The 72,089-nt window shown below is 31.9% G+C and overlaps 7 protein-coding genes and 1 non-coding gene across 8 annotated transcripts; 6 read left to right on the top strand and 2 right to left on the bottom strand.

Annotated features, from left to right (window-relative positions):
• Positions 1 to 8,259: 8,259 nt before the first annotated feature.
• On the bottom strand, positions 8,260 to 12,950 carry LOC145598770 (uncharacterized). The gene is made up of 7 exons (XM_081655158.1): positions 12,697 to 12,950; positions 12,455 to 12,587; positions 10,674 to 10,762; positions 10,471 to 10,549; positions 10,269 to 10,378; positions 9,058 to 9,122; positions 8,260 to 8,629 (listed from the first exon to the last, which is right to left on the bottom strand). Exons 1-7 carry the CDS (start codon positions 12,808 to 12,810, stop codon positions 8,536 to 8,538), a joined length of 684 nt encoding a protein of 227 aa, XP_081511284.1. The 5' UTR covers positions 12,811 to 12,950; the 3' UTR covers positions 8,260 to 8,535.
• Positions 12,951 to 14,187: 1,237 nt separating this feature from the next.
• On the top strand, positions 14,188 to 15,458 carry LOC145598160 (glycine cleavage system H protein, mitochondrial). The gene is made up of 4 exons (XM_081654474.1): positions 14,188 to 14,376; positions 14,572 to 14,660; positions 14,827 to 14,997; positions 15,229 to 15,458. Exons 1-4 carry the CDS (start codon positions 14,268 to 14,270, stop codon positions 15,352 to 15,354), a joined length of 495 nt encoding a protein of 164 aa, XP_081510600.1. The 5' UTR covers positions 14,188 to 14,267; the 3' UTR covers positions 15,355 to 15,458.
• Positions 15,459 to 15,471: 13 nt separating this feature from the next.
• Positions 15,472 to 23,421, bottom strand: LOC145598159 (sister chromatid cohesion 1 protein 2-like). Its single transcript, XM_081654473.1, has 13 exons — positions 23,084 to 23,421; positions 19,926 to 20,187; positions 19,793 to 19,830; positions 19,674 to 19,717; positions 18,804 to 18,964; positions 18,388 to 18,692; positions 18,149 to 18,260; positions 17,676 to 17,812; positions 17,270 to 17,595; positions 16,478 to 16,523; positions 16,279 to 16,303; positions 16,063 to 16,192; positions 15,472 to 15,925 (listed from the first exon to the last, which is right to left on the bottom strand). Exons 1-13 carry the CDS (start codon positions 23,328 to 23,330, stop codon positions 15,821 to 15,823), a joined length of 1,938 nt encoding a protein of 645 aa, XP_081510599.1. The 5' UTR covers positions 23,331 to 23,421; the 3' UTR covers positions 15,472 to 15,820.
• A 9,690-nt stretch (positions 23,422 to 33,111) lies between these two features.
• Positions 33,112 to 37,178, top strand: LOC145599162 (protein FAR1-RELATED SEQUENCE 5-like). The gene is made up of 6 exons (XM_081655573.1): positions 33,112 to 33,166; positions 33,750 to 34,264; positions 34,367 to 34,680; positions 35,153 to 35,716; positions 36,012 to 36,759; positions 37,137 to 37,178. The coding sequence occupies exons 1-6, from the start codon at positions 33,112 to 33,114 to the stop codon at positions 37,176 to 37,178; spliced, it is 2,238 nt and encodes a 745-aa protein (XP_081511699.1).
• A 7,539-nt stretch (positions 37,179 to 44,717) lies between these two features.
• On the top strand, positions 44,718 to 50,881 carry LOC145599161 (glutamate receptor 2.2-like). Its single transcript, XM_081655572.1, has 6 exons — positions 44,718 to 44,880; positions 47,799 to 49,135; positions 49,251 to 49,563; positions 49,813 to 50,219; positions 50,532 to 50,814; positions 50,862 to 50,881. The coding sequence occupies exons 1-6, from the start codon at positions 44,754 to 44,756 to the stop codon at positions 50,879 to 50,881; spliced, it is 2,487 nt and encodes an 828-aa protein (XP_081511698.1). The 5' UTR covers positions 44,718 to 44,753.
• A 10,686-nt stretch (positions 50,882 to 61,567) lies between these two features.
• On the top strand, positions 61,568 to 66,309 carry LOC145599160 (glutamate receptor 2.3-like). The gene is made up of 5 exons (XM_081655571.1): positions 61,568 to 61,883; positions 63,279 to 64,615; positions 64,701 to 65,013; positions 65,211 to 65,617; positions 65,839 to 66,309. The coding sequence occupies exons 1-5, from the start codon at positions 61,568 to 61,570 to the stop codon at positions 66,307 to 66,309; spliced, it is 2,844 nt and encodes a 947-aa protein (XP_081511697.1).
• Positions 66,310 to 66,980: 671 nt separating this feature from the next.
• On the top strand, positions 66,981 to 67,052 carry TRNAC-GCA (transfer RNA cysteine (anticodon GCA)). The gene has a single exon. It is a non-coding gene; the product is annotated as a tRNA-Cys (tRNA).
• Positions 67,053 to 68,089: 1,037 nt separating this feature from the next.
• Positions 68,090 to 71,751, top strand: LOC145598547 (putative disease resistance protein RGA3). Its single transcript, XM_081654920.1, has one exon. It carries the CDS (start codon positions 68,128 to 68,130, stop codon positions 71,734 to 71,736), a length of 3,609 nt encoding a protein of 1,202 aa, XP_081511046.1. The 5' UTR covers positions 68,090 to 68,127; the 3' UTR covers positions 71,737 to 71,751.
• Positions 71,752 to 72,089: the final 338 nt, after the last annotated feature.

Below are 72,089 nucleotides of genomic sequence, written 5' to 3'. Positions count from 1 at the left end.
GGTTATTGAACAATTGAAATAAAAATCCATACAAATGAATTGTCTAACTTAATTGTAATGGGAAAGAGATTAAAATAAATAAAATCTTGTGAGGCATTAGAGTTTAGCTAGTCGATTGAGGGCCTGTTCATATTTACTGAACTGAGTTGAACTGAACTGATTGGAGTTGAACTGAACTGAACTGATTGGAACTGAACTGAACTGAACTGAATTGAATTGAGCTGAAATGAATATTTTATGTGAGAGGGAAATTAAGAGCTGAACTGAACTGATTGGAACTGAACTGAACTGATTGGAGCTGAACTGAACTGAACTGAACTGAAATTAAGTAAATGTGAACAGGCCCTGACTCTTTCCCCTTATCCGTCTCACATAAACTTTTTAATTTTTCTTTGTATGATGTAATTTGTTCTTAATTCCAATACTATCATCTGTCCCATAATTTATGTCCCACTGGTGTTCCACTAAATATGATTAGTTCTTAAAATATTTATTTGCCTTTTACAATTTGAGAAGTGGAACCTTGTAATTATTACAAGCAATGATATTCAGTGGAACACAAATGGAACATGAAAAATAGGACAGAGGATTTGAACCCGCAAAATTGTCATTAATCTATGATTTCTCGAAGCCTTATACAGTTATACACAATGTACGAGAATTTGCCATGATTGATGCTAAATTTTAAAATCATAATCTTCAAATACTAAAGGTATGAAAGCGAATTAGCTATCAATTGTTTTTTCCTTTGAACCTTTACTCCGTATTATAAGACACTTTGTAAAATGTTTTGATATAAAAGGTTTAATATATTACGAATTTATGAGAGTGTTCTTTAGAACAAGCTTGCTAACAAATAGTTCGGGGGCGTTAGATAAATAATTAATATATAGCCTAAAATAGCATGAAGTATTAATTTTATAATGCATGTGAAAATTACGCTTTTCTTTCTTTTACACAACTAATGTCCCGGGGTACTTGTTAGCTTTTGTCTTAGAATAATTATGAATTTGTTAGTTGAACTATTAATACTTATCAGTTGAAATGAAATAAAAGTGAACAAAGGAGAAGTTAATTAAGGTGGTTGTACAATTACGGAAATACGGAGTAGGATGGAGGGAGTATCAAAGGGTTGACTTATGAACAAAATCCTCGTGTACATCATAGTTGGACCAAGAATCTCGATAATTTATTGACTGATAATTTTATTTTTCAATTTAAGTACACAATTTTTTTGGGTTTCAAAGCTATTATGATATCGGTTGTTGATCCAATGTCTAATAATAATACTACTCCGTGTAATTAGTAGTGCTGACAATTGTTAAAATTGTTTTATAAAGACATGCTTATTGCTTAGTCCTTAATCATCCAACAAAGTCAACGTATATATAATAGTTTAGCTTAATATATATATTCGTTAGGAGTACCTTTTAGATTTTTGATATACCAATCAAAGTAAGCTGTTCTATTGGCAAAAAACTAAAGTTTTGATTTAAACTAAATGTTAAGGGGTATCAGATGATCAAATCCAACGAGCTTTATAGGTTAAGCTATTTGAGTACGTTTTTACCTGTCATTTTAGTTCAGTTCACCTCATGAAAAAACTCCCAACTAAACCTCTTATGAGCTTGTAAACAATTTTTGGACTCCTTTATTTTATATACACTAATTTAATAAATGGTACTTGCACACACGCACGCACGCATATATATATATATATATATATATATATATATATATATATATATATATATATATATATATATATATATATATATATATGATCAGCTAGGTTCGTTCTAGGTTTTTTTTCTTCAATCTTAATCTTTACCAATATTTCCCGTGAAACTTGATATGATTTTTTATCGTTATTTACTGATGTAAGTTTATTAAATACTTTTAATTCAAATATAAAGTGACTGAGCCCACATCTAGTGTATATAATTTAAACATTCCTACGGAAAACTTTATTGTTCAAGTATTTCTAGAGAAGTTTATGGTGAAATCAATGATGTATAATGTATCTTTTACTTTGAGATCGTTGTTAATTCGAGTGACATATCAACGCACTACTTCAAGATACTTATCGACCAATTTTTAATACCAAAAACTCCATCCACGTTATAATCACCTCCTAAAAAATTAATGCAAGATATTCATCGAGAGTTAATACGTAGTACTACCAATTGATACATAAATGCAAATACATACATGACATACCCTAGAATGTTCTTAATTGGTGGTGGGTAGTTGGTAGCTTGATGTCGGAAAAGAGTAAATCCGATTTGTACTTGATTAAGTACTGTATGATTTTATATTGGAAGACCAACTTAGGGGAAGAGCTTTAATTGCTTGGACGAGGATACTACACTTGTATTCCCTTCACTAAAGATCATAAAAATACAAATATGGTCCCATTTTTATTGACCTTACCACAACAAATTAAAATTTTTCAACAAATTCATCCAAATCCCTTAAGAACAACTATCATAGATTGTGGGGTTAGTAAAATAATATATATAAGTTGATTTAGTTTCTCCCAATCCACCTATTAATTAAAATAATTCACTTTATATTATTTTATTGCTCCAAACTCAAAAAAAATAAAAATAATATATAATAATAATAACATAGACAAAAAAGAGAGAGAGAGAGAAAAAAAAAAGTGGTTTGTCACCTTTATAATAAAATACATACTTGTAATATGTTTCAATTAAAAAAAATCAACAAAGGAATCATAAGTATAATTAATTGATGATGTATGCATGGGGCCAAAATATAAGGGTAATGTTTTAGATATAGTAAACCCACTAGATATAGTAAATCATGAAAAATAGTACGTGTAATCTAGACGCCTACAACCGTTGACTTGCAAATGTTGTAATATTCCAACATTATTACTCTAGTGTGTGACTTTAAAACACCCCTTAAAAAGTGACAAGTAAATTATGTATGTTAATTGTTAAAGATATTCCATGCTACTATACTAACTCCATCTTAATAACCTACAACTTGATTTGTTCACTATGCAACGAGAAGCACGCATGGAATATCACAACATTCGTAAGCATAATTGCATAATCTACCACACCCCTATTGTCGATTACATAAGTTATCACTTTTTTTTTTTGAAAGAAACATGAGTTATATCACTTATATGTGTTTATTATTCCATATTTGCATTTGTTTGTTCTAATCTAACCTTCAATCTTTAGTTAAAAGAGTAGATATATACTTAAATAGTGTGATATAATATTTCTATGGGCGATGATTTGTAGCGCTAAGCATTGAATCGAGTATATTCTTGAATAACTTTTCATTTAAATTTGAGAAGTTTTGATAAAAACATTTATAAATCAGTGTAATAATGGTAGCTTTTAATTTTAATAGTTTATTTTAAACTACTTAACATGCGACCTTAAGGACGCACTTATCGTTTTCATTCATTTATGCACTACATAGTTATAGATGTTATAAAATAATAAGACCCTTACAAGCCTCGTTGAAGATCATCCTGATTGTGTTGACATTTAAAAAAGACAATTTATTTCGTGTACTTTCACTTTTAAAAAATAGAATATTGATAAAGTATTATTACCGAGAAGCAGTTTTAGCAATACAAATTACAAGCCCTCAATCTCACTAGGCCAAGACCTCATTGATTTGTTACTAGTATGGAGTAATATAATTGTTAATAGCACGAAGTATATGTACTCGTAATAAGTACTACCAGTTGCATATAAAAAAAAAGCATAAGTATTAAGAATTAATCATAACAATATTGTTCGTTGCATGATTTTGTCATGAATTTCTAATTCAATACAAAGTGTCATTATATTATAAGAAATCATATTAACGCTTATAAGCTGTTAAGGCTACATATATATTTTATATTATCTACTAATAATTTAGATCATAGCCAATAAGATGATATGAAAATGAGAAAAAAGCTAGTGAGATAGTCATATTGTTAACCACTCATTGTGGTGCAAAGTGCAATTAACCTCTCGAGTAAATTTGCTTTCTTTCATAACATATAGTTCACCTTGAGATTAGACTTGAAACTAATACACGACATTGTGGGTCATTATCATCCTAATTTGAGATTAGACATAAAACACAATGCATGATTAAATGTAATTAGCAAAACATAACTAGTCAACCAAAACTGAAACCAAAGTAAGAAACCAAGAAAAATGATTTAAAATTCAACACGTTATTGTCATTATCATCCTAATCACTTGGATATCAAGAAATCTATAGGCTAAGTAAGTGTAAAAGAAGTCAAAATCTGAGTCTCATTTTAAAGTTGGATGTCATTAACTCCCGCCTACAAATTCAAAAACATACTTATATAATTGTTTTTTTTTTAACACATACTTATATAATTGTATACACTAATATAGTATGTGCTAATATTATAAATTATAATATATAGTCTTATACAAGTATACTTATTATTATATGAACGGTCCAAAGTCCTTTAGGCAATCACTATCCTAAATTAATTAAAAGTGGTAGATTTTTAAAATGTGGACATAAAAAGAGGATGGGGGGTGGACACGCCGTTGAAGAGAATGAAAAACCAAAGATAGTTTTTTCAAACTTGTGCATTAAATTTTCTTCACTTGGTGTCTGAGTAGGTGAGCTAGTTCTCATTCTTTGAAATTGCCACATTATGTTTATGTTTAGTTATAGATTACTCCTTTTGTATTTTAATGTTTCCCTCTATTTTATTTTTCGGGTGTTCTTAAAATATTATTGTCTCATTTTCTCATCAAGTTTACTACCTTGCATGTTTAAAATTTTCAAGGTTAAAATTACGAAAACACAATCTTTAAACTAAGAAGAATGATGCTATGAACCTCTCTCGGGTCATTATACTCCACTTTTACAAGTTTACTTTACTTAGAGTGAAGGGAAAGCATAAGGAAATCGATCTCCACCCCTGAAAAACAACCACTTAATTTGATCCCATGACTTATACTCATGATCAAGGACAAAGGTTTACACTAGTCCAAATAACTTGGTTATCGTAGATACCCTACAAGATAATACCAAATATTGATATCGATATAATGATATGGAATATACATAGTATATCACAAACGATATGTTTTCCTAATATCTTATACGTAGTATTTATAAAAGTGGTACTAGTAGTATTGGGTTTTTTTTTTTTTTTTTTTTGACAAGAGTACTTGTACTATTGTTGTACTAATAAATATCATTATTTTTTTTTAAAAAAGGATACAGTATTAAATGTCAAAAATAAAACCAACAATTCAACAAAGCTTAAGGATATTTGTTGTTGTTGTTGTTGTTGTTGAGGGGGGTTGACAGTTGACTGACCAAAGCTAATTGCAGCGTGCCGTAGGGAATGGGTTGTCCAAGTCCAACCACCATGTTCCATTTCCTTCTCCTGCCCTATTTTTTAAAAATTATTTTTGATTCCAAAAAACAAATATACTTATAGTAGTATTAATTTATACTATTATTATTTGTATTTCAAATATATATCCTACAAGAACAGACAATTTGGTGTTGAAATTGGTGCAAGAATAATTTTCATTTAAGCTACTCCCATTACCAATCTCAATAACGGAGTACTTTAAAGGTTACTCATTTTGTGATTAAAAAAAAGCCACCTAAAAACTGAATTATAGTTGATATATACTTCCAGGGCCGTCTCCGACAATTTGATGGCCCTGTTCTAACTTTTAAAATTGGGCCCTTCAATTTTGAAGGACTATTTTAAAAGGTTAAAAACATTATTATTATAAAATGGCTTTTTTTTTTCGAGTATAGTACTACAAATTATTATAGAGCTTAAATATTCATAGTAATAAGTTTAATAGCAATTCAATGGAACAACAAACAAAAACTTTTTATTTAAAAAGTGTCATCCTTTTAATATTTTTTGAAGCAAAATCCACAAATATATCTTCATAATCAAATATGAATTTTTAGGTTTTAGTTTGAAAATGATGGTTTTTTACGAGGAAGAAGGTGAATTTGTAAGGTTATAATTTTTATTTTTGTAAATTATGGGGCCCTGATTTTTGGGGGCCCTGTTACGTGTGTGAGAAAAAACATGTCTAAAGACGGCCCTGTATACTTCTTATAAAAAAAGGGAGCCTAGGTGAACGTAAGAACTTGTATTTTATTTTTTTTTATTTATTTTTGTTGCTATAATCAGACTAATGCTAAATGAAGTTCTTACAGCTGAATATAAACATAAAAAATATTGTCTAAAATAGTATAGATTCGAGAACTTTTAACAAAAAACTGTGTCAAACAATGAAATTAATACTTAATTATTCTCAATTTTTTTAGCTTCTTATATGTAATTAAGGGCTGCATATAATATTTTAAAAAATAAATAAATAAAATAACAGAGTACTTTTTTTTTTAGGTGTGTGAAAATATACCTCGTATGACAATTAGACAATTTAAATTATTTTATTTACCCAATTTTGATTTCTATTGTGGTTGTTGTAGTACTCTTTTTATCAAGGAATTAAATTTACTTACAAAAGAAAGTTAAAAAAATAAAAATAAAAAATCACATTAGGCATTAAATCATTATTCTTTTCTCTCATAATGAAAATATAGGGAAAAATTAATCTAAAGCTGGTCCAAATGGGATAAGTTAAGAGAAATAAGTTCTGATTAACTAATAAGGGTTACCCTGGTTGAATTTACCACTAAAATAAATTCTGATAAGATTTAACAAGTTCAAATATTTAAAATTCGGATGAATAGAACGTACTCTTGTAAACTCTTATTTAAACTTATTTCCTTGAATAAAGTGAACAAAACAAGGTCATAATGATAGATTTATGCTCCATATAATTTATGAGGTACTCTAGATATTAGAATAACTGAATAAGGCTTTATTCTTTTTCAGCTCAACCTCATTTAACTTAGAAATAATAGTAACAAAAAAAAAAAATTAATTCGTTTGAATTATATTAGATTAACCATTAAATAAACTTTTAAGGTTCTTTTTATATGTAAGCATACTCGACAATCTAGAGCTTATTAGGCTCCGACTATATCGGATTTGAGCCGAATCAAGCTCCAATTGAGGAGAAAACACTCACAAGTACTACACAGCCACACAGCGTTATCAAGTCTCAAACTCAAGATCTTGATTAAGCTAGAACAACTTGGTAGGAGCAACTTATAAGGTTAAGTACAAGAAATTTCCAACTTTGTACAGTAGTAGAATGACTAAAAAAATTAAAAAGGAATCTGATTAACAACAGTATACTGCTATAATTTGATACGTCCTTCCAAATAAAAATGAAAATGTAGTAATAATGTCGAATCTGAACAGCAGAGTAATATAAATTGTTTTTTCATTACAGGAATAGTTGACTGTTCTCTGCACGTGTCCAAAGACTTGTATCATTATATTTGGTCCTATCTTAATTTCTTTTAATATCAATGGTCCTATCTTAATACTAAAATTCATTATTATGTCTTAATTTAAAATTTGGTCAACTACTATAGTACTACTGAATTCTGACGCTTTGTATTTTAATGTAAATCTCTATCTTATATTCCAACATAAATTTCCTCATGACCTTTTTTTTTATTCAATTAGGACTGCACTTTGACTATTCTTAAATTACAGTTACTTCCATAGATTCCTTAAACCAAATACCCCCCTTCCCTAAATTCCTTAAACCAAATACTCTCTCCGTCCCTAAATAATATGCAAGACATGCTAATTTCCATACCAAGTAAACCAAACATCAGCACTTTCCTGTATTATTTTTAGGGTAATGCTATACATAGCCCTTAGGGCTATATATAAGCATTGAATTTACTCTTGAAAAATGTATAAAGTTGGGAATTCATGACAAAAACACGCGCAAAACGGTGTAATTAGTGTGTTTTTGTCATGATTTTTTAAATTTAAACAATTTTCAAGAGTAAATTAAATGCTTATATGTAGCCCTTAGGGCTATATATAGCATTTTCCTTATTTTTAATGATATTTTTTTTCTTTTTTTTTTTTTTGTTTTTAATGATATTTTTTTCTAAAATTTCACACAAAATAGAGTTGGTATGGTTAAGTTGTAGAAAGTTATGTAATTAAGGGTAAATGTAGATCATCAACTATTTTTTCTTAAATTTACAAGTGACCCCAAATTCCTGATTTGCCAGCTTTGAATACACATATCATTAAATTCTCAACACATTCTTGCGCATTATTAACCACATAATAGAAATAGTGACAATTAGAAAAACCAGAACATCTGTAGTGAGAAACTTTACAGTAGCTTTTATATCATCAAAACTGTATGAACCACATTGAACACACATTGGATCATAGTTTCAACATTTACATGAAATGTCTTCAAGAGTTAGCAGAAAAGATTCAGTTTCTGCTGCTGTTTTTTTTAGAGGGGGTTCAGGGAAATTAGTGCTTACAGACAAGAACCTATTCTATGAAAAAATTGTACTTACAGTTCCTTATGGTATACGGCAGAATCATACACAAGAGCACATTTGTACCATCACTTATAGCTGACCTGTTCGTAGGTCTCTGTCCAAGCGGTCAGCATTCAGAGTTCCTGGAAGTTCCCTAAAGTCCTCATTGAAGATTGAATATGCACTGTATATAAGCATAGACAACATTAGGACGCCAATCAAGTACAAAAACAACCAATAAGCAGAGTACATCGCCCTACCAAAGGAGGGAGGGATTCTATTAGCCTGAAAGAGCACTACTGCCTATGAAGTCCCACAAATTCAAGCTACGAAGGGTTCAAGTTCATTTATGGACAGTGGAGGTGAAAATATAGAAGGGCACATCAGACATCAGAAGATGGACTCATAAACAGACATGATGTATGGGATACAATCTAAATAAGTCTTTTATACACCAATCCTTAACAAAGCAAAAAAATTAAGGTGCATATTAATTGTAGTATCATGGGAAAAAGGGATGATTAAAAGAGCATGGCTTAAGAATTTGGTAAGACTAGTTATATTGGCAGACAACTTAAGAAAGATGACAGCAATGCCTCAGTCAGTTCCTACCTGAGTTCGCCTGACTGACGATGTCCAAGATTCCAAAAGATTATCAAAAATCCTGTTCCAAGTATCTGAACAAATGAAAAAATTCACTTGTTAAAGTCAGTGACACACATTGAGATGCGTAAAGAGGGGATTGAATTGCTCCAAAATCAACTGTAGACAAGATTTTCTTGCACAGATAGAAAAAGGTAAAAAGAAAAAGGAAAGAAAAAATAAGTAACAATGACCACATATAGCAACAAAACTTCTAAACAATAATTACACATAGTAGCAGCACTTTAGAACCCTTTTCCTGTCTCCCTTGATGGCTGTTAGGTTGATCAAATTCTAAACCAACAGGTCAACTGAACCTTATAGCTGCATGAATCTCATACATGAATTACCTTCCCAACCTTAATAACCCAACTGTTCCCTCAATGTAAAGATTCTGACCTACTCTTGTGCACTGTCATATTATTGTTCATTTAGTCTCAGACTCACCTGACCAGGCCAATCTGATCTACACGAGAAAAATGAATTTCCACCCCCCCCCCCCCCCACCACAAAAAAAAAAAGAAAAGATTTTCCTAGGAATTCTCTAATCAATCATAATTCAAGCAGCAATATCTGAGACTCCGTATCTAAATCAGAATCTATTTGATCTATTTCTCTGCAATAGTGCTATATGCTTCAGGCTGTAAAATATCATCCACATTAAATAACATGATAGACTAAAAAATAAAACCTTGGAACCTCAATGAGATGCATCCAAGTAATGGCTGGCATGAGCCAAAATCAGTTGTAGAATTTGCCCTGATCTCACTTTCTTCAGTTGCATGCCTCCAAACATGGGAACCCCATGAGTCAAAAAATGAATTTATCTTTTTTTACAAAGGCATTTTGTCCTTATATTTTCCATAGTCTAAATAGTAGCAAACATAAGAGAGGTTGGAAAGAAGACATTCCTTGATCTCAATCTAGCAGATACTGAAAGCCTAATGAAAGTGAGATCAGGGCAAATTCTAATGAAACTAAACAATTAACAGAAAAGTATACTAGCAAAACTCATTCTGACTGCACCCCTGACAGATGCAGCCAAGCAACAGGAAAACTGCGACCAATGTCACATACTCACATTGCACATGTATCCCATGCAAAGCGACAATATATACACGATTACACAAACATCAGGGGGATTTATATACGTTCATACAATGGTGATATTATTAACTTACATATAAAGGTCCCAGATCCCATCGGTGTGCAACTGGAGCCATGATAAACCATAGGATGATTAAGGCCCAAGCCTTTATGCTGAGAGAGAAAATTGCAATCAAGATGATATCTACAAATTAAAAAAAAGAAAAGAAAAAAAAAGAGGCAAGAATTAGCACACATTTAAGGTAAGTTAATACACAAATTGTCGTAGATACTCACCAGGAAGCTTCAACTTATCATGTAAAATACGAAAGAGCCTCCGCTTCCATCGACTTGTTGACTCTGGGAGCTGGAACTTCTACATTGCATTTAGGAATAAAAAGCAAAGCAGGGGATGAAAGTGAGAAGCCATCTTACTATAACGGAAGATATCAAGTCTAATAATAATAATAATAATAATAATAATAATAAAAAATTTCAACCAGATCGTCTTCATCCTCCTCATCATCGTCATATCCAGCTCTAATATGCTTTGGTGGTGCCTTTGGTCTGACTGCTACAATCAAGCAATCTGAAACATAATGCACAACACTAATATTTTAAGTACATAAACAGTCAAAAGACAACAAAGTCTTTGCCCACACCTTAAAAACAAAAATGCTAAAATCACTATCCTGTATATCTCTACACAGTCACAATACTCAAAAGCAGCACCTTCTAGAATGCTAAGTAACAAATCTTGACAAGTTTTAGCATAAATAGATATCTTAGAAATTTAATAGTATATGGGGGCAGGGGTAAATGGTGGAGAACAGGAGAAGTATACAGTGGTGTGGGCTAGACTCTAGAGGGTGGATAAGTATACAGTGGTGTGTGGGCACTATATTCATCTTTATCTGGTAATTGGTACTTATCAACTTCACTAATCAAATATTCAAATGAGTAAGTATAAGGGTCTCATACAATACAGACCTAGGAGATATGCATTCAAGGTACAAAACCATAAAAGATGGAAGGTACATAATCCACAACCCATATATTTTGTCTTCAACTTGATTTTGATGGAAAGCAAGCTCATATATATCAATTAAGCTTCATAAGCTTAACTGTAATGCGACATGTGGTGCAATCTGAAAATCAGGTGAAAAAGAATACACAGACTTCCAAGAAAAGGAAAACAGAATCGACGAAGTATATATCTTCTATTTGCAACCTGCATTATACATGTATAGTACGGTTTTGAATAAATGTTTGACTCATTTTATTCATCCACTAAAGGGGAAAAAAGTCAACGAATAAGAATTGAAAAAAAGACTACGCATGCTAAGACTACTCACATGAGTCACATCTCATAGAAAGCCTCGTACTTCCAAAGAGAAAATATCAAACTCAATACCAAATTTTCAGTTTTTCGAATGAATCTTACTATACCGTAACATATTAACCACAACAGCTGCAAATCTCATCTTCACTATAAGAACAATTCAGAAATCCATTGTAGATTCACTCATGTTATGGAAAACTCCCATTACATCCAATCTAGACAATCTATTGAAAACCTTAAGCCCACAAACATGACTATTCCTAGAGCTCCTTGACAAGAAATCTGAAAATATTTAAAGTGAGAAAATCATTGCCTCAATTTCCCCAAGGCATTTGAAAGCTTAAGGGTCCGTAACAAGCATTTTTTTTTTTTTTTTTTTTTCTCAAGATGCTTTAATTTAATATTCAATTAGAGGTATAACCTAGAGCAACGGCTCCACAACATGAAAGCTAGTATTTTTAGCAACCAGCTTTCAGGGCATCAAGTATCTTTCTCTCGTCCTTCCCTCCTATAGAAAGTGTACTAGTTCTGCTTGGCCAGTCGCATATAGCTCTTGGATCAATTACGAATCATGAATTTACTCTCTTTGTTTTTGAAGAAATCATATATCTACTAATTCTACTTCATTAGCCCCAATTAGCTAAGATGACACTACAAATGGCCGTCTAAACTTTCATTACATATGCAACACAGCAACACACATTAGATTTTAAATTAACCAGTTCCTAATGCAAATGCTTATTCATCATACTTCCAAATATAATCACCAAAACTGTATATACAACCGGCATTGTCGAAAAGTTTAAGTGGATTTAATGTTTCTTATCTTAAAATTCATCAAATAAGAATAATTAACCATTATTTCACATCGAAAACAGTGTCATATGATTCAAGTAGTTTTTTTTATGAAAACCTGAAATGTGCAGAATAAGATCATACCACCATCAGCAAGCCGAATAAAAACATCATCTCCATCATCGGAATCATGCAATGCATTCCCTCGAAAAATTAGCTTCAAACTCTCAATTTGTAAATTCTTATTTTCGGCAACTAGTTTCCTCAAATCACGTACCTAGGGTTTATGATCAATTACATAAAAATTCTAACAAAATTCACAAATCATCCACAAAATTCATGCAAAAAAATCATAACAAAAAAAAAAAAAGAATAACCAAGATTACCTTAATGTGAGGAGGAAGTTTAAGGCGAGAAGGGCGAGTAGGACCGATTGTTTTGAGAAGGATTTCAACAAGAGTAGGATCACTGCTACTTTCATTCATTTGAATTTCACTCATGTTCTTGATTTCTGGTAATTTTAGGGTTTCAATTTGATTGAATTTTGTAAGAAATTATTTGCTCAACTCAATCAAATTCAAACTCAAATACCCAGAAAAAGAAGTTTATGCCTGCGTTTGAAGAAGATTTACCTGAGTAGGAAAAGTTTTTTTTTTTTTTTTTTTTGGAGATATATTTGACAGCGTATATTGTATTTGACTTTTTTTGGGGCTATTGTGTTTGGGCCTATTGGACCCAAGTGCTTCACGGAATCACGGTCCAAACATATCAATATCCATTCCAAAACTAGAGATTTAGTACTCTCTACAAAAACATGAGTTTTAGTTTTAAATTAAACGAACCTTATCAACAAGACAACAAGTTCATGTTATGTTCACTTTATTTTTCTTGAATTTTATGGATTTAATTTCAAGAAAAAATTTAATTGATAAATTTTGATAAGAAAATAGCAGTCACCCAACTCCAATTTAGACTACTCATACAAAAGTTCAAATGAATGTAAATTTGATAAATCAAATGCACATATTTTTTTTAAAAAAAAATTAAAGCACATTATACTACCTAAAAATAAGGTCATACGAGTGGTTAAGGGTTACCACATTCAATTTTCAACTAACGACAATGAATACAAAATTAAACTGTTTCATATATCTCAATTTATAAAATATACGAGTATAGTATAAAAGTTGTATTGTTGTTGTACAAGTATAAGGTTGTCATTAGTTCATCACGCTATATAATACACTAGCAAAAGCATAGCCGACCAAGTATTGAAAATAAAATTCCGTTCACTTGCCCTCCCTCGCTCTACTCCAATTATCTGGCTTGTAAATATTGGACTATATATTTTTTTTGGGTGTTCCACTCGGCTCACCCTTTAGGCTAATCCGGATTCGGGATCAATGCTGGGTGGTTGGGTTCCAGTCCCCTTCCAATTGTTGTTGCGAGGGGTTGAACATAGGTCCTCCCTATTAAGTGTAGTCCATATCATCATTACACCAACCGGCAATTGGTAATATTGGACTATATAATTGTAAGGGTTGAACTATGAATCTATGATCAAGACCTTCCTTTTACTTTTTGAAAGGTGATCAAGACCTTCCTTACCAAAAGTTAAAATAGAGAAAAAAACAGTAAAGAAAATCTAGGTGAAAGAAAACAAAGTTTTGCCGTTGTATAGTAAGTGGTAATGTGGTACTACATATACTTTTTCACTTTTGAATAGTGCGTTGGGAAAAAAGCACATATAAACTGACAACCAAAAAGATTTTTATTTTTTGGAGGGACAAAGAACGAGTGAGTGAGGATGAGGCATTGCTCCTTTCATTATCCACCATTCAAAAACGATAAAAGACAGTGAAATAGAGCCTTAGCTTTCCCACCACCTTTTTTTTCATCTCAAAAATATAACACCCAAAAAAATAAACAGAGAATTAGCCCTGTTGCTAACACAAAAATGGCGTTGAGAATGTGGGCTTCTTCTACTGCTAACACCCTTGCCCTCTCTTGTGCTTCCAAATCTCTTCCTTTCCCTGCATTTTCTCTTTCTAGATGTTTTTCCACTGGTATTACATTTATTTTGTTTGTGTTTTTCCACTGGTATTACATTTATTTTGTTTGTTACTCTTGATTTTTTTTTGTACAAACTCGACTAAGTTGTCGTTATTGTTGTTGTTATTGTTATTGTTATTATAAACTATCGGCGTAAGAGACCTAACGTGTTAAATGTGGAATTTTTTACTATAAAAATGATTTTGCAGTTTTGGATGGATTGAAGTATGCATCATCACATGAATGGGTGAAACATGAAGGTTCAGTGGCCACCGTTGGTGTTACTGATCATGCTCAGGTTCATTATTTCATTTCTATACATTAATTTGATATAGGAAAGATATATTAAAAATATCTAATCGTTGCACATAATTTGTAACGGAGGTAGTACTTAATAAATGTATTAGAATCAAAGAATTAAAATTTTATGGTGGGATGTCCATATATACTATATATATGGTCAGCACCATCTTGGGGATGTGGTGTTTGCAGAGCTACCAGATGGTGGTGCTGGAGTAACTGCCGGAAAGGCGTTTGCATCGGTGGAGAGTGTGAAAGCTACCAGTGATGTTAATTCTCCTATCTCTGGTGAAATTGTCGAGGTTAACTCCAAGCTTTCTGAGACTCCTGGTCTGGTAAGTCTTTGTGTAACATGTTTGCATTACCACTTTTAGCATATTACTAAATGGATTAATACTTAAGATTTTTGTAAAGATCAATCACATAGGAACCAAAACGAGTTAATAAGTTTAGTACAGCTCGAATCTGGTTCGAGTAATCAGATCAGTTGCAGACCTGTTATTTACCACAATATCATGAATGTTGTTACATTGTGTAGTTATTTATAAGATAATTTGATGTTGCAGATTAACTCGAGTCCATATGAGGATGGATGGATGATTAAAGTGAAGCCAAGTAACCCAGCAGAGTTGGAAAGCCTGATGGGTCCTAAAGAGTACACAAAATTCTGTGAGGAAGAAGACGCCCATTAACACTGCTCATTGAACAATAAAATTATGTTTCGCGTTTGTTTAAGCTGTGTTTGATGTTAAGTTTGCAAATCTTTATTTATAATTAGAGTGCTAATTTTGCTCTCCATGATTTCACAGATTACTTAACATAAGCTTTTCAAAGCAATATAACGGAACAAACTGGTAGTAGAAAACCGGTTGATCAGAACACATTTCATTTCAGAATAAATCAATTCTGCATATGCTTGATCAGTCTATAAAAATAAGGCTAATTTAAATTTCTAAATATTTACAAAACCTAATAAAATCTAATAATTAAATTTATTTTTTTTAAAAAAAAAATAAATAAAACCATAATCTACTGGGTTGAGTTTTGTTGCAGGCAGCAACAAAAGAAACTAATTCACTAATCGTCTAATCTACTGTAATTCCTGCAAAACTGGCATATTAACCAATTCTATAGTTCTATTAAGCACTATTGAGTTCATCAGCACTTCTTCAGAGCTTCTTCAAGTTTAGGAGTTTCCTGCAAAAGCACATCTCCGAAAGCTCTCTCTTGCACTACATTTATGAGTCCGCCAGTTTTCAACGCCTGAAATATCAAAATCCACCATCCAAGGTCATGAAATTTGCAGAGAAAAAATATTGAACAGAAGCAGAATTGTGTAACATATTCCATATATATCTCTGCATTTTTTACCCCCAAAACTACAGCCTTTTAATACTCACCAGTATTTCGAAAAATAGTAATGCATTTTCCCTCTTGGTTTTATGTTTAACAATGGGTAGCAGTGTAATGCCTTCTACACCTTCCTGCTTCTTTCTTTGGATTACTCGACGCAGGTATCTCGCCACAGTTCTGAAATAAATTTAAATCAAAAAACATTTAGAAATTTTCATTAAAATAAGGACTTGATATAAATATAAATCTCCATTTGTTGTTACCTGGTTCTAGCAGACAATTCTCCATCTGCAAGCACAAGACAAAAGCGTTAGTTATAGTAGACAGAAACTAAGACATGGAAAAAAAAAATATATATATATTTAACCTTTAAGACTGCAGCATTGTTATCGCTGTTGCTGTGAAAATTAAATTATACGCAATATAACCCATACTAGTATGTAATGTAGGAAGTGAGCTTACTCTTGTTCCTATGGAGTTCTTGACTATCTCCTTCATTTTCATTCATCTACATACATAATTCACAAAAGAAGAGTCAGCAGCAAATCGCCATCAGAACAGAGCAGCAGAGATAATGAGAACATGCATCATAAAAATAAAATCAAAGAAATAGCAGCCATATTGAGGTTAGCCAGGTTCACGTGATCCATGAATAATGCACTTACGGACAAACCACGAACTTAGAGGCAGCCCAGGAATGGATCAAGGGAAAAAAAAAATGAATACATGAATCAATGAATATACTAGAAGTCATCTTAGCTCCTTGTGAAATCACAATTCCTCTGCCAACTAAGGTTCATTTGTCTCTTCTCTAGACAGACCTAGATGTCTTATACAACATACTTCAATTCCTAGCACTATTCCTGTTTATTTGACACCTAAAATCATTTAACAAGTTTCCGACTTTCAGTTACCCAGGCTTAAAAAATAGATTATATGAAGGAGTAGGCTCAGAAATTAGCTTCAAAATGTTTACATGAACATTTACCTCTTTTGAAAATTAGCTTCAAAATGTTAGGCACTTTACAATCCTCAATCTTCATACTAGGTTTTTAATTATATTTTTTTTTACAGAAAATTACTCGTTATTTCAATGACATCTTACTCATTAGCAATTCCTTGAAGAAATGACACATCCAAAGAATAAATTAGCCTTTTAAAATTATAAACTACTCTGCCCCACTCAATTATCAATAAACCATCTTGCTAGTCACATAAAGTCAACATTAACATAAATTGTGGAAAGAGGTCTACCTCAGCCACCAGACTAGGACCACAACTGTCTTCCGCTCCATCGTGCACAGACACCTCCAACCTTCTATTCTCATACGAATGAGCACCTTCCCCATCTGAATCTGCACCCCTGAAGCTTCCAAAAACCCTGGCAGAATTTGAACACTGAATTGGAGTTCCTGGAGCGATTGTTGATCGACTGTCAGTGGGGGCACTTGAAGTTGCAGCATCCTGCTGCTTTACTGGAGTTTGAATAATTTCAATAGGTTCGACTGCATGACTTGTAGATGGTTCAGTTCTTGCTTTTGTTACTTCACGGCATATGACTTCCAGCTCCAAAGCATCGCCTGTGAGTTATGAATTACTACTCTATCACAACACGAATGAAAATTACAATACAAATGTGAGCATATTAAAATATACTTACAGGGTATCAAAGGCTCCAAAAAACTGTTTGGAAGGGCTGAAATACGATGAAGCCTCCACAATTCGATGACTGTATGAGGAGCTTTCCTTTTCTTACATACCAAGCCACTTGCGCCCTTGATGACCCGCTTCATTATCCTGCCAATTATTAGATCATTGTCAAGTGTCTGAGTACATGAAAATTTCAAACTCTAGATGTCTTATTGTTTGTATATATTTTTAGTTGCCCATCATCGGTATAAGCCTTTAAAGAACAATGTTCCATAATTGGATAATCAAGACAGGAATTAATACATCATGTTTAAGTACCAGCCAAATCCCAAGCAATACCAATCAATCAAAGCCTTAATCCCATAAAAATTATGCAAACATTAAGACATCTAGAGTTTGAAATTAATATTGTTTCCATGAAAATTAGCAATACCCAAAATTAATATTGTTTCCATGAAAATTATGTGGAAGCTGTTAACTTACTCATTATCCAACATTGTAATGTCATCATACACGCATTTTCTTTTGCAAGGTCTTTCAATCTTCTCCTTCTTCGCAGGAGTGGGCACGACCATAAACTCAGGAGTAGCAGTAACTGCATCAACCAACACCTTAGTGATCTTAAATAAGTCAACCCCCCCCCCCCCCCCCCCCCAAAAAAAAAAAAAAAAAAAAAAAAACAGAAGCTTCAAGCATAAGAAAATGAATGCAATTAAATGCACCTCCAGCATTTGCAACTTCTGAATCACGGGTCTTCTCTGTGGAAGACGGCACTTCCTTCTCTTTTAATATAACATAATCTAGATTTTCTATTGGATCTTTCTTTAGGGCATCCACATCCATATTATCAGTAGTTTGTGCTTGATATTCATTTATCATATTGAGAAGTTCAACATCCAATTCAAAGTCCACGCCCTCTTCTTCAGTAAATCTTAACTCTCGAAGCTTCTCCTTGCTTGTTTTGAAATCCTTCAAGTGGTCTGGAGAGCTTGCACCATTAAATTCCATCCGATGAGGTGAAAAAACTCTGAATCAAAAGCAAAGCATGTGTATTACACTCAAGAATTAACAGCAGTAAAGCCCAACAAATCTAGCTTTTAGAACATCGATGCTACAAATTAGACATCAGTTTTCATACTTATCAGGAGGAGTATGAGTATGGCCAGATGTTTCTCGCTCAGAGGCTAATTTATCAGGTGTTTGAGTGGACGACCAAGTTTCTAGTTGAACAGTGACCCCTTGTGATGTCTGAGCATCACTCAGATCTTCCCAGAGAGTAGAACCCTCTTCAAATTGTAGCTGCAAAGTTGCATAGCAATGACATTGTCACCCTCAAAGAGCACTTACAGAGCAAAATATGCTACAAAACCAAGAAGTTATATGCCACATTAAGTGATTTTAAGTACAAAGATGCTCCAGTCACCCATAACAAATAAAGGAAAGGTATTCGCAAGAAAGTGGGTGTTGCAAGCTAGGTAGACAAACTAAGGGAAAATTGTGGTTAGGGCATGTAAGAAGGAGATCCTAGGGTACATCAGTACAAAGAGTGGGATCTTGGAGAGCTTCAAAAAGGTATAGGGAGACTGAAAATGACTTGGATGGGAGGAGTTAAAAGATATATGAAGCAAATGGATTTGCACAGGATGAAGAATTTGAATGTAGGGGATGGAGGAAGATTTTTGTGCATGACTAACCAGAATAATCACTTTTGGTTCATGTATCCAACCCCACTTATGGGATTAAGACTTTGATTGAGTGGTTGACAAATGATTTGGGTGATCTCTAATTAAGGCAGGATGAATTAAGTAATATCAAAAAGAGCACAACAAACACCACTAATTTTTTAGTTTGACCGACTACTTGTGGTTAATTAAAACATTTTACACATGAGACGAGTGCTGATTATATGTGATTCATCAATCATCATTAAACAAATCCTCTAAAAATAGATGTAAATGGATCTAGTAACTTCAGAATACTTACTTAAGGTACAAAGAATAAAGATTACCTTATCTAAAGAGTATTGAGAAAAAATATCTTTCCCTGCACCAACTTCATAAAAAAGAATATATGATTAAAATATCAAGAAAAACTAAAAATCTAACATCTTTGGGAGAACAATGGTACCTTGAATACTAATATCTTCATTTCGTGCAATATTGGACCTGTGTATTTAATTAATCAAATCATAATTTGTAGAAAGGAGTGAATGAGAGCATTTTTTTTTAAAGATAAATCTTAATCTGAATGATATACTCACTTGCTTGCATAATCTGCAACCTCCAGTTGAAAAGTATCAAGTTCATACCTCGCTGGCAGGGTAATGGAAGGAGAAGATCGCACAATATCTCTAAAGGAAACTACCTTTTTGCCAACAGAGAATCTATTGATATCGGAAACAGTTTCGTGACAGTCATTAAATAAATATTCGACTTTCTTGGAATAGATTCTCACGACGCCAAGGAGAAGATAAGCCAAAATCCTGTATGTAACAGATGGCAATCCTTCTCGAAGAATTTTATCTGTCATAAACAAGTCAATAAGAAACATAAGGCAAAACAAAAACGGCAGAAATTTATCCACTATGTGTTATACCAAGAAGTGCATACAGTAAAATGAGAGGACTTCTTGAAGTAGACTAAAGAAAATATCACCACGGCCATACACAAAAGAGGTTTGTGAATTGTGACAATGATGCAAATAACCAAAATTATAATGGATTGATTGATTGGATTCAGCTCAAACTTCACAAATCAAGCTTGGGTCAAAGCAACATAGGTTACGTGTCTAGTAATGTAGGATACATATTTGACGGTATAAAGAGACTGAGCATTTCACAAAGAACACCCAAAAGTATAGCTGCTTGTAAATCAATCTGAAGGAAACATCATGCATGCAAATGACTTCATAATTAACCAGGCAGACAACCCATAAATTGAACAAGATGGTGCTGCGTTCCAATCATTAACATAGTCTGAGAAAATAAATGGTGTTCCATACAACTATGGCTATGGTCAGTTCAGCTAATTTAAGCATATATTTGCTTAATACAGAAATGATTAGATTTAATTATTTCAAGTAAATCTTTGTATTTGCATTTACTTATTGCCATATTTTTTTTATTTATTTATTGAAAACATAATGCTGAATATATTTAATTATGTAATAAAAATTTACTTCCTCCATTTCATATTAGATAACACATTTCATTTAGACATGTTTACCAATGCATACTTTCTAACGCAAATATCCTTTTTACATATTGTCAAATATAATAAAAATTTGATATGTAAAAAATAGATGTTGAAACGAATCTAACAAGATCCCACTTAACTACTTTTTCTCAACATGAAATCACAAAACAAAGTCAAAGCAAGTTATGTGAATAATGTACAAAGTCAAACAGTGTCATCTAATTTGGAATGGAGGAAGTATGAAAATTTCATTTTTGAAAATTACAATTAAACATGAAGCTAATGACATCTCATTTGATAATTCTTAGGGTTGTCCCAATCATTACGGAGGCCAATGCAATTAAAACCGTTAGATTCATCTTATTAATGTGTATTTATTACTCTTTGAAAAGTGTGTATTGCGTTATATAAAGTATTTTATTACTCTTCAAAAACCGTGTATTGCGCCTTTATGCAACTTAATTACCATATGAATAGAAAAAGGTAAGTATGTTGTTAATGGAATTTGAACCTTAATACCACTTGAACCTCAAAAATGAGTCACTTCATCTAATTAACTATTTGTGCAACACATTTCTTACGGAGTATATTAAAAGTAAGCCCCTTTCAATGTTTAAGCCAGGTGCAACGAGTATAAATTTAAAGTTTAAGCATCCAAAAATTATACGAAGTATAAGATAAAAAAAATCCAAATCAGATTAGGTAAAATCAAATCATTTGAACTGCAGATAGCCTAAAAAGTCCACTTCAATCAAGATATTCTACCAAAAAATCTAGAAAAAAAAAATCTCCTGTTAGTCCCGAATACCTTCACTACAGCTATATGATCGCCATGGTAAGGTTACTACAAAAGCAACAAAACAATTCACCCATTTAAATGAAATGAAGAAAGTGACTCTCACTTCATCAAAATGTTATAGCATAACATCAATTTCATCGGCCTACCCTTAAGATGTGGCAAAAGGATGTTTAGTTTAATAAACCACCGAGTGAAGTACATAGACAAAAACACTAGTATAAAAACAGTAAAAACTACTAGGAGCACTATCATGACCTTAACAGGCAATTAGACCAGAAAACCATTCACCAAATCACTGGGAAACCTAGATGAACAAGAATAAAAAAATTTAGACAGCTTAATGCCAATGGCGAGGTAATTAAGTTCAGCAGCAAGCAGACATTAGAGCCAACTTCGAATACAACTCAGCAAAGCTAATACAAGTAATTGAACTTAAGCAACCCAAGAGATGTCAACTTAGTCATAAGATTCATAGCTCATAACACAGAGAGCAGATCAGCCTACAAGCAATGCCTCAACTAAATGATTATGTTCCTACTCTTCATTTCACCCCAACACTGTCTTTCACTCAAACATCTACACTTAATCATAAATCACCAAACACCAAAGCAATGGAAATCCTCAGAGGAAGGCAGGTTAAATACTCGAGATCTGGCACAACGAAGTAAAGACAATGCTAATGGTAGATACCACACCAAGAAAGTGCCTCATTATCAATTCAGTTTCAAAATCTGTACCACAGACCTAAATGAAAAACAAAAAGAAAAAAAAAAAAAAAAAAAAAAAAAAAAAAAAAAAAAAAAAAACACTTCAACCTACTTAACAGGATCGCACAATAATCATTTTTTGAAACAGCATTAACTGGTGGAGTAAATACATTTCTGATATAAAACCCAAACGAAATTTTTGCTCAATTTAACCCTGAAATGAAGCAAAAACAAGATAATTTTCAACACAACATTACGCATTAATTTCTCACAAAATAACAAAAGGGGATCCTTATTTGCCAGGATTATGAAATTTTAGCAAATTAAAAATCCTCACAAAACCACCAACAAAAAACATCACAAACAGATATAATCACCACAATAAATTAATTTCCAGGAAAATAACAACCAAATGAGCAACAATGAGAGAAAATCAAACATACCTAAATGACAGTTTTCCCCCCATTTCAACAATTTAACAAAAAATGACCAACAATTTAACAATAAATCAAAAATTAGGCAAAAAATGCTCACTAAATCTCTAAACTTTCAAAGTCAAACCCTAAAACAACATCACAAAAATGTACCACAAATTACAATCAAACAAACACCATAAAACTCAAATCAATTTCCAACAAAACCAAATACTTAACACAAAACAAAACCAATAAATCACAGTAACAATTAAAAATAGAGAGAACAAAAGAAGAATACAAACCAACAGAAGTGATAATATCAGTGTCAGTAATTTGACGTTTTTTGAGACGTTTGAAGAAATAACCAGCAACCCAAATAGCACCCAATGGTCCTTTACTTGATAAAAGACACTGTGAGTAGAACATTGTTCTCTTTCTCTCTCCTCCTTCTTCTTCTTCTTCGTCTTCTTCTTCTTCTGGGTTTTTTTCTGGAAAAATGGTGTTCTGATTTCTTACCAAAAATGGTAAAACTGGGTTTATAGCAGTCATCAGAAAAGAGAGAAAGAGAGGTTTTTTAAGTTTGGAAGAGGGAAGAAAGAAACGGTCGATTGGTGTACAAAGGAAGTCTTGCTCAGTTGCTCTAAAATGTTGCCACGCATAAATCATTGGTGTTACTCTACTGGTGTTACTATTGTATGGTCTTATTGAGTAACTTTTTTGAATTTCGAAGGATGATATCAATTTGGATATTGATCAAAATGGTAAACAAAGATTCATGGTCTATCCAATATCTTCAATATACTTGGTAACTTGACTAGTTGGTATTCAATATGTAATACAGACTATTCCGCAATATTAATACTCGGATGTGTAATTTGAATTTTAAATTGTGCATTGATTTTTATTGTAGATATAACAATTATATTGTTGAAGATAAAAATATAATCCGTAGTTTGATTAAGGCCCTGTTCTTTTAGCTTCTGGGCAGAGCAGAGACGAGACTACTGCTGCTGCTGCTACTACTGCTGCTGCTGCTACTATTGCTGCTACTACTACTACTACTACTAGTGCTACTACTACTGCTGCTACTACTGTTGCTACTGTTACTGCTGCTGCTGCTACTACTCTACTACTACTACTACTACTACTACTACTACTGCTGCTGCTACTACTGCTACTACTCTACTACTACTGCTGCTGCTGCTACTACTACTACTACTCTACTGCTACTACTCTACTACTACTACTACTACTACTACTGTTGCTACTTCTACTACTGCTACTTCTACTACTGCTGCTGCTACTACCACTGCTGCTACTACTACTACTACTCTTACTACTACTACTACTACTGCTGCTACTGCTACTGCTGCTACTTTACTGCTACTACTGCTACCGCTACTGCTACTCCTACTACTTCTGCTACTGCTACTGCTACTGCTACTACCACCACCACCACTACCACCACCACCACCACCACCACTACTACTACTACTACTACTATCATTATTATTATTATCATCATCATCATTATTATTATTATTATTATTATTATTATTATCATTATTATCATTATTTATTATCCTTATTATTATTATTATTATTATTATTATTATTACTATTATTTTTACTATTATTATTTTTACTACTACTATTACTACTACTGCTGCTACTGTTTTGGGGGTTTTTGTACGTACCCGAGTGGAGGGCGTGTACGTCCCACGGGAGACAGATCCGCAATGCAACACTTGAACGGCCCGGTCACCTGCAAAACAACGGACCCCGGGGGGGCCGGTGGTCCGTCTCCGACGATCAAGTCAGTGATCGAAATAATGTATTTTTGAGAGAGAAGGGAGAGTAATTGTGGGGGGCATTGCCCTTGGAAAGAGAATTGGATCCCTTGAAACTGATGTAAAGATCAGTATTTATAGTGCATTGGGATATGTGCCTCTTAGGTTATTTAACCTAAGTAGATTGGCTTCCTAGGGTTGTTAGGCTTAGAGCCCATTTTCGCCTTTCTATCATTGAGTGACACGTGTCATGCTCTAATTGGCTCATTGAGCGCTGAGCTTGTGGACACGTGTCGCGGTGGCTTTGGTCCACATATAGGGGGTATTTTTTTACCCCAAAAAACAACAACAACAACTACTATTATTACCATTATTAATATTATCGCATTATTATTATAATCATTAAATTTTATATAAAATATTAATTATTATTATATTAATTATAATAATTATTATTAGTATTATTAAATATTATTTAATTATTATTATTATTATTAAAAAATATTAATTAGTACTATCTTTAATATTAATTTTTATTATAAAAATCAATTATAATTATTATTAATATTATTAATTATAAGAATTATTATTACTGCTATTGTCATTATTATAATTACTATTGTTATTATTAAATATTAATTATTATGATTATAATTAGTATTAGTATTATTAAATGTTAATTAATAATTACTATTATTAAATATTAATTTTTAATATTATTATTATTGTTATTAAATATTATTTATTATTATTATTATTAAATATTAATTTTTAATCATATTATTATTATTAAATATTAAGTATATTATTATTAAATATTAATTATTATTATTGTTTTATATTAATTATTTATTATTATTAAATATATATTATTATAATAATAATTCAATATTAAGTATTTCCTCCGTTTTCTTTTACTTGCAACACTTTCCTAAAAAGGAAATGTCACAATACTTGCAACACACTGTAAAAGGAAAGTTACTTTAAAGAAAAACTATACTATATCCCTTATTTAAAGCACATGCATGGCCCACTAAATTACACTCCTAACAAACACTCATTCTATTTTCAAGTTTATTATATCATGTAAACCCCACATTTCTTAATTACCGCGCTAAGGCCCTGTTCTTTTGAGCTTCTGGGCAGAGCAGAGCAGAGCCGAGCAGATGTTATTATTATTATAATTAATATTATTAGTTATAAGAATTATTATTACTATTATTATCATTATTATAATTACTATTATTATCAAATATTAATTATTATAATATTATTATTAATTATAGGTTTTCAAAAAAAAAATATTAATTATTATAATATTATTATTAATTATTAAATATTAATTATTATAATATTATTATTAATTATTAATTATTATTATTAAATATTAATTTTTATATTATTATTATTAAATATTAAATATTATTATTAAATAATAATTATTTATTATTATTAATATTATTATTATTATTAAATGTTAATTATTATTATTATTATTATTATTATTATTATTACTATTATAAATTAATTATTATTATTACTAAATATTAATTATTTATTATTATTAAATATTAATAATTATTATTAAAAATTAATTATTATTAAATTTTAATTATTATTATTAAATATTAATTATTATTATTATTATTAAATATCAATTATTATTATTATTAAATATTAAATATTAATTAATATTATTATATATTACTTATTTATTATTATTAAATATTATTTATTTATTATTATTATTAAATATTAATTATTATTATTATTATTCAATATTAAGTATTAATTTTAAGGATAGCAGAGCAGATTGAAGCAGAACAGAGCAGAGCAGAGCAGCTCTAAAGAACGGGGCATAAAGGGTGTGTTGCATCTAAAAGAAAACGGAGGAAGTATTATTTTTAAGCAGAGCAGAGCAGATTGAAACAGAGCAGAATAGAGCAAATTTCAGCAGAGCAACTCTAAAGAACGGGGCCTAAGATTGTTAAATTCAAACATAAATTACTAGGTTTCTAACAGAGAATCTAAATATATTCTGATAAATATTGTTAGGTTCAAATGTAGATAAATTGATTACTAACTTACTTTGTATGAAGTATTTTCTTAAAATATAATCTATAAGCATTTTTTTTATTTATTAAATTAGTTTTAAACTTTCTCGTCAATTTAGGTTGAAAATCACGAAGTTATATGTCAATAAATGCAAATTTAATGGATTATGATAGGTAAGTGCATATTTCATAACATCAATCAATCAATCATCAATTATCAATCAATCAATCAATAACAATATACTAAAAGACACACCAGCAATGACACGTGTCATTTCCTGGTGTGTCCTTAGTTTTTTTTTTTTTTTTTTTTGGCTTTTTTCCTAACTAAATTATATTAAAAAAACAAATTTTATACAAAAATAATTCATAATCTTAAACGAAATAATTACTTAAAATAAATAGATTTGACATATATTTCACAAAAATATTTGTAGCTATTAAAAATTTAATCTAATACAATATAATTACTTAAAATAAAAGGTTTGACATATGTTTAACACAAATATTTATAACTATTAAAAAACTATTCTTAACATAATAATTTGAAATACATTCTGCTATTAATATTTTTTGCTTGATAATAGTATTTGTTTATTTTATATATTTATTGATTCGAATTCGTAATTTTTCTACAAGAAGTTATATGTATATAACAAATCAATGTGTACAACTCACCTCGCCTCTCCTCTTATTTCCTCTTCTCTTCTAGGGTTTCTCCAAAATCTTGGGCCTTTTATTAGGTTGGAAATAGTCTAATTTTTTTGGAAAATAATATATATATATACTAAAAGACACACCAGCAATGACACGTGTCATCTTCTGGTGTGTCCTTAGTTATTTTTTTCTTTAAACTAAAAAAAAAATATTTCAATTAAGGAAACAAATCATTTACAAAAATCATATTATTATTATTATTATTATTATTTTTTTATTTACATATTCCTTATTAACATGTAGTAATTATTATATTTAAAATAAAAGATTTATTCACAAATCTTTCTAAAAAAAATAATCAATTATATACCAAAAATCAAAATTTTAAAATAATCTTACAATAAGAAAAAATATTACTCAGGTTATTTGTCTACTTTTGTTTTAGTTGTGTATTGGAAGCTACAATTAAAATTGCAAATACCAAATTAACATATTTCATACTTTTATTATTTCTCGACTAATTTATGGTTATACTGAGTACAGTAATACTTCTCAATCAATACTATATATATATATATATATATATATATATATATATATATATATATATATATATATAGGGGAGGGATTCGGTAAGAACCCCACCTTATATAAGAACCCTTTCTTATGTAAGAACCCTAATTATGTTCTAAACTTTTTTCTATGTTCTAAATTTTTTTCAACTTATGTTCTAAAGTTTTTCCTATATTCGAAAAATTTTCTTACTTATGTTCCAAAATTTTTCCAATGTTCTAAATTGTTTTTTAGATTATGTTTTAAATTTGTTCCTATGTTCTAAATTATTTTTTTCAGCTTATGTTCTAAATTTTTTTTTCTATGTTCTAAATTATGTTTTCAGCTTATGTTCTAAAGTTTTTCCTATATTCTAAATTTTTTCTACTTATATTCTAAATAATTTTTAATGTTTTAAATTGTTTTTAGATTATGTTCTAAATTTGTTCCTATGTTCAAAATTATTTTTTCAGCTTATGTTCTAAATATTTTCTATGTTCTAAATTATTTTTTTTCAGATTATATTATTAATTTTTACCCATGCTACGATTATTTTTTTCAACTTATGTTCTAAATTATTTTTTCTTATGTTCTAACTTTTTTGGTTGTTTATGTTCTAAATTTTTGCTATCTTTCAAATTATTTTTCTTATGTTCTAAAATTTTCTGCTTATGTTCTAAACTTTTTCTACTTATGTTCTAAAATTTTCTGCTTATGTTCTAAACTTTTTCTACTTATGTTCTAAATTTTTTTTCTATGTTCTAAATACGGAATTTTCAAAATTACAGAAATGCCATTACTAAAGGATCATTTTAGATGGTTAGATCAAAACTAATAAAGGGCTGAGAATGGTTCTTATATAAGATTGGGTTCTTATATAGAGGAGGGTTCTTACATGAGCCTTCCTATATATATATATATATATATATATATATATGTATATATATATATATATATATACATATATATATATATATATATATATATATATATATATGTGTTATGTATATATATACATATACACATATATATATATATATATATATATATATATATATATATATATATATATATATATATATGTATATATATATATAGTTATAAACCTAAAGATCACCGTGCATGACACGGGATCTAACCTAGTAATAAAGTAATAATTTCATCATATATATATATATATATATATATATATATATATATATATATATATATATATATATATATATATATATATATATATATATATATATATATATATATATATATAGTTATAAACCTAAAGATCACCGTGCATGACACGGGATCTAACCTAGTAATAAAGTAATAATTTCATCCTTTATTTAACTCGTGTGGAGTAATTCTTTTTTTGTAATATGAAACACATACCAATTTTATTTAATTATTTATTCATTTATTTATTTATTTTTTTGCTGCTCTAAACACACACTCCCAATTATTGGACATAACGATGACTCATGATGCAATATATTTGCCATAAATGAATTCGCTGTTACTAATAGTTAATGTTTTTTTTCTTCAATTGAGTTAAGTATTTAAAATCATAAAATGTACTGCTAGATAGGTACGGCCTTACGAGTATATACCATATAGTATATACTTCGTATCTTTTGTCAAAAAAAAAAAAAAACTTCGTGTGTGTGTATATATATATGGGCAGGAACATGGGTTACCACTTTGAGATTTGTACGAAGTATTAAATAAGCCTATCAAAGCTAAATACTACTGTATCAATAAATAAAGAGTTTGGCCCTTATAATAACTTAGGCCCAGCCCAATGACAATCCTACAAAAAGTAGCTTCAAAGTATGTTTAATTTTTTTGGCTAACTAAAAAAAAATTAATTATTTATTTATGGTTAAGTAGTTTCTTTAGTCATTAGATTGATTTTATTCAACCAATCTAAGAGACGAACGCAATGTGTGCGCACGTAATATAAGTAATTTTTTTTATTTTTTATTTTTTCCGTTAAATCTAATATAAGTAATTTATCAAGCTCGATTTTCTGTTTTTTTTTTCCATACTATTATTTCCATAATTCTAATTAAAAAAAAAATCATGTTGATGATGTCGTGTAAGCTAAATAATAAAATTTGACTTCTCTCAAAAAAAATTTAAAAAATAGAATATATATACATATACATATATATATATATATATATACATACATATACATATATATATATATATATACATACATATACATATATATATATATATATATATATATATATATATATATATATATACATACATATACAATATATATATATATATATATATATATATATATATATATATATATATATATATATATATATATATATATTTTCTGAACTAAGATGGTAGGTTTTTTTTTTTTTTTTTTTTTTTATGATACAATGTAGTTTTTTTTATTTAAAAAAATGAGAGGGGTATTTTGGGAAACTAAAATATAGTGTAGGGTATAAAGGATATAGGATACCCTAAAGCATATCTTCAACCTCAAAATTGTACTCTTTTCTTTTTTTCAATATCTAAAAATGTACAAGTATAACATAATCTTTACCTCTATATATATATATATATATATATATATATATATATATATATATATATATATATATATATATATATATATATATATATATATATATATATATATATTTACCAATAATTTGTAACCATTATCGCTAATTACCTTTGAATATATATAATTTCTTTTGCTTTTTTTGATAGACGGGCTTGGCCTTCATTTGCACCAAAAATACCTTTGAATATACTTCTATATATTTAGTTCCTGGATTATTATTATTTAATTATTTTTTTTATTATTATTAAAAATTAATAAATATTATTTTTATTATTATTAAAAATAAATAAATATTATTTTTAATTGTACTCACCAATTTTAAATTAAAAGTTAAGTAGTTGATGGTGAGGCCCAGGATTATGTACTTTATCACGTATTTTTACATAAGAGCCTGTTGGGCTTGAAGTGTGGATAAATACAGCATAGCCTTTCCTCATGTCCATCCTTAATATTCCAATTGAGGGGGGGGGGGGGGGGGGATGTCATTTGAATTTGTAACCTTTGTGTCGCGCTAGCTCCGATACCGTGTTAGATACGGGGTTCGTTTGGACCGCATCCGTCACCAAGAGAGAAATAGTTTACTTCACAAGGCCAACGGAGGTTAATCTAGTTCCATTATTATGTGCTTATGCATAATTTATTGATTGATTATAAAATTACAAGCAGCTTATTACCCTTAAAAAATAAACATTCCATTATTTAAGTGACGTGTTCATTGCTTAACCTCTTATCACTACTTCTCGTAACTAAATATAGTTTATTCAAGAATAATATGATTAGTACGTCAAAATTAATGAAGAAATCAACCGAGCTGCTAGTTAGTCCAGTAATCATATGTTTTGGGGAAGAATTCATCATGAACGGACCAAGTCGTCAATCATAGGTGTATCTTTGAAGGCACTAATAAATAATTACAAGTATGCATCATCCAATCTATGTTTTTTTCTTAATTTTTTAATTAGCTAATCAATTTGTCATGACTCATAAATGAATCATGATAATTAAGTTGACTTTAGAGGGAAAAAAATTGCAAGGAAAATACAAAGAGAATAATTTTATGTACGTATGTAGCAAATATTAAGCCATCCAATCGTTTTCATTTTTTGAATATTTTTGTAAAAATAGAAAAAGGAAAAGAGATTATTATTACGTTTGATATTAAATTGAACAATGCAAATACCTTGTTATTTCATGGAAGATTAGCAACAGTTACACTAGATTATTGATCCCCTTTCAATTGGAATACTGCTCAATTTAATTATAATTTTAATTGAATGCTCAATCAAGCTAAGTGTACAATACTGCTTGCTAGGGTTAGTTGAACATAATATACAATACTGCTTGCTAGGGTTAGTTGATAAGTGAGAACACATTTAGGAATTCAACGACTGCATTACTAATGTACAACAAATTTCATTGATTATTGTAAGTAATTTTACATGGACTAAAAGTTTAATAAAGAATTAGCAGTTCTTTCTTCTTCTTTTTTTTTTTTTTTTTTTAAGACTATATTCATTTTTTTCCTTGAGGAAGGCGGAGATAATACAAACTTAAAATTATGTTCATGCCATCGTGCTATAACAACTTAACTTTTATCAGGATAAACATGCACAAAGACATGCAAATCAAATCCTTGACCAATCAATTGGAGTAACCCCTGACTGAATAAGAAACTCCTAACCGATCGAGTGACTTCCGACTAAATAAGTAACCCTGAGTCCCTGATCGACCAAGTAAATCCTAACCGACCGAGTAACCCCTGATCAAATAACTCATGACCAACCAAGTAACCCCTCCTAGTTGACCGAGTACTCCTGAATAAGTAACCCCGGCATACCAAAAATGTTCTATATATATATATATATATATATATATATATATATATATATATATATATATATATATATATATATATATATATATATATATATATATATATATATATAGAGGAAGGCTCATGTAAAAACCCTCCTCTATATAAGAACCCAATCTTATATAAGAACCCATCTCAGCCGTTCATTGGTTTTAATCTAACCATCTAAAATACTCCATTAGTAATGACATTTCTGTAATTCTTTATAATTTTTTTTTACACTTTTGATAAAATACCCTAAATCTTATGTTATTCTTTCTCTCACCTCAACACTTTCTCTCTCCTCAGCACTTTCTCTCTCCTCAGCATTTTCTCTCTCCTCACTCTCTTCTACATCAACGAGCTTCTTCAAGAATTGGTAAGTTTATCAATTGTTAAAAAATTATGATTTAACTTTATTACTTGATTGCTTTGATGTATTTCCAGATTTTTTATTTGATTTTTCATTAGATTTGTTTGTTTTTTTTGTGCGATTTTTTAGAACTATTTTTTTGATTTTTTTTTGTTCGAATTCCATAGTTTTTTTAATTTTTTTGTTCGAATTCCATATTTTCGTTTTTTTGTTCGAATTCCATGATTTTTTTATTTTTTTTGTTCGAATTCCATAGTTTTTTCGAATTCCATATTTTCGAATTCCATAGTTTTTTTGTTCGAATTCCAGATTTCATTTTTTATTCAATTGTTTTTCCAGATTTTTTTTTCGACTTTTTTATTTGATTGAGTTTTCCTATTTGCTTGAAGTTTTTTGGATTTTAATTTCAAATTGTTTTTTTGCTACAATTTGTATTTTTGATAATTAGGTTTTTGCATATTCATGGATTTAGATGATGTTGAAGATAATTCTCCTTCTTCCTCTATCACCCATTCAGGTAATTTTCATTGTTTTAGTACTTTAATTTCAATTTACTTACATGTTCTAAACTTTACTTGTTGATTATGTTCAAAAGTTGTTTTAATGTTCTAAATTATTTCTGGTTATGTTCTAAAGTAATTCATTATGTATGATATATAGTAATTCACTATATTCTAAAGGAATATGTTATAAGTATGTGATTTAATATGTTTAAACCCTTGTTTTAATTCTTTAATTTCAATTTACTTACATGTTCTAAACTTTACTTACATGTTCTAAACTTTACTTATTTACATGTTTTAAAGTAATTTTGTGAATTTGTTGATTATGTTCAAAAGTTGTTTAATGTTCAAAATTAATTCTGGTTATGTTCTAAAGTAATTCATTATTTTCTAAATTTTTTCACTTTATTCTAAATTTTATTATGTATGTTATAAAGTAATTCACTATGTTCTAAAGTTTATTCTTAATGTTCTAAACATTTTTTTGTATGTTCTAAAGTTTTCTATGTATCTTTCTCTTCATATTCTATGACTTCTATAGTAAGTTCTAAAGTTTACCTTCTAGTTTTAAATTTTACTTTTTATGTTCTAATGCAGTTGGCGTTATTTATCGTACTCCTGATGTTGTTGGATCATTTAGCTCGGGTGGTACCACTAAGGAATGGATTCCAAGTGTTCCCGAGGAGTTAAAACCCCGTTTGGGGATGGTATTCAAAGATCCCGAAGAGGGTCTTAGTTTTTACAAAGCATATGCAAATGCCGCTGGGTTTACTTCTAGGAAATCTACTACTTCAAGGAAGAAGAATAACAAAGATATAATTGCTTTTCAATATGGAGTTTGCAATAAGGAAGGTTTCAGGGCAACAAAAAAACCTATTGCTCAACAAACCGTTGATGAGAAAGGAAAAGTTCGTATTACTAGGAAACGTTTAGTCACTCGTGTAGGATGCAATGCTCACATATGTATGAGATATGATGGTGGAAAGTATGTTGTTAGTCATTTCAAAGAAGAACATAATCATTGTTTATATACTCCAAGTTGTGCTAAATTTCAAAAGAATAATAGGAATATGCATATTATGCATAAAAAATTGATTGTTGATAATTCAAAGGTAATTTATTTTTATGTGTCAAATATTGTTTTAATTGTTATGATTTATTATGTTCTAAAGTTGATCCTTAATCGTAGCATTTTTTTGTTTTTTTGTACACAGGTAAATGTTGGTCCCGTAAGGTCTTATACTATGATGAAAGAATTTGCCGGATCACATGATAATGTTGGTGCATCTAAACAAGATTTCAAAAACTTTTATAGAGATTTGAAAGCTTATATTGCTGGATCAGATGCCCAAATGTTTGTGGATAACTTTCAAAATAAGAAATTGCTTTGGACTGCATTTTTTTTTTACTATGATGTTGATGAAGATGATAGACTTTGTAGAGCTTTATGGGCTGATCCTATTTGTCGAAAAAATTATGCACTTTTTGGCGATATGGTTTCCTTTGATACCACATTCCAAACAAACAGGTGATGTTCTAAATGTAGAATTTTTTATGTTCTTATATTACTATCTATCATGTTTTGATGTTCTAAACATATATTCCTTATGTTCTAAATATACTGATGTTCTGAACATATATATATGCCTTATGTTCTAAATATACTGATGTTTTGAACATATATGCCTTATGTTCTACAATATGTATATCATGTTTTTATGTAATAAACATTATGCTTTTGTGTTTTACACTTTATGTCTTGTTTTCTAAACTAATATCTATCATGTTCTAATGTTCTAAACATTATGTCTATAGTTTATTATTTAAGTTTTAGATAATTCGTTATGTTTTTAAACAAGTATAATATTGACAAGTCTAATAATTAAAATAAATTATTGTGCTCTATGTTTATTTTTAATGTTCTAAAGTTTACCGTTATGTTCTAAAGTTTACCCTTATGTTCTAATATTTTCTGCATATATAATTTGTGTATGTAACAGATATAATATGATCTTTGGTCCATTTACTGGAGTTGATCATCATAAGAAATGTGTTACTTTTGCGGCTTCTTTTGTAGCTCATGAAGATATATCATCTTTTGAATGGGTTTTCAAAACTTTTCTTAAAGCAATGGGAAATAATGAGCCTGTGTGTTTGATAACCGATCAAGATCCAGCAATGAAACTTGCTGTTCGTAATGTTTTTCAAACTACAGAACACAGGTTTTGTATGTGGCATATTATGAAAAAGGTGCCTGAAAAAGTAGGTCGAGCAATTACCCAAGAAACTGATTTTTTGAAAAAGCTTTGTGCATGTGTTTGGCATTTAGAGATTGAGCCGGCAGAATTTGAAGAAAAGTGGAACAAAGTTATTTCAGAATTCAATTTGAACAATCATGGATGGTTGGCAAACATGTACGACATACGTGATATGTGGATTCCAGCGTATTTCAGAGATTTATTTTTAGGTGGCATCATGAGGACCACATCTAGATCAGAAAGTGAAAATAATTTTTTCACTATGTTCACAAATCCCCATCTCACTTTGATTGAGTTCTACATGAGGTAATATGTAAATGCCTAAATATGTTCTAAAGTTAATCTTTTATGTTCAAAAGTTTTTCTTCAATGCTCTAAAGTTTTTTCTATTTATGTTTTATAGTTTTATTTTTATTTTATTAGACTCTCTTTTATGTTCTACATTTTTTCTTATATGTTGAAAATTTTTAGTTTAATGTTTTAATAGTATTTAGATCACAATAATTATTTCATGTGTATTATTTTAATATGTTCTAATGTAGTTCACTTTATGTTCTAAAGTTATCTTCTATGTTCTAAAGTTAATTTATATTTTCTATAGGTTTGAATGTGCATTGGATGCTCAAAGGCACACTCAAAATAAAATGGATAATTATTCGAAGAATAAGCGTCCAGAGTGTAAAACACCAATTCCTTTAGAAAAAGATGCTTCCGAGTTGTTTACAACAACAATTTTCTATGATTTTCAATATGAGCTTGAAATTGGATGTTTTAATTGTGGTGTTGAGGAGATGAAGAAGGACAATGAGATTTATATTTTTAAATTAAGGGAAGGATCTAGGAGGAGGACTTTTGATGTTGTTTTTGATCCAACTACCTTAGATACCAAGTGTTTTTGTAAAAAATTTGAACGTGATGGTGTGCCTTGTAGGCATATGATTTGGGTGTGGAAGGCAAGGATGTTAGAGAAAATTCCCAAGACCTATGTTCTAAATAGATGGTGTACAATGGCTTATAAGAAGCCCATTTTTGATTTAGAGGGTAATGTGTTGGAGGAATGTCTTAATGCAGTAGATAAGAAGATGCTATTAAATGATTTGTGGACTGAAATTCATGCTTGTGTGAGTTTAGTGCAAAACAATGAAGATGAACTAAGTGATCTTGTCAAAAAACTTCGAGCCATGAGAATAGATTTGGAACATAAGAAAACAACAAATGGAAGTAACAATCTTTCTAGCAAAGTTAAAGACATTGAAATGCTTATTGGAGCTAGTTTACCTTCTGAAGTTTTGATCAAACCTCCTAAAATTTCAAAAAACAAAGGTACGGGGGTTCATGTTCCAAATCAGGTTAATGTTCCAAATGATATCAATGTTCCAAATGATACCCATGTTCCAAATGATACCAATGTTCCAAATGATACCCATGTTCCAAATGATACCCATGTTCCAAATAGTGACAAGAGAATGAAGAGTGACAGAGAAAAAGCTGTTGAACAAAGTCAAAAGAAGAAAAGATTATGTAGAGCATGTGGAGAGCTTGGTCATCATGATAGTCGTAATTGTCCAGGGAAAGTCAAGTGATATGTAAGTAAACATTTTTTAATTTTCTTATGTTCTAATTAGTGATAAATTAAAATTATTATATGTTCTAAACTTCATCAAATATGTTCTAACTTTTTTTTAATGTGTTTATGTTCTAATTTTTTTTAAAATTTTTTTTGCAGGTTGATGGATATGCTATAAGTACAACCACCTCAAACATTTAATTTATAGAAATAATCACATTTACTTGTACATGAAAAAAAATTTGTGTAATTTTTTTATATATTTTTTTTTGTATTCTTCAATTTATTAACATAATATCATATTATTTTTTTGTCCAATTATTCTTTAAAAATTGTATGCAACCCATAGATTGATCCACAAACCACCAATTTGAACCCACCGATTTCAACCCACCAATCTACCATTGACAAACACCTACGATGTGAACATATCACCATTGGCAAAATTTCCTAAGCATGTTTAATGAAAGATAAGGGTATAAAATTAAGTATTAATAAGGAATAAAAAAAAGAAATTCAACCAAATTAATCAACCACCACCAATCCAGCCATGACTACCAACCCACCACCACCACCAACCCAGTTACGACCACTTAACCACCGACCCCAAAAACCCAACGACCCCAACTCATCGATTCCACCAGCTACGACCATCAGAAACCCACCGACCCTCGAACCCAATGACCCTAGAAACCCAATTACCCTCGAAACCACCGACACCGGAACCACCAAAACCAAAACATCAACCCCGAAACCCACCGATTTGAAACCCATCAATTTTGTATTTAGGGTGTTTAAAAAAAAGTAAAGTTAAAATGGTAATTTTATCACTAAAAAGTTACTAAAAAAGGAAAAAAATAGGAAAGTTGAAAGTAATATGGACCAGCCCAAAAATGAAATAGTTGCAACTAAAGTGGACCGGAGGTAGTATAATGTATATATATATATATATATCAAAAAAAAAGTTGGTGAGAGCGACAACTAATTGAAGCTTAGAGTGGAAATATCTTTGTGTCGTTTTTGGAGGAGTTTGTGTCTTTAGTGTGACCTCATTCCTATCCTCTTCCTTCTTTATTGTACAAAAGAAAAACTTCAACTTATTCCAAATTAGAAATACTTTAGAACATTATAAAAATAATGTTTCAAATTAGGTTAATGTTTCAAATGATATTAATATTCCTAATGATACCCATGTTCAAAATAGTCATCTCCATATTTATACAAAAAATGTACTATATATTGTTTTAAATATATGTCTAAAGATATAAACTTAAGATTTACACAATCATATATCAATTTTTGTTCAACTTTGACCACTTTCTAGCCATCTTCATCACTCTTTTCCGTTCTTCATTTACTTCTGATGTTATAATCTTCCCACAATACTCCACTCGTAACTTTTTCATTTGCTCAAACTGCAAACAAAAAAAATACAAAGGCATTAAACTTAAAATACACATGTAATTCAGAATATAATAAAAAATACTTTAGAACATTTCCATGTAATTTAGAACATAATAAGAATTACTTTAGAACATAGAAATCTAACTTATAACATAATCAGAATTACTTTAGAACATAATCAGAATTACTTTAGAACATAATCATAATTACTTTAGAACATAATCAGATTTACTTTAGAACATAATCTATCTAACTTAGAACATAATCAAAATTACTTTAGAACATTATCAAGTAATCTTTAGAACATAGACATTAAACTTAGAACATAATCACAATTACTTTAGAACATAATCAGATTTACTTTAGAACATAATCTATCTAACTTAGAACATAATCAGAATTACTTTAGAACATTATCAGATTAACTTTAGAACATAGACATCTAACTTAGAACATAATCAGAATTACTTTAGAAGATAATCAGAATTACTTTAGAACATAATCAGAATTACTTTAGAACATAATCAAGTAATTTAGAACATAGTTATTAAAATTAGAACATAATCAGAATTACTTTAGAACATAATCAGATTTACTTTGGAACATAGACATTTAACTTAGAACACTTTAGAACATAATCAGATTAACTTTGGAACATAGACATTTAGCTTAGAACATAATCAGAATATGGAGATGTAATTAGAACCTAATCATCTGTCTTGACACTTACATTATCCTTCTCTAGCCCCGAGTTCCATTGTTTTTGACATTGTCCTTCATAGGTTTCCATGTGCTTCAACAAAAATACTCCACAATCATGATTGTTTGCATTGCTCTTCCATTTCATCTCAATATTTCTTGTTTCGAAAGTGGAGAAAACGGCACTCTTGTTATCAATTTCTTCATAAAATTCACCAAATGCCTTCAACTACAAAATTAATGATATGTACTTTAGAACATAATCAGAAATTACTTTAGAACATATACAAGTAATTTAGAACATAGATATGTACATTAGAACATAATAAGAAAATAATAATTAACCAAGTCAAAACTCTAAACCTTACCATCTTTGTAAAATCATCTCCATATTTATCCTCGATAGAAACATTCGGTGGAAGAAATCTATTATCAATGACATCGAGAGTTCCTTCCAAAAAGTTGAAGCACAACAAATAATAGTGATCCGGTAAAACAGCCGGAAAGAAAACCTACGTTTAGAACATAATCAGAAACTTTAGAACATAAACAAACATGTGTTTAGAACATAATCAGATACTTTAGAACATAAACAAACATACATTTATAACATAATCAAACATGTGTTAAAACATAATTAGATAATTTAGAACATAAATAAAAATAATTAGAACACAATAAAAATTGAAAAAAAAAATTTGTTACCAATTGGAAGTTGTTAAATGTTGTTATTTCGGCATTTGTCATTTCTTTTCTCATTTGATGAAACAAAGCTTTCTTTCTATCTTCCAAACTTTCTGTATTTTTGATGTATTTTTCAGTGCAAAGAATGAGCTGAAAAAAAAAATTAAAAATACTTTAAAATTTTGACATGTAATTAGAACATAATTAGATTTAGAACATAATTCAAAATACTTTAGAACATTGACATGTAATTTAGAACTCAATTAGAACTACTTTAGAGCATTATTAGAAATAATTTAGAACATTGATATGAATATTAGAACATAATCAGAATTACTTTAGAAAATAGACATAATTAGAACATACATAGCATTCAGTTGAGAAAAAAAATCTACTCTTCTTGTCTACACCCCGCCTTTTGTTTTCACAATTTAATATGGAAACAAAAGCATCTGCAATGTTGTTGAACATGTGACTACATGCTGAAAGACTATCCATCTCATCTCTCCTAATCACAATTGCCGCTTTGTCAGCATACAAAACCTCCCTAAAATGAGAACAAAAAAATATATTAAATAAAAACCGCATTTAAATTTAGGGAAACATGTACTTTAGAACATAAGTATCTACCTTATAATATATAATTATTATAAGGTAACTACAATGTTTAGAACATAAGTATATATAATTATTATAAGCATATATAATTATTATAAGCATATAAATATAAATTGATGAAATCTTACGCGTTATCTCCTTGAGCAAAAGCATACTCAGCTATCATTTTATGATCTACATTGTTGAAAAGTTTTTCATGATTAACCATAAAAGGTGAACGCAAGAACACTGAAAGCTTATCCTTTCCTCTTTTTTTTCTTGCTTCGTCTTCTTCTTCTTCTTGTTTTTCTTCTTGCTTCCTATATAATTGAATTAAAAAAAACAAAAAAAAAAACAATGAACAATTATAATCAAATAATAATCAAACAACCATCATAGTTTAAACCTAATTTCTAATGTTTTCATAATGATTACCGTTGCTTATTTTCTTTGTTGTTCTTTTCTTCATCATGCTTCTTCTTTTCTTTTTTGGTTGTTTTATCCTCCTTTTCTTCATTCAATGTAGCTGGAAGAGCTTAATTCAAAAAAAACATCACATAATTAATTTAGAACATAACAAAACAAAATTTAGAACATTAAAACAATTTTTGACATTATAAAAAATTACAAATATACAAATTAAATAGTATTAATATCCAATATACATATAAGAAAAATAAAATTTAAATAAGTTGAAATTACCAACTATTGGTGAGGGCGACAACAAATTGAAGTTTGGAGGAGAAATATCTTTGCATGTCTTTTTTGGAGGAATTGGTGTCTTTGGTGTGTCCTCATTCCTTTTCTCTTTCTTCTTCGTTGTACGCAAGAAAATTTTAAGCTTATTCTTTTGTCTAAACATAATCAAAATTACTTTAGAACATGGACAAGTAATTTAGAACATAATCAGAAATAATTTAGAACATAAGCTTAAATAGTTTAGAACATAATCAGAAATACTTTAAAACATTATAAAAATAAAAATAATTAATCTAAGTCAAACATCAAAACCTTCATAACCAAATAATTATGTATTTGTTATTCTATTCCTAGTTTTTAACCAAAGTTGTAAAAAACACATCAAACCACACCAAACAAACTTGTAACACACAAACAAATATATATAACTAGAACACACAAACCATTAAAGTTTAAATATTAAAGTTTTATCAGATTGCAAAGAAGTGGTCCAAGAAACGAAGAATAAGAATTATTTCCAACTTGGATACTGAGAACTTATCATAGCATACCTAGTGGTAGCGCTAATCTTTGTAAACATAAAAGTGAGTGTTCAGATGCCATCATTCAGAGTGGCGATTTCATCATTCCAAAAGTTTACATTGCCACCAACTCTATTTACAAGAACAAGGGTACCATAATTAATCAATTATCTAGTCTAAACTCAACCCAATCCTTTCTCCTAATCCACAGCCCCAGCATATCGATTCATAATCATGTTCCATGGAAGGTGGGTGCTGCTCCTGAAAAGTTGAGGCAATACAGGATTTTACGAAGTGCCTAGATTCAGAATAAGATTTCTGATATTGTACAACAGTTACACGGATAAGACACATTCAACAAGCAACACCAGCCAACATGTTATGTTGTATCTTGGACATGAACAAGCCAAACATGGGATCGGATAGCAATTTATAAGAGGCCCTTACTGTGTTTCCTAAGTTGGAGCACAATTCAGCATCAATGAGGTAGAAGTAAGCAAGTAAGAAGGGGCATCCTGCCATTAGGCAATAATATTTATCTGGTTGATCTGTGTGTATAGCAATCTTCCAGATATGCATTCTGGCCAGCTTATGCCAAACGAAAACCATGACACAGATTGTCAATTTTCTAATTAAGGCAGGACCCTAGACGCCTACTACTGCAGCTTAGAATTATGGCACTAAATAACTCATTTGTCCTGGAACCAACACAATTTTAACCAATCTCCCTGCTACACCACATTAGCAACTCCAAAGACACAGTGTAACTTTGTTCTAAGTTCTACACATGACATTAAAAAGTTGAATAAAAAAATAATGAACAATAATCGAACGAAATAATGAACAAAAATCGAACAAAAATCGATCGAAATAATGAACCCTAAATTTGAAATAATCGAACAAAAATCGAACAAAAATCGATCGAACAAAAATCGAAATAATCGAACAAAAATCGAAATAATCGAACAAAAATCGATCGAAATAATCGCAAAAATCAAACAAAATAATTCACAAAAATCCGAACCCTAAATTTGCTAAACCGAACTCAAAATAATCAAACTCCATAAGAAAAATCCAACTCAAAATCGCACAAAATAAACTGCAAAAATCGACTCATAAAATTGCAAAAATAGAACCCTAAATCCGAACCCTAAAAATTGCAAAAATCACCAATTAAAACTTCAAATTCACTTGAACATCATGCTAATTTCATTAAAATTTGAACAAAATCGAAAACAAAAACATACCTGAAGCGAAATCATTCAAAATTGCAACTTCTATCAGATTTTTGGGGGTTTTAGGAGAGAGAAAATGAGAAAATCGGGAAGTAGAGAGAGAAAGTTAGAGGAGAGAGAAAAGGTTGGGAGGTGGGTAAGGGGGTTGAAAAAGTTGGACAGGTGTTTTAATCTTAGCCGTCTAAAACAACTTGATCCTACGGTTAAGATGGGTTCTTATATATCTAGGGTTCTTATATATCTAGGGGTTCTTACCGGATCCCTCCCCTATATATATATATATATATATATATATATATATATATATATATATATATATATATATATATATATATATATATATATATATATATATATATATATATATATATATATATATATATATATATATATATATATATATATATATATATATACATACATATATATACATATATATATTTAAATTAATTGTGACATGAAACCTAGTGGAATGGCAAAGCTAAGGGTCAGCTTCAAACGCACATATATCTCAATCCAAAAGTGACATTTAGGTAATTTAAATTGAAGGTGATAGTTTGTTTCATAAGTCTCCCAACAATAGGTCATATGCCAAATTCTGGTAAAAAACGAGAAAGTTATAACCAATTTACGAAATATTGTTGAAGCCGGGGAAGGGACACATACGTGCCCTACATATATAGCAAATTTGTGCCTGGTCGAATGAAGACGTTTTTGCTTTCTATTTTCGGGTTTGTTTATGCAATGACGGCTACTAATGATATTCCTTGGGGAATAATTTAGGGTTTTCTTATGTTATATAATGAACTATTGGGTGGACAATTAAAAGTGCTAAAAAATTGATTAGCTGAACCAATTCAAGCCAATATGTAATTCCATTGAGAAATTTTGTGAGATGGAGAGTGTTATTGTGTCTCTTGTTTACCTTCCATGAAAAGCTAATAAGATCGAAAATACCATCCCTTACCTTATAGACGTAGGTCATGTTGACCAAACCACATATATCTGTATTCATCTCATTTATTTTTGACTTTATTTATCAAATTCATGTTTTATGTATTATATTGCCGCTTATGTTCCATGCTTATCAAACACATTACCTACATTAATCGATCATCTTCTATTTTCTAACACGCACATATATATATAATTCCATTTAATTTTTTATAATTAATGATAGAGTATAAAACATATTTCTAGGCCTCAACCATCAACTTAAGCTTTTGGTTGAGTTGGTCTTCTAACAATTAAGGGTCTGTTCACATTTACTTAATTTCAGTTCAGTTCAGCTCCAATCAGTTCAGTTCAGTTCAGTTCAGCTCTTAATTTCCCTGTCACATAAAATATTCATTTCAGCTCAATTCAGTTCAGTTCAGTTCAGTTCAGTTCCAATCAGTTCAGTTCAGTTCAGTTCAGTTTAGTTCAGCTCAGTTCAGTAAATACGAACAGGCCCTAAATCTAGTTAAATTTTTTTTATCAAATTAAAGTTAGTGCACAAAATCAAACTATATCAAGTACTTGGAAACGAGGGTATACAATTACGGCCCTCAAAAAAAGGTATACAATTACGTAGTAGATATATTCTGCCACACGTCACATGGGCAAGAAAAAATTCGAATTTTCATTTAATACTCCGCCTACTAAGGACATGTATATATATATAAATAAGTTTATAACATCGTAAAATCTTAATTCGAGCCAAACAAAGAAGCCTTAGAAGGCTAAACAATAACAGTTCCGATCCAAAGATGAGGTCTCTTCGCCTAATCTTCTTAAAGCTCTTACTTATAAACGCAGCACTAGCATTATTAGCAAAAAATAGCAAAACTACTGCAATATCTGCTGCTACAAAGTTGTTGCAAAAGAAATCAATGCATAAGATTATCCCAGTTAATGTGGGCTTGATCTTGGATGAACAAGATTACTGGGTTGGGCAGATGGGTTACAGATGCATTAAAATGGCGCTTTCGAGCTTCTACGATACTCATCAGTATTACAACACCAGGCTAGCTTTACACACTAAAGATTACAAGCATTATGATGTTGTTAGTGCTGCTGCTGCTGGTACGTTAATCAAACCATTTGTTTTTGTTTTTGTTTTTATTTTGTTCTATATTAACAATATTTAATTATTGTATTTGGTTCACATATATTTTTTTTTTTTTTTATAACGAAATCTATGATCTCTGGAACATCCTGAACTAAGATCGATCACCTTCTATTTGGCCTCGTAATTTATACTTTCTGGTGTATCTGTTGAGCACATAAACAACCCACATATGAACATTTCTTGTCCCACACTAAAAAAAAAAAAAAAAAAAAACTAAAAAAAACTAAAGGGGGAGTATAGTGGTAATGGAATTTCACACTGAAAGAATTCAAGAGTTACCACCGCTATATAATACTAAGAGTTAAAACCGCATTTCTTGATCTTGTAAAGTAGTGGACTTGCACTCTCCCGTGAGGGGTGCGGCTCAGACCCATAATAGACCTTATCATACATATATAACGCATGCTTCAATAATTTTATTTTTAATTTTTTAATCTTAATTTTAATTTTTTATGTTATTTATTTATTTATTTTTGTGATATATATGTGATTTTTGGCTTCTTGATATAATGCATGCATGATTTTTTTTTTTTTTTTTTTTTAAATAAAAAAGGTTAGAAGTTGATGAGTGTAAAGCCCTTCATTTATTTTGTCACAAGTTTGTAGGTTCAAATTCCCGACCTTTTTAGAGAAACTAAAAAAATAAAAAGCGAAATCGTTTGTAGGTTCAAATGTAGTTCCTAAAAGGAAAGGCGTATGTAGGTTCTATTTGGATCAATGTAGGAATTACAGGGGGGCATCCATAAAATTTAGTATACCAATTTTATTTATTTATTTTTTTTAGAAATAAATTTACGACAAGAATGATTTCATTATTTACAATTTTACATAGTACATACGAATATACGATGATACAAATTACAAACCATAGAAGAGGAAAATGCTAAGGAATTTATGCTTATTTTAAAACCTCGATCTATATTATACGAAGTATAATTTTAATTTTTATTGTTATATGCTATATAAATTGAGACCTTATTATATACTCCCTTCGTCCCAAAAAGGAAAGATCCATTTGGGTTGATTACGCGGGTATTAAGGAAGTTAAGTAAAAAGAAGTAAAAGTATATTGGAAATATAAATTTACATGGGGTTTGTGAAAAAATAGAGAGAGAAAGTAATAAAATAACATGGAAAATCAAATTTTTATATGGGGAAGCTAATTTTGCACAAATATTGTAGCAAATTGGTGTGTGATTTAATGCAAATATGTCATTCTTTTTGGGACAAAGTTTTGGCCAATTGAGTCGTTCTTTTTGGAACGGAGGGAATATTAATATCTTAATAACTACTGTATAAAAAAGATGACTTTAATATTTTGTATGGAGGTGATCACAACCATTGACTAGTTCAGGACTTCAGGGTCGTATTTCATACACGGATTATGTTTTCTATATAGGTCTAGTTGTCCAATTACACACAAACAATTCATTTTCTAAATAATGATGTTTGATTTGCTAGCTAAGATTATACAATAATTAAGGTCCAAATAATTTTTTTTTGGTCATAGTTACGAGATCAATGTCGTTGAAATAATTAAGATGCCGTTATTTAGCTTCCTTAATTAATTTATAATTGTACTCCCTCCGTCCCTAAATTACATTCCTCCTTTCTATTTTTGGTATTTCAAAATTACATTCCTCCTTTCTTTTTTTGGTAAGTTTTTTTTAGTAAATTAACTCTCTTTTTCAGTTTTATATTTAATGCATTCTCACTCATCCTTACCTAATCTCACTCATAATCCTTGTGCCAAATTACAATGAATATGATTTGTTAAAAAATTTTAATTAGGAGCATGTGATTGGTCCTTTTCTTTTGCAAAGGATTGATGACTTATCATGAGTAATAACTCATCTATTTTTGTACTTCCCATTGCATTATCTAATTATTGTTATTTGTCTTATTCTTCCCTTCTTAATTCCCGTGTAAATTTCCAAAGAGGAATGTAATTTAGGGACAGAGGGAGTATGTAATATTATCTCCACAATAATAGGATATACTAACATGCATGCAAAATTTTTAAGTTAGGTATTTAGAATCTAGTGACTCTTATGGTAACTGCAGTGATAAGGACAAGTTTAACAGCTAATTAGTTTCTCAATAATTGCTACTACTTTTAGTACGAGTATTAGAATAAGACTTTGAAGTTTACGCGGGCTAGACACGGTCACCGGGTGTAATTTAACTTTATGTGTTAAGTACGTTAGAAATTAAAGATGTAATATTACACATAAGTACATAACGATGCAATATGCATTAATAATTAATTAATTATGCATGGCTACATGCAAGTTGGAAAATAAAATCAATGTCGGTCCTAACATATATAGGGTACGGGTACCTAATGTTTTATATAGCCCTAAAGGAGTAAAGGCTAGCTATATATAGCATTAAAGCATTCTTAAAAATTGTATGAGTATGTATAAATTAGGAATTAATAACAATAATATACGTAAATCATTATAATTACGAGTAGTACAATACGGAGTATTTATTTTTATGATTTCCTAAATTTATAGGAGTACGATTTTCTAGTGTGTATTTAATGGTTATATATAGCCCTAACAGCTACATATAACATTTTCCAAAATGTAGTGTATTGTTTTATATAGCACTGAGGCTATATATAATCATTAAATTCACTTTTGAAAATTGTATAAAATTAGGAATTAATGAAAAATTACACGTAAATCAGTATAATTAGTATTTTTTTTATTTATTTAAATTCTTTTTTTTTTTTATGATGTTCTAAAAATTTATATTTCTATGTAAAGCAGTGTATGATATGCATGCCTTTTTATATTCACAGTAGTATAGCGTAGTGCAAATTTTAAGAGATGTGCCGATTAATTTGTTAATTTGTGTGTTGCAGCCATTCATCTAATCAATGATGCTGAAGCTCATGCAATTATAGGGCCACATACATCAACAGAAACCCAATTTGTGATAAATCTTGGCACAAAGGCGCAAGTACCCATCATCTCATACTCTGCAACAAGTTCTTTCCTTTCATCTCTAAGAAGTCCTTACTTCATCCGAGCTACCCAAAAAGATGTACATCAAGTACGAGCCATCGGGGCGCTTATCCAAGCGTTTGGTTGGAAAGAAGTTGTGCCAATACATGGTAATGATGAATATGGTCGAGGCATTATGCCTGATCTAGTAGACATGTTACAAGGAATCAACGTGCGTATGCCATACCAAAGTGTAATTAATCCACTAGCAACCGATGATCAGATTTCAGAAGAATTGTACAAGTTGAAAACAATGCAAACAAGGGTGTTTATTGTTCATTTGTGGCCTAATATAGGAATTAGGTTGTTTCTTAAAGCTAAAGAGGCAGGGATGATGAGTGAAGACTATGTTTGGATTTTGACTAATGGGATGACTGATTTGCTCGAATCTTTCGATCATAATGCCCTCGAAGCAATGCAAGGTGTACTGGGTGTCAAGACTTATGTTTCAAAGACACAAGAGCTTCAGAATTTTACTAGTAGATGGTCGATGAATTTTAAGCATGATCACCCAAATGTGTACGGTTTATGGGCTTATGATGCTACTTTTGCTCTGGCTAAAGCAGCAGAGGAAGCATTTGTTAGTAGTGTTAACAACTTCAATTCATCGAAGATGATTAAAAATAATAGCACTTCAACTGATCTAGATGATCTTGCAGTCTCCAACATTGGGCCAAAGCTTGTCCAAGCTGTATCGAAAACTGAATTCAGAGGTCTTGCAGGAGATTTTAGCCTCAACAAAGAAGGTGAACTAAAACCATCCATCTACCAAATCATAAATTTGGTTGGAAATGGATGGAAAGATGTCGGATTTTGGACTGCTGAAAATGGACTAATGAAAGACCTGAAGGGAAACTTCTCTGCAGGTTCTGCATATTCTACATCGAAGGTTGATCTACGAGCTATCATATGGCCTGGAGACACTTTTGCTGTTGCTAAAGGTTGGGTCATTCCTGCAAGTGACAAAAAGTTGAGAATTGGAGTTCCTATCAAGGATGGATTTACTGAATTTGTGAAAGTGCAGAAAGATCCTGATTCTGACACCACCAAAGTCACTGGATACTGCATCGATGTTTTCGATGCTGTTATGGCAAAGCTTCCATACTATGTTTCCTATGAATATGTTCCTTTTTGGCAAATGAAAGAGACGGCCTCGAGTTCTTATAATGATTTGACTTACCAGGTTTATCTTGGGGTAAGTACAAAACATTTTTACGAGTATATCAGCTTAGTTCCCGTATGATTAAGATTATAAATGTTTCTATATTAGGAACTAATAAACTAATAATTCACAAATTCCTATTTGACAGGACTATGATGCTGTTGTTGGAGATGTGACCATAGTTGCAAACAGATCACTATATATAGATTATACACTCCCATTTACGGAATCTGGTGTGACAATGGTTGTTCCAGTGAAAGAGAACCATACAAAGAGAGCGTGGTTGTTTATGAAGCCGCTGTCATGGGATCTCTGGGTTATGACCTTTTGCTTCTTTGTGTTACTTGCTTTCATAATCTGGGTTCTTGAACATCGTGTGAACGAAGAGTTCCGAGGCCCTCCCTTACATCAAGCAGGCACTGCTCTCTACCATTCATTCTCAACCATGGTCTTTGCACATAGTAAGCTGCTCCATCTTAACCCGTGTTTTTTTAGCTAGCTCCTAATTTTACAGGCTACAAAATAATTACTACCTCTGTTTCAAATTATTTGCAACGATTTGACATAAAGTGTGAGTAAAGAAGATGAATAATCGTTTACAAATAATTTGAAATAGAGGTAGTACAAAATTTGTGCAACTGTTTTCTGAGGTTAAAATCGTTTCCTGCAGTCCTGGTATAACCTTATTGATTCTTGTATATCGCGAACAGGTGAGAATATTTTAAGCAATCCAGCAAGGTTTGTGATGGTGGTATGGATATTTGTGGTGCTCATCCTTACACAAAGCTACACAGCAAGCTTGACATCTATGTTAACGGTCCAACAGTTGCAGCCTGCAGTCAAAAGCATAAATGAGCTGATAAAAAACAGGGACTCTGTAGCATATCAGCAGGGCTCCTTTGTTGAAGGACTCTTAAAACAGCTAGGATTCAAAGAAGCGCAACTAAAACCCTACAAAAAGTGCGATGAGCTAGACGAGTTACTGTCAAAAGGCAGCAAAAATGGGGGTGTTTCTGCAGTTTTTGACGAGGTTCCATATATGAGGCTTTTCTTAGCACACCATTGTCAAAAGTATTCCATGGTACAACCTTCTTACAAGACTGGTGGTTTTGGCTTTGTAAGTACTTCATCTTATCTCATTTATACTTACTACTCCGGATTTTGTTATAACTGTCTTAATTGACCGTCCTACAGAACAAGATTAGTATTACTCAATAACATTTGATCCACAATTATATTTTATAGTTATCAATCTTAATCATTAACTTTAGCATAAGGTGCAGATTCATATGAATCATTCATGTGATTGACTTATTGCAATACACTATGCTGTGTAGTAAATGTGTCTGCTTTCTTCTCATTTCTGATTTTCGTCATATATAAACAAACCGGCCATCAGACGGAATGACTATATACATGGATCATACAGGTTTTTCCTAAAGAGTCTCCTCTGGTGCCCGATGTTTCAAGGGCAATTTTGAGTGTCACAGAAGGGGAAAAGATGGTGGAAATTGAAAAAGAATGGTTCAACACACAAGACAATTGTGACAGCTCATCCAGCAACAATGTGTCTTATAATTATGAATTTAGTCTTGGACTTGAGAGCTTCTGGGGACTGTTTCTTATAGCAGGACTAGCTGCAGTTGTCGCTCTTGTAGTATTCCTAGTGCAGTTCATGTGCAAACATTGGCATATATGGAAACAGAATAACGGTTCAATTTGGAATGGACTCAAAGAACTGTTTAAGACATTTGATGAGATAGACCGGTCATCCCCTAGCATCAAGAAAATTCAGCAGCAGCTAGAAAAGAGCTGTCGTACTTGTGAGAATCATCGTGGTGATGATGCAGCTGAAAGTATGCCTAATACGAACTGCCATCCTAGTCCATTGAGAGAATCATGAAGCCATTCATTTGATCTGCTCAAAAGATGATCATTGTGACATTACTCTGTGGATACATATATACTTACTACTAGCCTAGAACGTTTGAAGGATATAGAAATACCTACTAGTCTGCCATATGGCACAGTTACATATTAGATCTTGTTAGATAAAATAATGGGTATACCAAAATCCAATCGTATGTAACGTAATGTAATTTAATTTTTCAAACAGCTAGATCGAATTTGGTCTGATATTATGTAACATATGTAACGTGTTGCTTCTAGATTATACAGAGTATAACTTAATTGAGTGTTTCAACCTACTTAACAGGAGTTAACAGGATCGCACAATAATCATTTTTTGAAACAACATTAACTGGTGGAGTAAAAACATTTCTGATATATAACCCACATGAAATTTTTGCTCACTTTAACCCTCAAATGAAGCAAAAACAAGATAATTTCCAACACAACATTACGCATTAATTTCTCACAAAATAACAAAAGGGGATCCTTATTTGCCAGAATTATGAAATTTTAACAAATTAAAAATCCTCACAAAACCACCAACAAAATCATCACAAATCACCACAATAAATTAATTTTCAGGAAAATAACAACCAAATGAGCAACAATGAGAGAAAATCAAACTTACCCAAATGACAGTTTTCCCCCCATTTCAACAATTTGACAAAAAATGACCAACAATCTAACAATAAATCAAAAATTAGGCAAAAAATGCTCACTAAATCTCTAAACTTTCAAAGTCAAACCCTAAAACAACATCACAAAATGTACAACAAATTACAATCAAACAAACACCATAAAACTCAAATCAATTTGACAATTTCCAACAAACCCAAAAACTTAACACAAAACAAAACCAGTAAATCATAATAACAATTGAAAATAGAGAGAACAAAAGAAGAATACAAACCAACAGAAGTGATGATATCAGTGTCAGTAATTTGACGTTTTTTGAGACGTTTGAAGAAATAACCAGCAACCCAAATAGCACCCAATGGTCCTTTACTTGATAAAGACACTGTGAGTAGAACATTGTTCTCTTTCTCTCTCCTCCTTCTTCTTCTTCTTCTTCTTCTTCTTCTGGGTGTTTTTCTGGGAAAATGGTGTTTTGATTTCTTACCAAAAATGGTAAAACTGGGTTTATAGCAGTCATCAGAAAGAGGAGAGAGAAGAGAGAAGAGAGGGTTTTTTAAGTTGTGGATTGCTAAACATTTCCGTCCAAAATGATCACCACTGCCAACATTTGGTGTGAGTGGACAACCATGTCCTTACTATATAACCACCAATTTTTCCTTCCCGGCAAACCCACCACCCCTTCCAACCGGCGACAACCACCACTACCCTGACCGACGACCAACCATATCCCCTCAATGACAAACCACCACCTTCCCTCGTCGGCGGGAAGGCAGTGTTCTTTTTAATTTCCGGAAATAGCGGTAACCGGAGCCCGAAATCGGGCATGGTAACCGGTTTTGGGCGCCGGTTATCGTGCCTGGTAACCGATTTTGGGCTCCGGTTATCGTGCATGGTAAACGATTACCACGGTAACCGGAGCCCAAAACCGGTTACCGTGGAGTGAATTGATTTTGGGCTCCGATTACCACGATTGTCGGAAATAAAAAACCACCGCCTTCCTATCGGCGAGGGAATGTGGTGGGTTGCTGGTCGCGGTGGTGGTCATCACCGATTAGGGTGGTGGTGTCAAGTTGTTAGTGATTAGTGGCAAAAAAGAAGATAGTGGTGAAGTACTAAGGGCATGGTTGTCCATTCACACTAATTAATGTCGGCGATTTTGATCATTTTTGTTGGCGATATTTAACACCATTGGAAATAAGAGGTTACCAAAGATAATTCATATACAAAGTGACTATCATTGGAAATATGCAAAAGTAGGCGGCTACCAATGAGAATTTCCCAAATAATTAATTTTAATTATAAAATATCCCTCCTCGCTCCACCCACCCACTAGCCCAACCACTTCCCGCCCCCAGTCCCATCTCCCCCTCTACTTCCTCCCACTGACTTCGGCTGCCCCTTCCACTGACTCCGGCTTCCCTTCCCCCAACCCTCAGTCGTCCTTCCTCGTCCCCCCTAATCCATCACAACCACCAATACACTTTCTCTTTTTCTATGAAATTAAAATCCCCAAAATCAAAGTTGTTCTTCTTATCATTCATCCATCATCAATTGTCCTCACCGACCATCACCATCAGTTAGCATTATCATCAACAAGATAAAAAAAACTTGGTCCTTGGCTTAATCGAATCAATTGATTTGGGCTAAAATTGAAGCTTACAACTATAGATTATGGGCTAGCAGTGCTGCTCGGTAGTGAGGCGGTGTGGTGATGTTGATTGCAGGTTGGTGTGACGGTGGTTGGTTGTTCAGCAGAGTGGCGGTTATGGGGAACTGTCCGATTGCTGGCTGATGTTGCGGACTTGGTGCGTGAGGGAGTAGGGCCTGGGGTGTCAAGAATTGGGGCTGGAGTGTTGGAAATTGAGCCCGAGGTGTCGGGAAATGGGCGTTGGTGCCGACGCCGGCAGTGGAGGGGGAGAGGGAGAGGGAGGGTGGTTGTTGGGTTTGTTGTGGGAGGGGTGGTTATTATTATTTTTTTTAAGATAAAGTAAAATATGATACAACTAACCTTAGTTAAGTATTTTTAATTATTTTAAAACTAACCTTGGTTAAACTTAACAGTCAGTTAACGGTTTAAGCTAAATAAGGTTATAAAAGTAATATTTAAAAAGTAGGAGGATACCAAAGATAATTCATATACAAAGTGGCTACCATAGTACCATTGGATATATGCAAAAGTAGGCGGCTACCAATGAGAATTTCCCAAAGTTGAAATACATTTTGATGAAGATTGTTAAATTTGAACATAGATTTTTATGTTTGAAAATCGAAATTTATTTCTAAACAAGTTTGTTAAGTTTAGATATAGATTAAGTATTATTCATAGACTCTGATCTAAGAGTATATCTTTTTTATTTTATTTTTTATTTACTTAGTTTATAACTTTCTAGTTAGAATCTCGATTGAAAATCATGGAGTTGTATATCGGTGAACCCAGGTATACAAAACCTGCAAATCAATGGATCACAAAGGATAATTACAGATTCCATAACAATGTAATATTTTCACACTTTATTTAATTTGTGATATGAAACACAAATACCAATCATTGTACGTTATAATAATTCACGATAGAAAATATACATGTTCCATAAATGAGTCTGCTGTTATATAAACGGTTAATTAATTTTATTCTTAAATGAGGTTAAAATATTAAAATCTATTACTATATAAGTACTGATGTACCTTCAAAAAAAAAAAAACAATCCTTTGTCAAAAAAAAAAAAAAAAAGGGTACTGATGTAAGGTCAATCAGTATACCAAATAGTACACATTTTGTATACGTATATATTTATAAAAAAAAGTACTTTATAAATGTTTGGATAGAAAAATGGGCCACTTAAATACTACTCAATATTTAAAGAATTTGGCCCTTCTAACAACTTAGGCCCAGCCCAATGATAATTATAATCCTACAAATAGGCTTAATGCTTAAAGTTGAGAAAGATGTAGCGTCCCCATTAAACTAAACTAGGTTTTTGTCCCCCCCCCCCCCCCCAAAAAAAAAAAAAAAAAAAAAAAAAAAAAAAAATCTAAACTAGGTTACCATTTGGAGTTGAGCGATTGTGGGTCAACCATTGCCCTTCAGAAGTTTCTCCTTATGTATTTTCGGACACTTTGTCCCTTGATTAATATATTCACTTGATGCGTTTTCCATCAAAAAAAAAAAAAAAAAGGTTACCATTAAGATAATATTTTAAAACATACCCATTATTGCTCATTACAAATTTACCCTTGATTATATATACTAATACTACTAGTATCTATAGTTCCTTATATACAAATGTTATGGTTATTCACATAATTTTCAATAGCAGTGGCTATTCGTATTTTGTAAGCAGGCAACACAGATATAGGGCCTGTTCTCTTACGTTGAAATTCAGTTCAGTTCAGTTCAGTTCAGCTGAGTTCAGTTCAGTTCAGTTCAGCTCAGTTCAGTTCAGCTCCTAATTTCCTTCTCTTATAAAATATTCATTTCAGTTCAGTTCAGTTCAGTTCAGCTGAGTTCAGTTCAGTTCAGTTCAGTGCAGTTGAGTTCAGTTCAGTTCAGTTCAGTTCAGCTGAGTTCAGTCAATGAGAACATGCCCATAAAGACATAATAATAGAGTAATCAATTGTCCGTCAAAACTTTGTTGGAGGATATATATTTTGTCGTGATCTTATATTAGAAAGGAAGGCAATCTTATAGCTTATATTTGGCTAAGGGCTAGCTTGTTCATATTTACTTAATTTCAGTTCACTTCAATTCAGCTCCAATCAGTTCAGTTCAGTTCAGTTCCAATCATTTCAGTTCAGTTCAGCTCTTAATTTTCCTCTCACATAAAATATTCATTTCAGCTCAGTTCAGTTCAATCAGTTCAGTTCAGCTCCAATCAGTTCAGTTCAGCTCAATTCAGTAAATATGAACAGGCCCTAAGTTAGTCTCATTTGGGGTGGAGCCATTACCGTCATGAGCTATCTCTTTATATGCTCGTGGCAGTTTATTGATTGATTATAAATTTGCTAGCTTACCCTTTAAAAAATCAATTATTTTAAGTGATGTGTTCATTTTTTTTTTTTTTGAAGGGAAGTGATGTGTTCATTGCTTCACCTTTGATCATTTTTGTAACTTGATATATTTTATTCAAATATTCAATTAGTACGTCAAATAAATAAATAAATCAAGTTACTAACCTTATGTATTGGCCCTTTTGGGGAAGAATTCATCATGAATTGACCAAGTCGTCAATCATAGGAGTTTCTTTAAAGACTAATAAAATTATTACAAGTATTGCATCATCCAATCTAATTTTTTTAAAAAGTTTTTTAATTAGCTAATTAATTTGTCATGACTCATGAATGAATCACAATAATTAAGTTGACTTTAGAGAAAAAAAAATTGAAAGGAAATTACGAAGAATACATTAAGCCATTCAATCGTTTTCATATTTTGAAGATTATTATTTTTGTCAAATAAAAAAAAAAAAGAGATTTTTATTAAGTTTGATGATAAATTGAACAATGCAAATACCTTGTTATTTCTTGGAAGATTAGCAACAGTTACACTAGATTATTGATCTTTTTGCTAGCTTGCTGACGGATATTCCTACATGTATACTAGACAATTAGATTTATAGTTCAAGTTTTTATTTTTTTTTTATTTTTTTATTTTTTTTTAATTTTATTGTTTATTTATTTTTTTTATTTTTTAAATTTTTATTTATTTATTTATTTATTTTTAGAGAAAAGATATCATTTAAGTGGGTTGACAAATATGACAAATTGACAATCACTTTAATTAAATATTTCAACTCTTTAGTTTATTTTTTAAAAGCCTAGTAGGCCAGGATTAGGAAAGTATGTAATAACTCTAGTAACTTTGTAATAAGCTGACACCCTTATTCTCCTTTATCCTAGTCAAAACCCTAACCCATCAATCCCATCATTAGTTATTCAGTTCTTGAATAATTGGGCAACTATTGTCAATTTGTTTTTTTTTTTTTGACAACAATTTAAAATGTTATTGTTCTTGTAGATGGTGTCGGTAGGTACGTAAGTATATTCATCTCTGTAGGAGCTGATAGTTTTTTGTCCCTCGTACTAAAGAAATTTACCGAAATGGTCCATGTAGTATACAAGTAGGTCTTTTTTTTTTTTTTTTTTTTTTTTTTTTATATTGGTTATCATGGATTAGTTAACATATTAATCGTCTCTTTTATGTGTTTGCAATAAACTTTATATTGCCATCCAAAGTGATCAAAATAGGCCTTTGGCTTGGTTTGGTAAATTTGCGATCAATCTGTATGAAGACACTTAATTGACTCGCGTTACCCAAATTTAATACTCCCTTTGACCTAATCGAATAAGAATCGATCCCAAATTTTTTATACTTATTGCACAATTAATTTGACATCTCAAATTCATCACAAATGTTGAATCCCATTGTAACCCACTTATGAGTGTCCCACATTGGAGAAAGAGGAGAGAAGGTTTTACTTTATAAGGTAAAGGAGTATCTCCTACTATTGCCAATTGGTTTTAGTATGGAAGCTCCAAAGCCTTATTTGTGGGCCTAACTCTCCTCCTCCTTGTTCGGGTTGCCCAGGCCCATTTCACATTGTTTCGAAATTTAACATGGTATCAGAGCCCGGGTTTCGGGTCTCTTCTAAACTGGATAAGGATTTACCTCGACAGGATATCCAGCCCCTAAGAGGATTATTGATCCGGCCTTATCCAGTTAGCTCTGAAGTTCTAAGGACACTCATAAGTGAGGGGGAGTGTTGAATCCCATTGTAGCCCACTTATAAGTGAGTGTAGAATATAATGCATGTCGTAAACTCTGTTTGGGTTTGGAGCCAGTGTTTCCATCTTTGACATATTTTCGTTTTCAAATTGAAACTCAGGGCTATGAAACTTCAACAAAACAGTACATATGGATCAAATACATATTTGATTTTAGGAAAAAATGTTTTCTCACAAAAAAAATTCAATCTTTTGGGACACCCATTCTCCTAAGTAAAGCCCATAGGCCAATTGATATATAATTCTTGTTCTCACTCTATATATTATCAAATCTTCTCCCTCTTTTATTAAGGAATAATACACTCAGTAATATTTTTTTTAGAGTGAATTTTATATTAATTTTCAATTCACATATTTCTTATTTTTAAAATTAGCGTTTTAATTTCGTGTTTCGTTTTCATTTTCATTTCCATGCAACCTAGGGTTTATCTATGCCCAATTGGACTACTTGCAAATAATGAAGAAACAGTTAGGGGGTTCAGTCAACACTCAATAAAGAATTACTCTTCTAGTCTTCTTAATATATGTATTCCCAAAAAATTGATATAACTTGACAGAATGATTAGAAAACTGGTCAACCCAGATTATTGGCTATTCTTCAAGGAATATTCAAATGTGTTCTTGACTTATTCCTTGCCCTTTCTTTCATTAGACATCATAATTTATATTCTAAAACAAGAATTATTACCTAATCTATATATAATTCGCTCTACTATTTCGTCTTAATCTCTTATTTAGGTGGGGAATTAATATTTAATTACAAGTTTAATTGAAAGGTCAATCAAGCTAAGTGTAATATACAATGCTGCTTGCTAGGGTTAGTTGACAAGTGAGAACACATTTAGGAATTCAATGACTGTTTTACTAAAGTACAACAAAATTTTATTGATTGTAATTAATTATTATTAAAGACTAAGTTTAATAAAGAATTAGAGGTTCTTTGACTCTTAGCTTCTTGTTTTGTTCTTTCTTAAGACTATCTTCATTTTTTCCCGAGGAAGGTCAAGATGATACAAGCTTAAAATTAAGTATGTTGATGCCATTGTGCTTAGGCTATAACAGTACAACTTGGCTTTAATAAGGATAAACATGCACAAAGACATGCATATCAAATCATGCGTTCTGTAGTAAAATGTGCATATATACCTTGTACAATTAAAGTTATATTTTGACTAATTCGTTTTGAGTAAATAAGAATTCATGTTAAATACGAGTTTGGGCTACGCCAGCAAACCAAGAAATAGAGTCCAATTTATAAGTTCAAATTAGGAGGTTGCGTCCCAAAATCATATGGCAAAAGAGGAAGCCCCTTAGCCTTATAAAGTGATTAACTCTCTCTTTTTTAACCAAGGTGAGATACTTACACGTAATTGTAGTGATAGTTGGGAGGTCTATTTTTCAGATCAACATTTGAACATTATATCATTAAATTACACCATGTATGTGGTACAAGTGTATAACCGGTCACAAAATAATAAATGCAGAATATTAATCTATATAGATTCATTTAAATCCTAAGTAGTATTACCCTAATCCTAAAACCAATATAATTAAGAATTAAGACAGCAAATTATATAGTTGCTTGTCATCCATAGCCACTAGTTCAATTGAGATAATTACTCAACCTCCCCCCTTCCTCAAAGCCCATTTCCGTACCTAGCTAACTTTGAGTTAACACTAACTTTTTACTCTCACCGTCCCAAAATAGTTAACATAGTTAAATATGATACACATGCCAATGCAATATCAGCTTGTCCTTAAGTATTGGTAAAAAATATTTAAAAAAAGTTAATATTATAAACATGTATATATCGAGTACCTTTTTAACAACATAAACTTTGTTTTTCATAAGTTACTAAAAATCGTGTCAATTATTCTAAGGTGGAGAGAATGAAACATTATTAATTGGTCATATGTTATTGTACACAAAAGTTTTTATTATTAAGTCCACTGCCTAATGAAATTATACTACACTCATTTCATGTTATTTGCCACATTTGACAAAAATGAATGTCTCATATTATTTGCAACAAATAATTCTTTTCATTTAAGTTGTCATTTCTCTCTCTATATCTTTCCTTAACACTGCACGTGCATCTGATCTCTTTGTTTTTTTTTTTAATTCTCTTTATTTGAATTGATATTGATAAACAAATTTTGCTTAGTGATCCGTATAACCCTCTATAATCGCAATTGATAAAATTAAAAGCTGAGGTACTGTACATAGTATTTCATGTTTAGATGCAAATATAAGATAACAGAGGTAGTAATAATTCATGTTTAGTTGCTTGACCTTGCATATACTGATATACTACCCACAGTCCCACATGCATGTCAGCATGGCTGCATGGGTAAGAGCGAGCTATTTTGGCTTTCTTTGAATCGCTTGATTGACCTAGCTACTTAGTAATTGTTAATTAATACAACCTCTCTCGGAGCTTACTACATACATTAATTAAGTACTCGTATTACACACGGACACCTGTGATAAATTTTACATTATATAAATATCGGAATATATAAATGAGAATCGAGATTGATCTAGAGTCAAATTAAATGTCATCTTTCCATGCAATTTTCTAATAGGGTTAAAAGTTCAATTCTCATCTAATCAATTCATCCTATATACATTATAAATACTTTGTATATTATGATTAATATAATGAATTTATTATATTATAATTTAGGAAAAATTGCTCCCATAAATCCCAACTTTGCCTCGTCCGCCGAAAATAATCCCAACTTTCGTTTATTATCTATTGCACCGAACTTTGGGGGGGGTATTAATTTTCCTTGCACCCAACTTACCTGCAACCGGTTAATCCGGTCAACATTTGTGTGTTACATTGTTTTTGGACACGTGTCACTACATGAATGGTCAAATTAAAAAAAAATTTTAAAAAAAGAAAAACAAAATTTAAAAAAAAAAAACAAAATTTAAAAAAAAATAAAATAAAACCCAGCCACCCCTTAACGGCAGCCACCGTTAATGGCAGTGGGGGAAGGGGGCGGAAACGACGGGGAAGGGAGGCCGGATTCGGGTCGGAAATGAAGGCGAAGGGGGCGAAAATGACAGGGAGGGGGAAACGGCGAAAACGAAGGGGAAGGGGAAGGGGATTGGGGTCGGAAAACGGCGGGGGAGAGGGGAGTGGCGGAGGAAATAGGGGTGGGGGCGGGGTTTTCGGGGGTGGGGAAAGGGAAAGGGGGAGTTTTGAGGGAAGGGGGAGGGTTGAGCGGCGGTTTCCGGGAGTGAGGGAGGGGTTTTTCGGGGGTGGGGGACGGAATGGTTTTCGGGGGTGGGGGAAGGGAAAGGGTGGGTTTCGAGGTAGGGGGAAGGTTGGGCGGTGGTTTCCGACAGCAGGGGAGGGGTTTCCGGCAGCGTGGTGGGGGTGGGGGTGTGGTGTGTGGTGGCTGGCTGCTAGTATGGGGTGGTTTGTTGGGTTTTTATTTTATTTTTTATTTTTTTTTGTTTTATTTTTTTAAAAAAAAAAAAAATTTAAGCCAATCATACGCTGACACGTGGCTAGGTGACTTGCTACATCAGGTTAGATGACCTGTTGGGTGCAACGAAAATTAATACCCCCTAAAGTTGGGTGCAATAGATAATAATCAAAAGTATGGATTAATTTGGGCGGACGAGGCAAAGTTGAGATTTATGGGAGCAATTTTTCCTATAATTTATTATAAACTAATAAATTTATTACGTGCAGTGCTTCATATATATAATTATAATTATAATTACAAGTATATTATTTTATGTGTTCCTAAATGCTTACAACAATTTGATTGATACACTACACATGCTAAACTGCTAATACACATCATTTATTTTTAAAAGTTAGTTTTAAAAAATTAGTTGTAAAAACAAACTATTGTGAGTATTTAGAAACACAGGAAATACATATAAATATTCAGCCACACGTCACATGGACAAGAAAAAATTTTCATCCGCCTACTACATACAAAGTTTTTTTTAATTTTTTATTTTTTTGAGGAAATACATACGAAGTATTAAATTAGTTAGGATTTGTATATATATATATATATATATATATATATATATATATAACATCATAAAATCTCATTTCTAGCCAAACAAAGAAGCCTTTAGAAGGCAAAACAATAATAGTTCCAAAGATGAGATTTATTCGTCTAATCTTCTTAAATCTCTTACTCATAAACGCAGCACTAGCATTATTAGCAAGAAATAGCAAAACTACTGCAATAACTGCTGCTACAAAGTTATTGCAAAAGAGATCAATGCTTAAGATTATACCAGTTAATGTGGGGTTGATCTTGGATGAACAAGATTATTGGGTTGGGCAGATGGGTTATAGATGCATAAAAATGGCGCTTTCGAGTTTCTACGATGCTCATCAGAATTACAACACCAGGCTAGTTTTACATACCAAAGATTACAAGCATTATGATGTTGTTAGTGCTGCTTCTGCTGGTACGTAAATCAAATCAAATCTTCTGTTTTTAATTTTGAAATATTTTCAGTTCAGTTTATATACTGCAAAATTATTACGTTGGTTCACATATATATTTATTTATTTTTTTGAAAATATCAAATTTTATAATCACTGGATTGCTTCAATCGGTTTAGCTAGATATGATCATTGGATTCTTTGTGTAGTAATGCATGATATAAAAAGTAAGAATTTGAAGAGTGTAAGTCCATCCATTATTTCTCTCACACAAGTCATAATTTTAATCATAATAAGTTCAAATAAATTCCGACCTTTTATAGAAGCTAAAAATTTAAAAAGCGAAATCCTTTTCTAGTTTCCACTCACTCATAGGTTCAAATCTAATTCCTAACAGATGAGGCGTATAGTAGGTTCTATTAGGACCTTAGACCAACGTAGGATTTGTATGTAGGAGAGCATCGATACCATTTAGTATACCAAATTTTTTTAATAAAGATATACTTGTATTTAATTAGATCAAATACTTCATTTTTACATATGATGATACAAACCACCACAAAAGAGGAAAATGTTAGGGAGTTTATGCTTATCTTGGACCCTCTATAGTATTTAAGTTTAATTTTCATTGTTATATCCTATATAAATTGAGAGCTTATATTATTTTCTAACAACTACTAAAAAGATGACTTAAATCTTTTGTATGGATGTGATCACGACCATTGACTGGTTTAGGATATTTCATATACTCTGGTTATGTTCCCTATAAAGGTCTAGATGTCCAATTAGACAAAGATGATTGATTTTCTAAATAATGACGTATGATTGCTAGCTAAGATTACACAATAATGAAGGTCCAAACAGATATATTTATCATAGTTACGAGATCAAAGTCGTTGAAATAACTGAGATGCCATTATTTAGCTTCCTTTACTAATTTATAAATAGCGGCATCTTACGTATTAACCCCACACAAAACAGGATAAACTAACATGCATGAAATTTTTTTGAGTTAGGTATTTAGAATCTAGTGACTCGTCTGGTAAGTATAGTGATTAGGACAAGTTTAACAGGCTAACAGCTAATTAGTTTCTTTGACTCTTTGTAATTGCTACTTCGTATTAGAATAAGACTAAGAAGTTGACGCTAGAAATGGTCACGGGGCCGGGTGTGATTTTATTTGTTGATTACATCTTATCACGCTCTTCTTCATGTGTTATGTACGTACGCTTGAAAGTTGTAATATTACACATAATGATATAATATATACATTAACGTACAAGTTTGAAAATAAAATTAATGTCACGTTATATTATCAGTTATCCTAACGTATACGGGAATTCTCCATAATAATTATAATAAAATTAAGGATATCATGTTAATTTTTATCTTATAATTAATTTAACATGTATGTGCAGCCATTCATCTTATCAATGATGTTGAAGTTAAGGCAATTATAGGGCCACTTACATCAACAGAAACCCAATTTGTGATAAATCTTGGTACAAAGGCTCAAGTACCCATCATCTCATACTCTGCAACAAGTTCTTTCCTTTCATCTCTAGGAAGTCCTTACTTCATCCGAGCTACTCAAAAAGATGTACATCAAGTACGAGCCATCGGGGCGCTTATCCAAGCATTTGGTTGGAAAGAAGTTGTCCCAATACATGGAAATGATGAATATGGCCGAGGCATTATGCCTGATCTTGTTGACATGTTACAAGGGATCAACGCGCGTATGCCATACCAAAGTGTCATTTCTCCAATAGCAACTGATGATCAGATCTTAGAAGAGTTGTATAAGTTGAAAACAATGCAAACAAGGGTGTTCATTGTTCATTTGTGGCCTAATATAGGAGTTCGGTTTTTTCTTAAAGCTAAAGAGGCAGGGATGATTAGTGAAGACTATGTTTGGATTTTGACAAATGGGATGACTGATTTACTCGAATCATTCGATCATAATGCCCTCGAAGCAATGCAAGGTGTATTGGGTGTCAAGACTTATGTTTCAAAGACACAAGAGCTTCAGAATTTTACTAGTAGATGGTCGATGAATTTTAAGCATGATCACCCAAATGTGTATGGTTTATGGGCTTATGATGCTACTTTTGCTCTGGCTAAAGCAGCAGAGGAAGCATTTGTTAGTAGTGTTAACGACTTCAATTCATCGAAGATGATTAAAAGTAATAGCACTTCAACTGATCTAGATGATCTCGCAGTCTCCAACATTGGGCCAAAGCTTGTCCAAGCTGTATCGAAAACTGAATTCAGAGGTCTTGCAGGAGATTTTAGCCTCAACAAAGAAGGGGAGCTAAAACCACCCATCTACCAAATAATAAATTTGGTTGGAAATGGATGGAAAGATGTCGGATTTTGGACTGCAGAGAATGGACTAATGAAAGACCTGAAGGGGAACTTCTCTGCAGGTTCTGCATATTCCACATCGAAGGTTAATTTACGAGCTATCATATGGCCTGGAGACACTTTTTCTGTTCCTAAAGGCTGGGTCATTCCTGCAAGTGACAAAAAGTTGAGAATTGGAGTTCCTATCAAGGATGGCTTTACTGAATTTGTGAAAGTGCAGATAGATCCTGATTCTGACACTACCAGAGTCACTGGTTACTGCATTGATGTTTTCGATGCTGTTATGGCAAAGCTTCCATACTATGTTTCCTATGAATATGTTCCTTTCTGGCAAATGAAAGAGACGGCCTCGAGTTCTTATAATGATTTGACTTACCAGGTTTATCTTGGGGTGAGTACATTACACTTTTATGAGTTTATCAGTTCTGTATGATTAAGATTATATATTTAGTTCATTATTTTTTCCTATTTGACAGGACTATGATGCTGTTGTTGGAGATGTGACCATAGTAGCAAACAGGTCACAATATATAGATTATACACTCCCATTTACAGAATCTGGTGTGACAATGGTTGTTCCAGTGAAAGAGAACCATACAAAGAGAGCGTGGCTGTTTATGAAGCCGTTGACATGGGATCTCTGGGTTATGACATTTTGCTTCTTTGTGTTACTTGCTTTCATAATCTGGGTTCTTGAACATCGTGTGAACGAAGAGTTCCGAGGCCCTCCCTTACATCAAGCAGGCACTGCTCTTTACCATTCATTCTCAACCATGGTCTTTGCACATAGTAAGCTGCTCCATCTTAACCTGTGTTTTTTTAGCTAGCTCCTAATTTTACAAGCTACAAAATAATTACTACCTCTGTTTCAAATTATTAGTATTAAATATGTGCAACTGTTTTCTGAGGTTTAAATTGTTTCCTGTAGTCCTGGTATACCTTGAAAATATGGATATAGCCTTATTGATTCTTGTATATCGCGACAGGTGAGAATATATTAAGCAATCCAGCAAGGTTTGTGATGGTGGTATGGATATTTGTGGTGCTCATCCTTACACAAAGCTACACTGCAAGCTTGACATCTATGTTAACGGTCCAGCAGTTGCAGCCTGCAGTCAAAAACGTAAATGATCTGATTAAAAACAGGGACTCTGTGGCATATCAGCAGGGCTCCTTTGTTGAGGGACTCTTAAAACAGCTAGGATTCAAAGAAAAGCAACTAAAACCCTACAAAACGTGCGATGAGCTAGATAATTTACTGTCAAAAGGCAGCAAAAATGGGGGAGTTTCCGCAGTTTTTGATGAGGTTCCATATATGAGGCTTTTCTTAGCACAACATTGTCAAAAGTATTCCATGGTACAACCTTCTTACAAGACTGGTGGTTTTGGCTTTGTAAGTAAATTTTCTAATCTCATAAATTGGATGCACAATTATGTTTTCATGAATCAATCTTATCATTAACTTTAGCTTAAGAATGCAAATTCATACGAAAAATTTGTGTGGTTGACTGATTAAAGAATATAATTTTTTTTTCTTTCTTCACAATTCTGATTTTTATCATATAAAACCAAATCTTCCATTAGACTGAAGGACTGTATACATGGGTTATACAGGTTTTTCCTAAAGAGTCTCCGCTGGTGCCTGATGTTTCAAGGGCAATTTTGATCGTGACAGAAGGGGAAAAGATGGTAGAAATCGAAAAAGAATGGTTCAACACACAAGACAATTGCGACAGCTCATCAAGCAACAATGTTTCTTATAATTATGAATTCAGTCTTGGACTTGAGAGCTTCTGGGGACTGTTTCTTATAGCAGGACTAGCTGCAGTTGTCGCTCTTGTAGTATTCCTAGTGCAGTTCATGTCCAAACATTGGCATATATGGAAACAGACTAACGGTTCATTCTGGATTAGAGTTAAAGAGCTAGGAAAGACATTTGATGAGATAGACCGGTCATCCCCTAGCATCAAGAAAAGTCAGCAGCAGCTAGAAAAGAGTTGTCGTAGTTGTGAGAATCATCGCGGTGATTATGCAGCTGAAAGTATGCCTAATACGCACTGCCCTCCTAGTCCAATGAGCGAATAATGAAGCCATTCATTTCATCTGCTCAAAAGATGATCACTGTAACATTACTCTGTGGATACATATATATATACTTTCTACTAGCATAGAACATTTGAAGGATATAGAAATACCTACTAGTCTGCCATATGGCAAAGTTACATATTAGATCTTGTTAGATAAAATAATGCATATACCAAAATCCAATAGTATGTAACGTAATGTAATTTAATTTTTCAAACAGCTAGATTGAATCTGATATGATATTATGTAACATATGTAACGTGTTGCTTCTAGATTTTATGGAGTATAACTTGATTGAGCATGCATGCTAAGATTGGGCCTGGGTTTATGGCCTTTATGCTGTTATAACAGATTAGATGAACTACTGCATGAGTCTATGAATATCTAATGAGCAAGCTATGATTGTAGATTAAATTCAGTGTCAATTGACAAAGATGAATGCGGTTGCAATTGAAAACAATTATAATCTAATCGTACATAAATGAGAGACAATATAAGAATAATCTATTCTTTTATCAATCATACAAATATACAAGAATTTTTATTCAAGATAATAATACATTAAAAGTTTTAAATGCTTATTCAGATTATTAATCAAGAGAAGAAATAATATATTGTAGCAATACAAACTTTCAATATAAATTGTTTAATGTCAATAGTTTAACAACAATGGGTCCATAGCTCAGTGGTAGAGCAATTGACTGCAGATCAATAGGTCACCGGTTCGAACCCGGTTGGGCCCTATTAGCGTTTATTTTTGTAAAACACTACATTTTTGGCTCGGAGTTGAGAGTTCTGAATTCTACACCAGCAAATTACTTATTACTGTATCAATATTTTGAATATGTACTGCTATATTAAATGCCTTATGGCAAAGCTTTCGGAGTAGGATAGATCGTTTCTTATTGTCACATAAAACGCTCATATTAAATGCCTTATGCCTTGTGAACAAAATATAACTTGATCATACATTTCCAACGCTAACCAAGCCATCACTCCATCAGTGCTATTGAATTATTGAGTCTGAATTCATTGTTAGCAGTGTTGATACAACAAAAACTGCCATTCAACATATCACATAATCAAATTGAATTATTAATAAAAAAATCCAAGTAAAAGTTAGTCATAAAAGTTGGCCACTAGCCCCTGCATTGAGTTTATTAGTCAAAAGTAGTGCACTCATAATTATCAATTTGGAATATTCATCATAATTCCAAGTAAAAGTTAAGTCTGCCAAACTTACAGCTTGCATTGAATTGATTAGTCAATAGTAGCGTACTCTGTATTAGCTTCACTGATTGATTTATTACAGATGGCCTAAATTATTACAGATGGATGAAAAAGCAAGATCAGAAAATAATTTTCATTTACCAAAATATTAGTGCTAACCAAGCCATCAGTGCTATAGAATTATTGAGGCTTAAGTCATTGTTAACAGTATTGATAAAACAAAAACTGTCATTCAACATATCACATTATCAAATTAAATTATTAATAAAAAAATCCAAGTAAAAGTTACTAGTATTAAAAGTTGGCCACTAGACCTTGCATTAAGTTGATTAGTCAAAACTAGTGCATTCATAATTTTCAATTTGGAATATTCATCATAATTCCTAGTAAAAACTTACAACTTGCATTGAATTGATTAATTATTCAATAGTAGCATACTCTGTACTAGCTTCACTGATTGATTTATTATAGATCAGATGGCCTATATTATCATCTTCAAGTCCTTCAACTTTCTTCACAACCATTCACGTGAATCAATAAACAAATCTGATAATCTTGACCAAAAGAAAGAGCGAAAGAGAGAAGCAAATGGCTGAAGCAATAGTGTTTGGCATTGCACAGGAAGTCCTGAAGAATCTGGGATTAAAGGCCCTTGCCGAGATTGCCTCGGCTTGGGGCTTCAAGGATCAGCTCGAGAAGCTCACGGATACCATCAACACTATCAAAGGGAAGCTGTCGGATGCTGAACAGAGGCAATCTGATGTTGCTGTTCGTGTTTGGCTTGACAGGCTTACCACTGTTGTCTATGCTGCTGATGACTTGTTCGATGAGTTAGCTACTATGGCTGCACGAAAACAGCTCGTGGGTGGAAATGAAGTGACTAGAGAGGTACAAACATTCTTCTCCGGGAACAATCAGATGGCATTTGCCTTCCGTGTTTCCCGAAAGATTAAAAAAATTCGGGAAAAGCTTGATGACATAGTCAGTAATAGTACACGGTTCAACTTTGTACCCTGCTCTCATGAGGAAAGGAGAGTAATGAATAGGCCTATGAGAGATCAGACTTATTCTTTTGTTGATGCTGAGGAAGTTACTGGTAGAGATGATGATAAGAAAGTCATCTTGGACATGCTGCTTGCTTCTTCTTCCATTGACGGCGAGCACGAGCAGAGGGACAGGATGCTCCCTGTCATCACAATTGTGGGAATGGGTGGCATGGGGAAGACCACTTTAGCAAAACTCATATTTAGTGATCCTCGGGTTGAGGAATGCTTTGAGATGAAATTGTGGGTGTGTGTTTCAGATGTCTTTGATATCAAGGATATCACTGAGAAGATCCTCAAGTCTGCAACCAACAAAGAGATACCCAAGTTAGAGATGGAGCAGCTACAAGGTCAATTGCGGAAGGAAATCGGTGATAAAAAATACTTGCTTGTTCTAGATGACGTGTGGAATGAAGACCGTGAGAAATGGCTAGAGTTGAGGGATCTCTTGAAGGTTGGTAGAAAGGGAAGTAAAATCTTAGTAACTAGTAGATCAAGTGATGTGGCCAAAATAATGGGCACTTTTCCTCCTCATGAATTACAAGGTCTATCAGAGGAAAGGTCCTGGGAATTATTTCAAAAGAAGGCATTCAATGAAGAAGCTCTACAAAATCGAGAATTAGTGGAGGTAGGCAAGGAGATTGTTAAGAAGTGTGGGAGACTTCCTTTGGCCATAAGAACCATAGGCAGCCTGCTTTATGGCAGGGAGAAGATAAAGTGGGTGTCAATCAGGAATACAAGTCTTGCAAAAGTACCTGAGAGCCAAAGTGATATTATGGGCATTCTCAGGCTTAGCTACCATCACTTGTGGTCGCCATTGAAAAATTGCTTTGCTTATTGCTTTTTGTTTCCAAAAGACACTGAGTTGAAGAAAGAATTGTTGAAAGAGCTTTGGATGGCTGAGGGCTTCATTATTCCAGAAATCGATGAAAACCAAAGTCTAGATGAAGCTGCAGAGGACTATTTTCAAACTTTGCTGCAAAGGGGCTTTTTCCAGGATATAACAAAAGATGAATGGGGTGACATTGTGGGCTGCAAAATGCACGACTTGATGCATGATCTTGCTCAAGAAGTGGCTGGAGTCAAGTGCAAGCTTGTATATTCTGCTGAAAGCGAATTTGATGACAAAATTCTCCACCTGTCCTTTGCTTATCGTTTGACCTCCTTATGGGAAATTCCGAATCGCATGCTTAATTTGAAGCTGCTGCGTACGTTTCTTTTGCCGGTCCAAATAAATGATGGGTCTCCCTTCAGCAAATCAATATGCCAACAGTTAATAAGAAGATTTAGTTGCTTGCGGGTGTTGGATCTGCATAATCTCAGTCTCAAGAGTTTGCCAAGTTCAATTGGTAAGCTTATTCACTTGCGATTCCTCGATTTATCTTACACAAGTATTAAAGAACTTCCTGATTCAATCACAGATCTCCAAAATTTGCAAACACTAAATATAAAACACAGTGAGCTAAGTACACTACCAGAAAATATTAGAAAACTTGCTAATTTGAGGAGCCTTAATGTTGGATATTTAACTCACATGCCATCAGGGTTAGCAGGACTGACTTCGCTAAATAGGTTGCCTACATTTATAGTAAATTATGATAAGTCTTTTTTAGGGTTAAGGAGCAAGCCAAAAAGTAGTGCTAAATTGAGTGATTTAAAGGAACTCAATAACTTAAGAGGTGACATGCGTATACAGATTCACAGAGATTTTGATAAAAAGAACATGGTAGAAGAAGCAATGGAACCAAACTTGACCAATAAACAGGGGCTAACCGAATTGACAATAAACTTTTTTGACGAGTCAGATGATGAATGTAATGACCATGATGAAGCTATGCTGGAGGGCCTCAAACCGCATTCTAATTTAAGGAATTTGAGGATTCATTGGTACAAAGGGCAGAAGCTCCCAAGTTGGGCAAGGAGGGGTGATTTGTGTATTACTCTTCCATATTTGGTTGAGATTGAACTTGACACTTGTAGTTGTCAACAAGTCCCTGTGTTTAGTCAACTACATTTCTTGAAGCGTCTTAGAATTATTTCTATGGACAATGTGGAATATATGGAGGATGGTGTATGTGCCACTTCCTCATCATCATCAAAATCGCAAGGGATACAAACTCTATTCTTCCCATCTCTTCAAGTACTTGAGTTGTCAGAAATGAAAAAATTAAAAGGATGGTGGAAAAGAGTAGAACCGATTGAGAGTACAAATAATTCAAAGAGTACATCGTCATCTGAATTAGTTGGGGCGGGCCAACAAGATGATGATCATCAATTATCTATGCAATTTTGTAATCTCTCAAAATTAATTATACAAGATTGTCCGGAGTTGAAATTCCTGCCACATTGTCCAAAAGTGGAGGATTTGACACTAATCCGCACCAATGAGAGGCTCTCAGTATTGAAGATGGCAACAACAATATCAACAACAACCACATCTTCTTCTTTTGGATCAGGAAAGGCTTCTTTGAAGTTAAAGGAGCTTAAAATGGATAATGTGGAAGACCAACTTATGTCCCTCCCTAAACAATGTCTGCACCAGCTTTCTTCACTATGTGTCAGCGGTGATGACAAACTAGTGAACACTATAAGTCTAGGAGAAGCGCTTGCAACTCTATCTTGTTCACTCCGAAGTTTGGAATTCTCTCAATGTTCTAAGTTGAGAAGCATATCTCAAGGCCTGGAACATCTGACAGAATTGGAGAAGTTGAGATTATGCGGTTGTGAAGTGCTTGATGTATCGGTAAATGAACAGTCAACGTCAAGTGGGAGGGGAGATGAAATGATGCCATGGAAAGCGTTCAAAACTAATCTTCGCTCTTTGGTATTTGCAGTATTTCCTAAAATGGTGGGTCTTCCGAGTGGACTTCAACATTTGACTAACCTCCGTTATCTGCAACTATTTCAAACTTTTGAATTGAGGGAAATACCAGAATGGATAAGTTGTTTGTCCTCTCTTGAAGATCTGGGATTGATTGCTTGCCCGAAATTGACATATCTACCGGAAGCCCTTAGCAAGCTCACCTCCCTAAGTAAACTTACTATCGATGATTGTCCAGGATTGACAAAGAGGTGTCGACGCCCAAATGGTCTTGACTGCCCCAAGTTTCAGCATGTCGATCTTGTTATTGTCAAGGATTTTAATGATCTATGATACAAATGTATATTTACAATTGGATTTGGTTTCGAGCTGGAGAACTTTATTTGCAATGCTTATCCTACAGATTCTTTCTATTTATTTTTTAAATTGTGTTTATTGTAGAGTAATATATTTTCTATGCGTTTCTATACGGCTTATATTGATGGAATAACACCTTGAAAAAAATTTCCTCTCTCAGTCAAGAACTCGGTAGGTCTCGACATGCTAGAACATCTCTCCAGTGAGCTGATGGTGATTTCTTCAGTGTGCATGACGTAGGTAAATGGTCAGTGACTCTTGGCCACTTAGGGCAGCCATGGTCAGCGTTTGAAGGTGCTTGTGTTCCTCCAGAGAGATGCCATGAAATG

Source organism: Chenopodium album, chromosome 20 (genome assembly GCF_948465745.1).
Source record: "Chenopodium album chromosome 20, dcCheAlbu1.1, whole genome shotgun sequence".
NCBI classification, from domain to species: domain Eukaryota; kingdom Viridiplantae; phylum Streptophyta; class Magnoliopsida; order Caryophyllales; family Amaranthaceae; genus Chenopodium; species Chenopodium album.
The sequence above is the reverse complement of the archived record's forward strand: the minus strand, read 5'-3'. Positions and strand labels throughout refer to the sequence as shown.

What these genes read in the sequence shown, in the direction of transcription:
- LOC145598770 (XM_081655158.1), bottom strand. Translation starts at nt 12,810, where the DNA reads ATGAGTGAAATTCAAATGAATGAAAGTAGCAGTGATCCTACTCTTGTT. An exon ending in AACTTCCTCCTCACATTAAG is followed by an intron (nt 12,588 to 12,696) that starts GTAATCTTGGTT and finishes CATAAACCCTAG; the next exon opens with GTACGTGATTTGAGGAAACT. An exon ending in TATTCGGCTTGCTGATGGTG is followed by an intron (nt 10,763 to 12,454) that starts GTATGATCTTAT and finishes ATTATGTTTCAG; the next exon opens with ATTGCTTGATTGTAGCAGTC.
- LOC145598160 (XM_081654474.1), top strand. Translation starts at nt 14,268, where the DNA reads ATGGCGTTGAGAATGTGGGCTTCTTCTACTGCTAACACCCTTGCCCTC. An exon ending in TTCTAGATGTTTTTCCACTG is followed by an intron (nt 14,377 to 14,571) that starts GTATTACATTTA and finishes ATGATTTTGCAG; the next exon opens with TTTTGGATGGATTGAAGTAT. An exon ending in GTGTTACTGATCATGCTCAG is followed by an intron (nt 14,661 to 14,826) that starts GTTCATTATTTC and finishes ATATATGGTCAG; the next exon opens with CACCATCTTGGGGATGTGGT.
- LOC145598159 (XM_081654473.1), bottom strand. Translation starts at nt 23,330, where the DNA reads ATGACTGCTATAAACCCAGTTTTACCATTTTTGGTAAGAAATCAGAAC. An exon ending in AGAAGTTGCAAATGCTGGAG is followed by an intron (nt 18,261 to 18,387) that starts GTGCATTTAATT and finishes TGGTTGATGCAG; the next exon opens with TTACTGCTACTCCTGAGTTT. An exon ending in TACTATTTTTCGAAATACTG is followed by an intron (nt 15,926 to 16,062) that starts GTGAGTATTAAA and finishes TTGATATTTCAG; the next exon opens with GCGTTGAAAACTGGCGGACT.
- LOC145599162 (XM_081655573.1), top strand. Translation starts at nt 33,112, where the DNA reads ATGGATTTAGATGATGTTGAAGATAATTCTCCTTCTTCCTCTATCACC. An exon ending in TGATTGTTGATAATTCAAAG is followed by an intron (nt 34,265 to 34,366) that starts GTAATTTATTTT and finishes TTTTGTACACAG; the next exon opens with GTAAATGTTGGTCCCGTAAG. An exon ending in GGGTTCATGTTCCAAATCAG is followed by an intron (nt 36,760 to 37,136) that starts GTTAATGTTCCA and finishes TTTTTTTTGCAG; the next exon opens with GTTGATGGATATGCTATAAG.
- LOC145599161 (XM_081655572.1), top strand. Translation starts at nt 44,754, where the DNA reads ATGGGTTACAGATGCATTAAAATGGCGCTTTCGAGCTTCTACGATACT. An exon ending in CTTACCAGGTTTATCTTGGG is followed by an intron (nt 49,136 to 49,250) that starts GTAAGTACAAAA and finishes CCTATTTGACAG; the next exon opens with GACTATGATGCTGTTGTTGG. An exon ending in TATATGGAAACAGAATAACG is followed by an intron (nt 50,815 to 50,861) that starts GTTCAATTTGGA and finishes ACATTTGATGAG; the next exon opens with ATAGACCGGTCATCCCCTAG.
- LOC145599160 (XM_081655571.1), top strand. Translation starts at nt 61,568, where the DNA reads ATGAGATTTATTCGTCTAATCTTCTTAAATCTCTTACTCATAAACGCA. An exon ending in AACCATGGTCTTTGCACATA is followed by an intron (nt 65,014 to 65,210) that starts GTAAGCTGCTCC and finishes ATATCGCGACAG; the next exon opens with GTGAGAATATATTAAGCAAT. An exon ending in AGACTGGTGGTTTTGGCTTT is followed by an intron (nt 65,618 to 65,838) that starts GTAAGTAAATTT and finishes TGGGTTATACAG; the next exon opens with GTTTTTCCTAAAGAGTCTCC.
- LOC145598547 (XM_081654920.1), top strand. Translation starts at nt 68,128, where the DNA reads ATGGCTGAAGCAATAGTGTTTGGCATTGCACAGGAAGTCCTGAAGAAT.